We start from the raw sequence: 72,089 nt of genomic DNA, 5'->3' as shown, positions 1-72,089 counted from the left end.
CTTAACTTGCTTATCGAAGCAGCAACTTTAAGACCAGTTGAGGTCCTGGATCGCCGTTATGCCCAGCTAGTTGAAAATTGGAGCCATCTTCACGATGGAAACCTCTTCCTGACGCAGCCATCTACACAACACAGCCGTAGTCAAGACAATGTTTCAGTCCTGCCCAGTGAACAATTGTAGGAAATGACAGGACGCACACGACTAACACTCCGTCACTCGAGTCCGGTACCGTCTTACCGACAAGGACCGTTGTGGTCGCCACACAAGACAACACCAACGTTTAACGTTATCACGTTGTTACAACGTTGTAGCTACGTAAAAATAACGTTTCCAGTGGCCACAAATCTCTAAGAGTAACGTCGATTCAACGTTACTCTTGGACACTGTGGCCACTTGTGTGTGCTGGTGACTGTGAGTGTCGGGCAGAGTGCACAAGGCCCCCACAACACACACAGTAACTGACGTCGTAAGCTTCACTCACGCCCCGTTATGCTTCCAGAAAGTAAAGTCTTGCAGTAGTGTTTCTATCATTAGATCACAGACAATCAATTTATGGGATATAATTAATATTTAAAAAAAAACCCGTGTGTGGGGGTGTGGAGTCCGCCGGGTGAAGCTGATCACACAACATTGATCAACCGTTGATCCAACGATACTTGATGTCACGTGTTGTCCCCTGGGTCGAGTCACGCCATATACCCGAGGTCATACTCCCTAGAGTGATGCTTAGATGGTAGAAAACATTACTGATAAAGTGACGTGTGGCAGAACTATAAGTGACAAGTGTTCATGTTCAGTGTTAAATTATATTATATATATATATATATATATATATATATATATATATATATATATATATATATATATATATATATATATATATATATATAGTTAGTCCTATGATGCAGAAACTTGTCGAAGTCATGAGGATATATATGTCTCAATAAAAATTATATGGCATCATCTTGTTGTGCACAATAAGCTTATCCACCATTATTTATATATATTTCCCCCTCACCCTATTCTAACACCTCCCTCACCCTACACTGACACCCTTGTTCTCTACTCTACACCCACCACCACATTATATACCGGTACTCATTCTCTCCACCACAACACGCTCGTAGTATGTAAACAACAGCATTTCGTCAAGAGTGCTCTCGAGCTATACATGAGCACCTCGTCAACACACCTGTACCTCAGAAACACACACACCAGTGTCCCCGCGGCCACACCGTCCAAGAGCAACGACGAATCAACATCAACGTTAAATTTACGTTGATTCATCGTCGTACCAACGTCACTCTTGGAGATTGTGGCCACCGGCACGCGTCTATGTATATGGTTCGGTCTCGGGAGGGGGGGGGGGGCAGGCACCGGAGGCACAGCCACAGGACTGTGTAGCCTCCACTCTGGGCAACACAGGACTGTGTAGCCTCCACTCTGGGCAACACAGGACTGTGTAGCCCCCACTCTGGGCTACACAGGACTGTGTAGCCTCCACTCTGGGCTACACAGGACTGTGTAGCCTCCACTCTGGGCTACACAGGACTGTGTAGCCTCCACTCTGGGCTACACAGGACTGTGTAGCCTCCACTCTGGGCTACACAGGACTGTGTAGCCTCCACTCTGGGCAACACAGGACTATGTAGCCTCCACTCTGGGCAACACAGGACTGTGTAGCCTCCACTCTGGGCAACACAGGACTGTGTAGCCTCCACTCTGGGCAACACAGGACTGTGTAGCCTCCACTCTGGGCAACACAGGACTGTGTAGCCTCCACTCTGGGCAACACAGGACTGTGTAGCCTCCACTCTGGGCAACACAGGACTGTGTAGCCCCCACTCTGGGCAACACAGGACTGTGTAGCCCCCACTCTGGGCAACACAGGACTGTGTAGCCCCCACTCTGGGCAACACAGGACTGTGTAGCCTCCACTCTGGGCAACACAGGACTGTGTAGCCTCCACTCTGGGCAACACAGGACTGTGTAGCCCCCACTCTGGGCAACACAGGACTGTGTAGCCCCCACTCTGGGCAACACAGGACTGTGTAGCCTCCACTCTGGGCAACACAGGACTGTGTAGCCCCCACTCTGGGCAACACAGTACATGAATGTTTGTGTTTTGAGGTCAAACACGAGGCCGGGGTTAGGTCATCACACCTCGTAACTACAGCCAGCTGCGAACACCTGCTACTCCTCAACACACATTCATATCATTAACCAGAAACAATTCACTCACTACACACCACCACATGTCATTCACCTGGGCTGTAAAAGACTCGAACCATAGACTCCCACGTGTGTGAGGCAGAAGCTCTATCCACTCAGCTATGAGTAGTCTTACTTAGGACAGATTCCAGAAGCAACTACTTTAGCTATGCTGGAATTTGTAACTTTCCCCGACTACTACTGAAGCTCAGAGGCTTCAGTAGTAGTCGAGGTGTCCCGCGCCCCACAGCCCAGGTGACTGAAATGTTTACCTCCACAGAAGTGTGGAGGACAAATGTACACCTCCACCACCACCACCACACTCCGGCACCGAGATCATACTTTATTACTCACGGGTCTTCCCGTGACGTTACTGAAGCTTTACTCGCTCATTGTATGTCTTCCGCTCAGTCCGGGGTCGGCACTAGTGCCGCTCAGTCCGGGGTCGGCACTGGTGCCTGTGAAACTGTTGCAATCATTTCTCCAGAATTATCTTAGGTTGTCAAGAATCAACACCTCATATTTTAAAGATTAAAATGAGATATTTAGTAACGTTATCAGTGAGAGTGTCTGCGAGGAACTCTTACGATGACTAATTATATAATATTAAACAAATTCAGTTAGTTCTATTATTCCTCATAAGCTGCTGACACTGCCGCCGTCAGCCACGCAAACACAAGGTTACCATCACAATGGAATTTGTCTACGGTACAGTAACGTAGCGAGGTGTTGTAGTAACGTAGCGAGGTGTTGTAGTAACGTAGCGAGGTGTTGTAGTAACGTAGCGAGGTGTTGTTGTAACGTAGCGAGGTGTTGTAGTAACGTAGCGAGGTGTTGTAGTAACGTAGGGAGGTGATGTAGTAACGTAGCGAGGTGTTGTAGTAACGTAGCGAGGTGTTGTAGTAACGTAGCGAGGTGTTGTAGTAACGTAGCGAGGTGTTGTAGTAACGTAGCGAGGTGTTGTAGTAACGTAGCGAGGTGTTGTAGTAACGTAGCGAGGTGTTGTTGTAACGTAGCGAGGTGTTGTAGTAACGTAGCGAGGTGTTGTAGTAACGTAGCGAGGTGTTGTTGTAACGTAGCGAGGTGTTGTTGTAACGTAGCGAGGTGTTGTAGTAACGTAGCGAGGTGTTGTTGTAACGTAGCGAGGTGTTGTTGTAACGTAGCGAGGTGTTGTAGTAACGTAGCGAGGTGTTGTTGTAACGTAGCGAGGTGTTGTAGTAACGTAGCGAGGTGTTGTAGTAACGTAGCGAGGTGTTGTAGTAACGTAGCGAGGTGTTGTAGTAACGTAGCGAGGTGTTGTAGTAACGTAGCGAGGTGTTGTTGTAACGTAGCGAGGTGTTGTAGTAACGTAGCGAGGTGTTGTAGTAACGTAGCGAGGTGTTGTTGTAACGTAGAGAGGTGTTGTTGTAACGTAGCGAGGTGTTGTAGTAACGTAGCGAGGTGTTGTTGTAACGTAGCGAGGTGTTGTTGTAACGTAGCGAGGTGTTGTAGTAACGTAGCGAGGTGTTGTTGTAACGTAGCGAGGTGTTGTTGTAACGTAGCGAGGTGTTGTTGTAACGTAGCGAGGTGTTGTAGTAACGTAGCGAGGTGTTGTAGTAACGTTGCGAGGTGTTGTAGTAACGTAGCGAGGTGTTGTAGTAACGTAGCGAGGTGTTGTAGTAACGTAGCGAGGTGTTGTTGTAACGTAGCGAGGTGTTGTAGTAACGTAGCGAGGTGTTGTAGTAACGTAGCGAGGTGTTGTTGTAACGTAGCGAGGTGTTGTTGTAACGTAGCGAGGTGTTGTAGTAACGTAGCGAGGTGTTGTTGTAACGTAGCGAGGTGTTGTTGTAACGTAGCGAGGTGTTGTAGTAACGTAGCGAGGTGTTGTTGTAACGTAGCGAGGTGTTGTTGTAACGTAGCGAGGTGTTGTAGTAACGTAGCGAGGTGTTGTTGTAACGTAGCGAGGTGTTGTAGTAACGTAGCGAGGTGTTGTTGTAACGTAGCGAGGTGTTGTAGTAACGTAGCGAGGTGTTGTTGTAACGTAGCGAGGTGTTGTAGTAACGTAGCGAGGTGATGTTGTAACGTAGCGAGGTGTTGTAGTAACGTAGCGAGGTGTTGTAGTAACGTAGCGAGGTGTTGTTGTAACGTAGCGAGGTGTTGTTGTAACGTAGCGAGGTGTTGTAGTAACGTAGCGAGGTGTTGTAGTAACGAGAGACAACAAGGAAGCCGTCAGGTGGAGTAGCGAGGTGTTGTAGTAACGTGAGACAACAAGGAAGCCGTCAGGTGGAGTAGCGAGGTGTTGTAGTAACGAGAGACAACAAGGAAGCCGTCAGGTGGAGTAGCGAGGTGTTGTAGTAACGAGAGACAACAAGGAAGTCGTCAGGTGGAGTAGCGAGGTGTTGTAGTAACGTAGCGAGGTGTTGTAGTAACGTGAGACAACAAGGAAGCCGTTAGGTGGAGTAGCGAGGTGTTGTAGTAACGAGAGACAACAAGGAAGCCGTCAGGTGGAGTAGCGAGGTGTTGTAGTAACGAGAGACAACAAGGAAGCCGTCAGGTGGAGTAGCGAGGTGTTGTAGTAACGTGAGACAACAAGGAAGCCGTCAGGTGGAGTAGCGAGGTGTTGTAGTAACGTGAGACAACAAGGAAGCCGTCAGGTGGAGTAGCGAGGTGTTGTAGTAACGAGAGACAACAAGGAAGTCGTCAGGTGGAGTAGCGAGGTGTTGTAGTAACGTGAGACAACAAGGAAGCCGTCAGGTGGAGTAGCGAGGTGTTGTAGTAACGAGAGACAACAAGGAAGTCGTCAGGTGGAGTAGCGAGGTGTTGTAGTAACGAGAGACAACAAGGTAGCCGTCAGGTGGAGTAGCGAGGTGTTGTAGTAACGAGAGACAACAAGGAAGCCGTCAGGTGGAGTGTGGCTCAGTAGGACTGAGCCACACTGTGTGGAGCAGCTCCAACAGTTGTGATGTTATACACATTGTAAATATAACAACAAGGCCTTGATACTTCTGTTTATTTTGTTATGATAAATGACAATTATGTGTTTGGACCTTAGTGAATGTATGTCGTGTCGTCAAAAATATATTCACGATTGTTCAATATTGTTAAAATTATTAAATCTTTGTATTATTTACCGATATATTATATTATTAAATGTGGAGATGAAGATTTGTACGTGATCTTGAAGTATAGTAATTATCAAAACAAGGCACCAAACTTGGAAGACTGTTTAGGGCCTCCTGGGGAACACAACTGTTAAATCAACTTCAAGATGCTAAGACGAGAGAGAAACGACAAGACAAGGGACGATAGAAGTAAGTGATCCACCAAGGAGTATATCCAGGGAACAAACCACACAAGGACACTTAGAAACCAAAACTTCAGAGCATAGGGCCAGATTCACGAAGCAGTTACGCAAGTACTTACGAACGTGTACATCTTTCCTCAATCTTTGATGATTTTGGTTACTTTATTACACAGTTTACAAGTATGAAATCTTGCCAATCAACTGTTGGTATTGTTATAAACAGCCTCCTGGTGCTTCAGAGCTCATTAAGTGTTTAATAAATGTAAAGTAAGCCGCAAAAGATGCAGAAAAGATGTTCAGGTTCGTAAGTGTTTGCGTAATTTCTTCGTGAATCTAGCCCCTGGTAATCAGGCTGTATTGAGGATAATAATAATAATATTGTAATAATATTATAAAATAATATAATTAATTATTATTAATAATAATATAATTAAAAGAAAATAATGAGGAGAGGCGTGAGCAAGTTAAACAGCACTAAGTGAAGGTCACGAGGCGCTAAGTCAGTGTTGGTGCGGAACACGTCCACGTCTCTGATAACAAACGAGATGCTTGTGTATAACCAGAGAGGCCAGCATACTAGTTTAAATATATATGTATATAATTATACGGAAAATCCTCAAGGAAATGAGAAAGGGAGATGAACGTTTCTTAAAAGGATTCTTTCTGAAAGGATAGTCAGAAACAACCCCCCCAAACCAGCAAAGAAGGAAGCAGATGAACTGATTACCACATTTATACCCATTGACCAGACCACACACTAGAAGGTGAAGGGACGACGACGTTTCGGTCCGTCCTGGACCATTCTCAAGTGGACTTGAGAATTCTTACTACATAAACAATTTATCACAAACAGAACCTGAACACTAACGTATTTTAGATCTAACTATACACCATATTCTAATATGTAAAATATATATTAGAGGAAAGATTTTGAAAGGTTTGTTAAAATTTATGAACGTGTCTGGATTGTGTCACAACCTGGATGAGCACAGCCTGTGGACAGGTTGGGGCCGGTTGGATCTTGGACAAGCATAGCTTGGGATTGGCTGCAGCTTAGACGAGCTTAGCCTGAAGACAAGTTGATGGAAAACAAAATTGGCTTTAAGATCTGAGCATACCATCGAGGCGTGACTGACTAAACTGACTGATATACTGCTCAAATTACTATGACGCAGTAATTTGGGCAATGAATGCCTGCAGTTACCTTTCCAGGAGTCAAAGAAGGCAATTCCTTCAAAAAACCTAATACCTGGGCAACTTCGTACTCTTCCATCCGACCTACCCACAAGCAATAAACTTAATCCGAAATCAGGACCCCTAATGTATTTCGAATTTTCCGGGTTTCCCCAGGAAACTATAAAAACAAGAAACTTAACAAATCCACCCGCAACCCGGGACCACAAGAGGCCACAATGGTATTCCGCAATCAGGCCGCCAGCCCCACCTCCCGCTTACGGAAATAAGACGCATGCAGTCGAGACTCCCATTCCCCACAATGAACACAACCGTCCGAGTGCGCAAGACCTAACAAAAAACCGTGCATTCGTAGACAACGTCTCGTGCAATAAACGAAACATCCTCGCTGCCTCGGGGCAATATACGGCCCGCACAACGCGACGCAAACAACGGGTACAAGCTCTCTACCCTGCGACTCGCTCGACCGAGAGGCTCCTATACACCTCACGACAACTAAAAGACATAAAACCAGAACCTACAAAGCCCCCAAAGAAGAAGAAAAATCACATACGAGTACACAGGAGTAATAAAAACCATTTTCCAACAAAACTCCACTTCTATCAAGTAACTAATCCACATAGAACAAAAATGCAAAACTAGAGAGTTAAAATCATCCCCTAACTCGAGCCCGCGACGAAACGACACCCAAAACAAAGCTATCGACTTGACACACATCTGGAATACCAACACCATTCTCCATCACCCTCAAACAGAGGATCTGCGAATCGGAAGGTAACGGCCATGCCACACTTATCGAAAGACCACACTTTCCTGAGCACGGGCCCGAAGCTTTTCCAACAGGAAATACTGAACCAGCTACCAGACACGCGATAAAGTATAGTAAAGTATAGTAATATACTTGCAACATACTACCCGAGACTTGCAACACCTTGCAAGTCACTATTATCGCCCGATGATAAATGGCCAAGACCCGCCTGGACAGTATCCCCACAGCACGAGAGACCACCTCCCAATTAAACCTCAACGACTGCTCATGTGTACGAAACCAAGTAATACCCAAGACATGGACAGACTGCACCACAGGAAACAAGAACCCCCCTCTCTCCAAGCCTCCCTAGGAACCCAACTCCCTGACCCCATGATACATGACAGCTCCCGTGGCTAACTCAAAACGACGCACCACATCCTGAACACCAACAACTGAACATTCCGTAGCCACGAAGACTACCATGTCATCTGCATACTTACACACCTTGAGGACTAACCCATTCGGCAACATCGAAGTGAATAGAATTACAACCTTTTAACGCTCGAACGAAAGGTTCCTGAGAGATAACATAGGAGCATCGACAAGGGGCACCCTTGCCGGACCAAGCGCCTGTTAGCAAAAGAAGCACTAAATAACCCATTAATACACACCTGACTGCCACACCTCTGATACAGCATGCGAACCCAACCCACAAAACGGAGAGTAATCAGTTCCACTCTGTAACCCACAACACAAAGCTAATGGTAACCCGATCAAAAGCCTTTGACTAGTCCACATTGATCATTGCCGCCGGGAGAGGCGACCCCGACATACAAAGAAGCACATCCCTGAAAAGAGCATTTCAACACACCAACGACCTCCCCGGGACCCCACACAACTGTTCCTCAGACACCAACGACCCCACCACCAGATGAAGCCTACCAGCCAACACATTTGAGATAATTTTATAATCGTGATTCAGAAGCATTATCGGGCGCCAATTGGAAAGCGCAAATTCCCCTGTTTAGGGAGCAGCCGCACAATACCACCAGCCTGCGAAGCAGCCAACGACATCTGCTCCATACAAACCTGGAGCACCTCAATAAAATAAACCTATGATGTCCCTAAAATAGACCTAAAGCTCCGCCGGGAGGCCATAAGATTCCCAAACGTTCCCCTTCCCCGGTGTTGTCTAACATGAACCCCATTCCTGTTAGACAACACCGACCCATCCGGCATATGGAGCCCAGTCAATAAAACTGACTCACGATCACGATTCTCCTTCCGCAGCAGCAACTGTGAAAGACGTTCGTCATACAACCTCTCCCCAACCCCCCGCCCGCACGTGGAACCCCCCCCCCCACCCCTCAGCTAACTCCTCCCGCAACCGGGGAATCTGATCTTTACACACAATACCCCAAAACCTATCAACCCAACCCCCCCCCCTTTAACCAACCCATACAAATGAGTCAACCTTCGCATGCAGAACATGCAATAACCCCCATACCGCACAGCCGCCTTCCTCTTCGCTAATGCAATGAACAACCTCTTACACTCGCCCTTACACAGACAAGGAAACCAACGTTTTCGAGCGACCAACACAGCCCACAGCTCCCGAAACCGAGCACGAACATCAGGACACTGCAGCAAACTACAGTCAAATTTCCACCATCCCCGACCCACACGCTCCAGGCTCCGAGCCATAACCGTCACCATACAATAGTCCGAGAAAGCAACCGGTTCCGTCTGAAAAGAAACCACCGACCTCTCCCACTTATGAACATAAAACCTATCGAGCAGAGAACACGAACCACAAGACAGAAGTAATCCTCAATGCACCCCCTCTGAACCACAGCCACGAGACCTTAAAACCCACAACACTGAAGAGTCTTAATCAATGCAGGGGACACAATCGCAGGCCAGAGACTACTACTGTCCCTCGCCGATGTGACAGTTAAAATCCTCCCCAAAAACATGGCATGTGTATCATACCTCAAATAATGTAAAACCTTATGTGCAAAAAGAGACTCACGTTCCCTCCTCCTAGCCGCCCCAGAGGGTGCATAAATATTTAATAAAGGAATCTTCACCCCAATAAATGCGTTCCTGACCAACAAAATCCTGCCTTCCTCGTCCATTTCCATGTGCAACATTAAATAGGTGCCCGCTTTAAAAGAAGCACCATCGTACCACCTTTCAACAACCGCGATGGATTTATCAAAACCGTTCTCCTCCACCGACTCAGAGCTACATCCTGAACAAAAGCCACATCAAACTCTTGGCTACGAAGCACCGAGACCAGACCCAACTGGGTCTGGTCTCCCATCGAGCGCAGTCCGTTTGTATTTATAGAAGCACAAGTTAGAGTCATGGGAAGTATATATCGACACCACCTATCCATCAGGGGCCCAGCTGGTCAGGATAAGCCGAAACCCCACATAAGGAATCGACATCAGCCTCTGAAATCCCTTCGGGAACCTGGGAAAGAAGCACGCCGGGAGGCGGGGCTCCTCAAAACTGGGCACGTCATACCATCACCACCGTCATCGCCAGGCTCAACCACCCCACTGCTGAGGTGGTTGACCGTGTGGTTGACATGGCTGCGCCGAGGAAGGAGCCTCATCATAACCACTGCCCGTGGTTGTGATGAGACTCCAAAGGACCCACCTCAGATTCCATCACACCCTGCTCACTGTCCACTGTCTACACCCTGTCAACAAAAACCTCACGTTCCAGGAAACAAACTCTTCCATTCCTCTTGAGACGTTACTGCACGAGACTAGCCGGAAGATGCGAATCCTTTGAGACGACGAGGGGGCGCACCCTCTTCGAAGAAGCAGCAGCCACCACCGGCCCCCGGGAAGGGGAGGGGGGAGGTGACACCCACCCCACCAGGCGCAACTGACACCGCGTCCACGTCATGCACGTCCCATGAAACTGGAGACTAAACCATCGGGGAAGCCACGGCCGCCACGTCCACAGCAAGCGGTGCATGATGAATTTCCACAGGAATACGTTCTCTCTGGAAGCACAGGTCACTAATCCGCCTCACTCACTCCGCGCACCGACTCTCAAGGGGTCTCCGTAGATCCAATGGGCAACACCACACCAGCACTCTGACTCGCCTCACAATCGGGACCAGCAACCCATGGCCGCACGGGCATAGATTCCCCTCTTCCCCATCACAACCATTCAAGGAAGACTCTGGGAGCTCCAGAGGGGGAGAAAGATTGATTGATTGATGAAGATTAAGCCAGCCAAGAAGTGGCACGGGCATGAATAGCCCGCAAATGGTAGATTTTTTGCTTAGTAAATTTCTACTGTGTTTAGCGGTCGCATTTAATCGTCAGGCTGCTATCGCGGGGAAGGATACTGCGTGACAGTATTTATGAGGGTCTCCAGCTACTGGACACTTTAGACCATCTGGTCACCATTTGGTCCGGGAGACATCTCCCGTCACGCAGGGTGCAGTCGCACCTCCACAGATCTCCAGTATCAGCTCTTGATACTGGTAATGGCTCAAAAGGGCCACCACTTACGGGCTATTCATGCCCGTGCCACCTTTTGGGTGGCTTAATCTTCATCAATCAATCTACTGGACACCTTTTTTGACCAGAAGAGTGGCAGTGTTGATGACTTCAAGGTGGTTAAGGCAAGATTCAGGAACTCTTGTAAGTTGGTTGCTTTACATTCCAACCACTGGGTGGTCTAGTGGTTAACGCTGGGGCCAGGCATATGCAGGTCCATGGTTCGATTCTATTGTAACGGTTCTATTGTTACGTAAAGTATGGTGACAAATAAACACAGACACTAAGATACTATATATATATTTGGTCGAATATACAGAAGTACACAGGTGATACTTTGGTGTGAGTTGAGCGCACTGAGCGTCGGTACAGTATCTCGCAAGTGTCTGCTCTAGACCACACTTGAAAGTAGACTAGTTAATGTTCGCTACACCGCTGCTTATATTGCTCGGGCATCTCACCGTGTTGCCCGGGCATCTCACCGTGTTGCCCGGGCAACGCCTCACCTCATTCATCTCCAAAGGTTGACAGGAACATTAACACTATATTTGGAGCGAGTATATTATTGGGATAATCTACTCGCTACAGAACTCCCCCTCCCAGGGGATGAAAGGAAAAATACTTGATCAAGGAACTTAGCTGGTCGGTGAATTGTACGCCCTGCTCGCGTTACATAACCATCAAAGTTAACTTCCTCCTCTTCGCTGATGTCATCTAACTGGGGTCGTAGGGTGGGAGGTCGCACAGGATCGTCCGTCGTCGCAGGATCAGGTTGTGGTGCGGCTGGTAACTGGGGTTGTAGGGTGAGAGGTCGTACAGGATCGTCCGTTGTCGTAGGTGGCGGTGCTGCTGGTAACTGTGGTCGAAAAGTGAACTGCGTAGTCGGCGGATGTGTCTCTGGAGGGATGTCTGGGGCAGCGTCACGGTGTGCTGGTTTAAGGCGATCGATGGAGATGTTTACCCGCTGTCCTCGGCGTTCAATGGTGAAGAACTTCGGTGTTCGAGAAACCACTTTAAATGGTCCTTCGTAAGGTGACTGTAGAGGGCGTCGAACAGCGTCGACTCTTACAAACACGTGTTCAGTTGTGTGGAGCTCATGAGGCACATATGTAGCACGAGTTGTCGGTTGGCGTGGTGGTGTAGGCCGAATGTTTGTCATGGCCGCCCGTAATTTCTGGACAAAAGTGGGGTCTGGGGGTGTGATAAGTGGCGTTGGGGTTAAGAATTCGCCCGGAAGCCGCAGGCTAGATCCGTATACTAAGTCTGCTGCCGAGAATCCACTGCCCTCCTTCGTGGCCGAACGGATGCCAAGCAAGACTAATGGAAGGTTGTCGATCCAATCATCAGGGCGTGCTTGAGCTCTTAGGGCAGCTTTTAGTTGCCTATGAAAGCGTTCTACCATTCCGTTCGACTCAGGGTGGTATGCTGTGGTTCGGTTATGTGTGGTGCCGAGGAATTCCATAAGTTCCTTCCATAGATATGATTCGAACTGTCGTCCTTGGTCGGTGATGATGACAGAGGGGCTGCCAAAACGGGCGACCCATATCCAGAGAGGAAAGCCTGGACCACTAACTCAGCTGAGATGTTGATTAATGGGATTGCTTCCGGCCATCTGGAGAATCGATCGATGCAGGTGAGTAGATAAGAATATCCTCTTGCCGACGGTAATGGTCCAACGATGTCTACATGCACCACCTCGAAACGGTCAGAAGGTAACGGAAACTGTTGAAGAGGGCTCTTTGTGTGACGATGTGTTTTCGCTCGCTGGCACTGGAGACATGAGCGAGTCCATCGTCGAACATCGGCATTGATTCCTGGCCATACAACACGCTCCGTTAGTAGTTTCTGGGAAGCGCGTACTCCTGGGTGTGCTAGGGAGTGAAATACTGAGAACGTTTTCCAGCGAAACTGGGCAGGAATGTAGGGCCTAAGTGCTCCCGTCCGTGAGGTGTCACAGATTATACTTCCGCCACCTTCCATGGGAATCTCGATGAACCGGAGAGCTGTGTCAGATGTTCGTAATCGCTGCAGATCAGGGTCTTCCCGTTGGGCCTTACTGATTACACAATAGTCCACCTGAGCTGGGTTTGTCACGACGTGGTTTATGGTGGGTCGAGACAGTGCATCGGCTATGACATTATTAGTTCCTTTGACATGACGGATATCCGAGGTAAATTGGGAAATAAATCCCAGGTGGTTGGCTACTCGAGGAGAGTGAGCATCACCCTTGGCCGCCAGCGCATAAGTGAGAGGTTTGTGGTCTGTGAGGATGTGGAAGTTCCGCCCCTCGAGAAAGTGCCGGAAATGTTGTATGGCTGAGTAGATGGCGAGCAGTTCCCTATCAAAAGTGCTGTACTTCTCTTCAGTGGGTGACAGGCGCGCTGAAAAGAATGCAATTGGGCGCCATTCTCCTTCAATGAGCTGTTGTAGTACAGCACCAATTGCTGTGTTTGAAGCGTCGGTAGAGAGATTGGTGGGAGCGTCAGACACTGGGTGTGCGAGTAAGGTGAATTCCGCCAGCTTGTTTTTTATGTCGGTGAATGCTGTCTCTGCCTGGGGAGTCCACTCCAACGGAAGACGGGACGTGAGTTTCCGACCATGTAAGAGGTCGTATAAGTGTCGCAAGATGTCCGAACAATGTGGGATGAATCGATGATAAAAATTCACCACACCAAGAAATTCTTGCAACTTCTTTGGAGTAGATGGGCGCGGGAATTCCTTGATTGCCTCGATTTTCTTCTCTAGTGGTTGGACCCCTGCTGCTGACACACGGTGTCCCAAGAAATCCAGCTCTGGAACATGGAAAATACACTTCTCGGAGTTGAGCTGCAAGCCGAAGTTGCGCAGACGGGTGAGAAGGAGTCGGAGGTGTAGCAGATGTTCTGTTGGTGATGTACTGGCCACCAGCAGATCGTCAATGTAGGCGTAGCAAAAAGGAAGGTCCTTAACTACTTGGTCGATGAAGCGTTGGAATGTCTGGGCTGCATTCCGTAGACCAAAAGGCATCCGGACGAATTCAAACAGTCCAAAAGGTGTTGTGATCGCTGTTTTCGGAATGTCTGCCGGTTCCACAGGGATCTGGTGAAATGCCCGCACAAGGTCAATTCTCGAAAAAACGGTTGCGTTGCTCAATCCCTGTGAGAAATCCTGGATGTGTGGTATTGGGTAGCGATCCGGCAGAGTATGAACGTTGAGAGCCCTGTAGTCTCCGCAAGGGCGCCATTCCCCTGGGGCTGTTTTCGGGACCATATGGAGAGGTGAAGCCCATGGACTGTTCGAAGGGCGGATTATTCCCGCCTCCTGTAGCTTATTGAATTCAGCACGTGCTACCGCCAGTCGTTCCGGTGCCAGGCGGCGTGGTCTGGCGAAGGTAGGTGCTCCCGTTGTGGTAATGTGATGCGTAATCGTATGTTGCACCTCTGGTCGAGGGCTAGCGGGTTGGGTCACATCTTTGAATTCATCCAGGAGTGCTTGAAGTTCCGTAGATGCGACTGGGGTGACGATGTTAACTTGTGGTGAGGTACTAGGAGAGGCTCGAAGTACTGCACCTGCGGGATCCACCATAAGTCGATGGTGTTGCAGGAAATCCCATCCAAGAATGGGTTGTTCCACATCCGCTATGAGGAAAGTCCACGTAAAGCGACCCAGAGAGGCGAACTCGAGAACCAGGGCGCGGGTCCCATATGTACGGACGGACGTACCATTGGCGGCTCGTAAGTCCAAACCAGGAGTACGGGTTGGTTTGACCAGTGGGGGAGGCAACACACTAGCTGCTGCACCTGTGTCAACGAGGAAACGGCGTTTGGTTATGACGTCAGATATGTAGAGCAGTGTAGTGTTTGAAATGGCGGGGTCACTGGCCGTTAACAGTCCCCGCCGAAGTAGTTTCCCGACCAGGAACAAGGAGCCCTACAGTTGCGGGCTTGGTGTCCGAACTTCTGGTGGTAAGAACAAAGTTCTCCACGACGTTCTCGCTGTCGCTTAGAGACTGATACTGGATTCGCATGGTACGTCTTCCCTGGGTGGAAAAAACGCCGGTTCTGGAGGACGTCGAGTTGTTGGGTGTCTGTAGTCTGCTGTGTATCACCGAGGCGGGACAGCGTAGCGTTATCAGACGTCGTATGAAGCCGGTCTGCCAGTGTAGCCAGTTGGGCTAATGGGGTGTCGTCAGCCATACTGAATAGGGCCGATTGAATGTGTTTTGGACAGAGTTGTATCCACAGTGATCTCACAATCTCGCTGGGGGCTGGACCAGTTGCAGTATGCATCACATACTGAATATGCCGCAGAAGCTGGGCTGGTGTTTTGTCTACTAACCTTTTGTCAGTGAGGAGTTGGTCCCTTTGTTGAATGCGGCGTTTCATTGCTGCCTGTAGAAGAGCGGCCTTCAATGCAGTGTACGTCCTGGTGTCCGGTGATGGCGCGGTGATGACAGCGGAGGCAGTGTGCATAGCCTCCGAGGTAAGTGTTGGCAGGGTACAGGCATATCGGGCTTTCTCAGTCGAAATTTCGTGAAGGTCGAAAATAGCCTCCATCTGCATGAACCAAAATTCTGGCTCATCTGCGTTGTATGCTGGAAACCTGGTAGATAAATCCATGGCGAAGATCTAGTTTGTGACTAGGTGTTCTTTGTCACTCACTGGGTCACCAATGTAACGGTTCTATTGTTACGTAAAGTATGGTGACAAATAAACACAGACACTAAGATACTATATATATATTTGGTCGAATATACAGAAGTACACAGGTGATACTTTGGTGTGAGTTGAGCGCACTGAGCGTCGGTACAGTATCTCGCAAGTGTCTGCTCTAGACCACACTTGAAAGTAGACTAGTTAATGTTCGCTACACCGCTGCTTATATTGCTCGGGCATCTCACCGTGTTGCCCGGGCAACGCCTCACCTCATTCATCTCCAAAGGTTGACAGGAACATTAACACTATATTTGGAGCGAGTATATTATTGGGATAATCTACTCGCTACACTATCATATGGGGAAGTGTTCTGTTTGATAAAAAATCATTGCGAGTTCCCCGCCGACGTAGTCTTCTTCATGGGAGGGGGGGTGGGTGAAGGGAGACCCCACTCCACAGGCCAACACCACACCAGCAGGGCACCACCAACGCTCGCGAGTACCGGCAATATCACTAGCCGGGTGCACACTGAAGAGCGAGGCAGAGAACGTCCGCGCCCTCTGGCGGTCAGCTGACCAATCCCATGCGCAACACACGACTTCAGCTGAGGAAAATACTATAGTTCCCCCCACAACCTTCTACCATCCCAAACCTGACTAACAGAAAACGGAAGCACTGACCAGACTGCAGACCCTATACTATCCCAAACTGACCCATCCATGTCCCAAGTACTCTCACCTTCTTCTCCCAACATTTTCCCCTCCACTTCTATTCTCACTTCAAACACTACAACTTCCGATACATCCCACTTGGCCCCTTTCAACAAGCCTTCTGCCATCTTTCATCCCCCACCAGCTCCAGTTATTCCTTCTGTAACTCTTCTCATCCCCCGAGCCCGCTCAGCGACCCGTTGTCTTACTCCCACTTCCCGCTGTCATCTTCCCATTACTCCTACCTCCCTCCTCCAAGACGCACCCTCCTCAGTAACTGCCGCACTCATTGAATCACGCAAACCTCATGTTCATCTTGTACATGCACAAAACCCCACCAGCACCCCATCAAAACCTCAACATTCATAAAGATCATCCAATTCATTGTGCGGGCATATTTTTCTATTAGACACTTGATGTCAGATTTTATCGAGATCGAGAGACCTGATGTGCTATTATTAAATAGAACAATCATTACGAACTCACATAAAATCAAACATTATGGCTACTCCTCTTAACCAGTCACCAGATGAAGCACATGAAGGAGTTGCAACACTCATACGTTCTTCATACAAACACGAACTTTTACACACTCTTTGGCTTCAAAAACACTTTCTAGCCATTAAATTCCACACGCAAAAGGATTCTTTCATCATCTGCACAACCTACAACCGTTCTAAAACTGGCATTCCCATGCAAGACATCACAACTCTCGTCAACCACACTCACTCGCTTTTTTTTCTTGCTTGCAGGCCTCAATGCACAACACCCCACATTTCACCATAATAACATAAATCGGCACGGTCAACAGCTTCACCAAATATACACCCAAAAAATCTATTCTTTCTTGGCCCTGAATTCCCCACTTTTTTCAGTCACACAGGTTCTGGCAGACCTGATCTCAAATTCACCAACAGACTTGGCAACAACCTACAACACCACATTTCACCAGGACCCATTACGGGCTCTGATCATATTCCCTTAATTCTCACAGTCTCCACAAATCCTATTCTCATCCCCAGCACTCCTCAATTCTCATACCATAGGGCAAATTGGGACATGTTCAAACAACACATTGATGACACTGATCTCGCTTATGAATACAATGACAAACATGATACTGATATCGACACACATGCACGCAACATACAAGACACCATCATTCATGCTGCAAGCATCTCCATTCCTAAAACAACACACAAACCTCATTTCACTTTCACTCCTTCCATTCGCACAAAACGCCTCTTAGCTTGTTATCATACAAGATTCTTACATAACATGCATCGTCATGGACAAGTACTCTGGGACCTTACAACATTTAAAAAAAACACATCCTTGACAGCCTAGATGGAGACCACACACAACACTGGAGACACCTCATAGAACAAGCAGAACAACACAGAAAACTGACACCAAGAATTCTGGAGGCAAATCAAACGCTCACAAGGATCAACTCTCACACCGTTTAAATACCTTCTACATAACAAAATCACTGATCCTGATAAAGTACTTAACATTTTTAAACACCACTGGGAACAAATATTTCATTCACATCCTCCTGAACCAACTGCCCTTCCCAACATTGAAGTAGTTGAAGACTGGATACACCAAAACAGACATGAAACCACACCTCACGACCTCATCCACCTTGACAACCTCAACTCACGCACTGAACTACAGACTCCCCTGACTCCAGTTGATGTCAAGACAGCTCTCATGAGCACTCGTCGCAGTGCATCTGGCATTCGACAAAACCTTCTTAGACAACTCCCTGTTTCTATAACTTATTCACCGCCTTCCTTGCCTCTGGATATTTCCCTCTCACCTTCAAATTTGCCACTGTTCTTATTCCAAAACCTGGGAAACCTCACACTGACCCAAGAACTATAGACCCATCAGCCTTCTACAGACACTTGGCAAAGTCTTTGAAAGGCTGGTCAACATGAGACTTAGAACCCACCTAGAAGACAATTACTTACTAACAAACAGTTTGGATTTCGGCCTCACTGGTCCACACATGACGCCTTAAACATCATGACCAATTACCTCAGCATCAATCAGCACCAAAGACTTAAGACTGCACTCATCACTAAGGACGTTGAGAAGGCCTTTGACACTGGCATGACGGCCTCAAATTCAAACTATGCAATAACTTTAATCTTCCACTCATCACCACTAAACTTCTTTCTAACTACTTAGGCAATAGGACGATGAGGATTAAGTTCCTCCGACAACACCCTGACTATTTCAGCTTACATGCTGGTGTTCCCCAAGGTTCTGCTCTTGCCCCGACACTTCATCCTATAAATCAACGACATTTCTGACCCTGTTCATCACACTTCATTAACCATATGCTACGCTGATGATGTCTCTCACCTTGTCACCAGCAACACCATTGAAACACTATCACGCAGAGCACAAGCAGAACTCGATACTGTCACAGAATGGGAGTATGACTGGCGCATTAAAACCAACTCCAACAAATAAAAAATCACCTACTTTTTCTGTAAAAGAATTATACGACCTATTCCTATTCAACTCTATTCACTCTCTTCTAATCCTACTAATATATCTATCTCCTTCCACCACAGTTCCTGGCCTCACACTTGATCGACAACTACTCTTTCACACACACATTACACAAACATAGAACAGCTCTCCAAGCCATAAAAAAATTGTACAGATTTAGATTTGCAAAACCTGACAAAAATGCACCTGTATAAAGCCCTTATTAGACCTCTCCTAACATACGCTCCACTAGCTCTTCTTTAACCGCACCTACTAATAAACTAAAGCTTCAGAGAATACAGAACAGAGCACTTAGATGGGTACTCAACACCCGATGGCGAGAATTCAACACCAGTGAAAGTCTTCATGAAAGTACCAACATTCCTGCCCTCAATGTCTACTGGAAAACTTTATTAGACAAACAACTTGATAGACTACTCACTTATCACGAACAACACATTGACTTTCTTTTACACACTCTTAGACTATCACGAAACACCCACGACCTCTAATCATGATCCTCCTCCTAACTCTGTAATTCGATAAACTATAGCTCTCAACCCCCATCATCCATAAATATACAGCTCTCAACACTCAGTATAAACCATCCGTAAAAGTCCAGCCCTGACGCTTTTGAGCCAATCACTGCGGTGTTGTGAGTTTGATGACCCTGTTGTTGTTGTCACTGTTGTTGCCACTGAGACACCCGACCGAGTACTTGCCTCGAATGCCGCAACCAAACGACACGCAGCTCAGTTTAGCCCTGGCACTTTTTCCTCTTACAAATCTACGTCCTCTCACCCCCTTTTATCTTCTTCTTGTCCCCACTTCCAAGCTCGCCCTTCGGGGTGTCTCATCCTGTATATATTCAGGTTCGGATGCGCAACACTAATCGTTGGGGGGGAAAGGGGGAATTTGCCTACTTTAGATGCCGCCTGCACACGACTGTAAAGCTGCCGCCCAGTTGGGTGGGTGTGGCGCAAGACTAGTAACTACATGTATGATGAGTCACGTAAAGGGCCTTGTATAGCGACTTGTAAGCCTATTATTGAATCACTTGATATAAAAAGATCATGTATATGTATTTATGTAAATGAGTATATATATGTATGTGTATATAACTAACAATTGTATAACTAGTTCCAAAAAGAGTCACTTGCTTAGCTAAACAAACTCTGGTGTTTAGTTCCTGAACCCATTATGTGCCTCTAACCCTTTCCACCACCTCTCACGGAATGGGTATGGGGTACATAAAGAAAAATCGAAATAGAATTCATAAAGTGTGCAGACAGTGAAACATTAGAGACAGTATAACAAACAATTTGGATATGTTTTAGTAGATTGATTAGGATAATCTAGAGATGCAATCGATGGTTTTACAAGCAGCTCAATTTGGAAGCAAAAATTTTTAGCCTTTCGAGCTGAACCAGAAAATTATTGAACGAGATCGGTTTGACGATTAACACGGAAAATAAGATTTTGAAACTTTTCTAAATTCCATTCCAATTCCAGCACCTGACATTGACCACGTCAAGTGACCCTCACTCGCCACACCCTTACACCACCGTCTCCATCCTGGTCGATCTCGAACCCATTGTTGATGTGACGACTTGTATTGAATTTTGTAACTAGCTCATCAAGATTGTAACTTGCTTAGCTAAATGAATTGTGGGGTTCAGTCCCTGAGCCCATTATGTGTCTCTAACCCTATCCACTACCGCCCACACGATGGGTATGGGGTGCATAATAAATGAACTAAACTAACTCTTCCCTTACTCCTAGCCTCTAAGATACCAAATTCTAATGACTTGCGTGATTGGTCCTGGTTGCTTATGGAGTATGTGCGCAATGGTCATTGCAACACCAGTGAACTGCTCATCCAATGAGCTCTCCAGAGACGCCCACCGAGGCAGACCCCAAGTCCAGAACTAAAGGTCTTATGATCGTACAAGGTTGCAGGTGCACTGAGATGCCACTATGTCCTTCACGACGCGCGATCACACTGCACCATGAAGACAAGACTACGTCATTGTTTTCAGCGATTGACTTTTGTCACGTCCAATACAGTTATCTTGCTGATTAAACGGGTGGTGTTGCATAGCTTTCAAACCCAAATATGTCTGGCATCGGCGCGGCTGCAATTTTTTTTTTCTTTTTATTTTTTATAAACCAAAGCTTATTTCACTTACCATAGTTACTTACGAAGTAAAATGCTATTTATACATTTTCTTAAATCTTTAGGATGTCCGTTTATAATTTTTTTTTATTACAGTCTTATTCTTTTAATACTTGAAACTATAAATACACAAATACACCAGAATTACCCATTATACAAATTCATCGTTATTACCAATTCATCGACTGTACTTCTTGGTCATTACAAGTTATTAATAACTAAAACTGTACCATTCAAAAATATTCAGAAGCGCTGTTGGTTGCGTAAAGCAGACCTAAAGCTCTCAAGCATTGTTCTCTCCATAAAACTAAATTATAATCTGCAACTCAAAATTCCCATCGACTCCCAAAATAATTTTGTAGATTATTGCCAACTTTGGTCCAGGCTCCCTGGAGGGTTCCCCATCCCATCCCTTGTCTTATCGACTCATGACGGGGGTAGAAATAGCCTAAACTACTCTATACCTTTGAGATGTAATTCTTTCTTGTCTCAATAAACATACTTTAACTTGAACGGACTCTGGTCAAGTCAGAGCCCAACACGAGCCTCTTGGAACGGTCAGTACCGATCTTGACCCTCCAGTGCCCGAGTCTCCCATAGTTCAGCTAGGCCCGCTAGCCAGACTGGTCTAGATATGACAAACCACGTCGATGGCAAAGCCAGACATCTTTTATCTGGCGTCTGGCTCAAGAAACCCACCAGCAAAGTCTACTTGGCTCCAAGTGTCAGGCAGCACCACCGCTGCTGCCATAGAGAAGCCGGAACACACAACTAAAAATCTAGCATAAACATGGCTTTTAAACTGCTCACGCGAGCAGTCTCACAGCTTTCATATAAAAATTAAATTTTACTTTATTCAGGGGCAGTTTTTAATGTTACTTTTATTAGAATTAACATTATTGAAGCTTTTGACATTAATATTACATAAAATAATGAACATGCCCAGAAGTTCCAAATTCAAACAATGGAACATGGAATTCTTGAGACACCGTCGGCCACCAGCACGTGGAACCTCCCCCTCACGTCCGACCTGCTACACCACCACCATGATCTTGTCTAGGGGCTTCCGGGAGAGGTTGGGGATTGTGGTGTTGGGGGCGGGGTAGCCGAGTGGCATCAACAGCAGCAGCTTCTCGTTGATGGGACGCTTCAGCAGTGTCCTCAGTGACGGCCCGCAGTTGAGGGGCGTCGAGGTGAGAGTCGCCAAGCCTGCACTCTGGGGGAGAAGTAATCAAGATATAATACAGGAGAAAACTCCATCAGTCCTATTGGACTCTGGAAGGTGAACAAGGACAATGATCTGGTATAGGACTGAGATAACTACTAAGACCAATTATCAAGTTGGGAAGACTACTTAGCACTGTCCATCACGAGATATTCAAAGGTCCTAAATATCACTCTGGATAACAGTACTAAAGCTAAATAAAATATTTTAACAAGCTCTTTGCAAAATACACAAATAATTACGTGGATAGCACTGAGGAGAATACCGCCGGCCAGGGCAGTCGAGATCTCGTGATAGTAATGGGTTCTCTTGCTACCATCTGGCAAGAGACCATAGGTCTGCTTGAAGACCAGAATGAGCCAAGGAGCCACCGTCAGGTACTCCTTCACCCAGTCTGTCCGCATGGCTCTCAGGTCCATCACCCACTCCGTACCTGCATCATGCACACACCAACACGTTCTTAACAGGTTTTACATTAAGATAAAACCTACTGACAAGCCAAGAAGGGTCAGGGGTCATTGCAGCTATTAACCTCTAGTCTGCACAACTATTTAAAAGCTCTACATACAGGTGCACACTACCAAAAATTTTAATCTTATTAAAAACCAAATCCCGTGACGATTGGAGCAGCGCAAGGGATAACTTCACACATTACCATATGAATATGAAGCTGAATATGCTGGTAATATTTTCACATTTTGGAATGACTATAGAAATGGACAAAACTAACCCATTCTCTTTGTGTAGTTTATCTCTTCTTCAGTTTCCACGATGGTTCTTATCTGCTGCTTCACCTCGGGGTCCGACACCACCACGAATGTCCACGGCTCCGTGTGCGCTCCGGAGGGGGCAGTTCCTGCAGAAGGGCAACATTAGATAATGTAAACCGTTTTGAAAGAATATATCGGAGCGAAATAGAAGGGTGCATCAGTTCTGGGACTGGATTAAAGTACCGGAAACTATAATTGCCCTGGACGCCAAATTATAGTGCCAAAGTTTTATCGTATTTTAAGGATTAGAGAAAAATAAACTAATGAAAGTCAAAGAGCCCAAACGCCCCCCCCCCACCCCTGCAGTAAATTTCAACACCCAGTGTTGCAGCAAATCTAGCATAAAACTTTTCAAATATGCTATAGGAACTCCTAAGCTTTGCTTGACTGGATCCTGCCAGCCTTTAGGCCAGAGCTATTCCCAACCAACCCAAGGAGATTAGTCGGGCCGACCAATCGCCTCGTGACTGCGACAATTAAGATAAACTTTTGAACGTTACCTGCGGCTTTAATGACGTTGTCGACGACCTCGCGAGGGACGGGGTCAGAGCTGAAGACGCGGATAGTACGACGCTGCTTCATCAGCTCGTAGAACGCCCTCGACTTCTCTATGCTCTCCTCCGGCGTCACCCTGGACCACACGTACGAGAACACAGTCATTACCACACATGACGCAGCAGCCATGATGGTAGGGAAAGAACATTCTCAGAGGATTTATGTACATTAATACCCAAAATTATGGGGAACTATCGAAAGGCGCCAAGCCCGGAAATCACCACATAGTACCGTATAAGGAAAACAATTTAAATACATCCTACACGTCATTCAGTAGACCTCTAGCATATGCTCAACCCTAATTATCTTGGCAACAGTAAGCAGTAGCCGGGGCTAGACCACCGAGGTGGCCAACACTAAAGAACTATTACTCACTTTGTGAATTTGTAGTGAACGTGAGTTAGGTCCTCTGGCCACAGTGGTTCACGTGTGTCGGAAGCGACTAGGTCCTTGTCCCTGTCGCCCACGCCGCCAGACACTGTACCAGCAGCAGCAGGAGGAGGGTTAATGGGAACTGAACTCCTCTGGAAACTAACATGTCTACTTCAAACCTTTTCAGTTAACAAATCAGACAACATTCCCAGAGGTGTATGTAATGGAAGCCTCCAACACTAGTGAAATTTTATCTTCTGCAGTACGTGTAACAGACTTTTGTATTGCAATAGTAATACGTTTAATTAAGCGCACTAATATAATAACAAAAGGATAATGGAAACTTCAGAAGCCTACAGGCCCACACCAGCCTGCTATTTATGGCCAAAATTCGTTCATCCGCGTCTCGCCTACGCCTCTACCACCCTGGGGGCCCCGCTAGTGTTACTGGTGTCTTCAGGTTTACATGGAAACTAAATCGGTACAATTTGGTAGAACTGCCAAGTATAAGCTTTCAAAATTGACACCATCTCATTTTTTACAGTTTGTGGTTCTTTACTCTACTAGAATTTGCTCCTCAAAGCAAATTCTATTAGTTTTTAGGGAAGCAGTATACTGTAATTGGGGCTTCAGGATGAACAAATTTTGACCATAAGTTTTAGACTAGAGGGGTAATTTTTGGCCAGTACATTAACATCAGCCCGCCCTCTCTGGTCAAATGCTCGTTAATCGAACCTGTTATACCCCTTGGCACCTACGCTGCCTCGCGGCGATACCCACTTTTGGGACGGGCTTCAAGTATCAACCTCGAGGAAGACTAAGGCAGTTCTTTGCCAGTTGGCAAAGGCAGTTCGTTGTTGACTTCAATCCTCGTTCTGGCAACTCTTGCGACGGCGCTGGAAGCGAATTGTCCAATTGAAAGGCAAACGCCAATTTCAACAACGTGGAGAGGGGGGGGGGGACCCTGCTGCATGGGTAACAACAGCTCCATAACGACCTACTCCAGGCTTTGCGCCCAGGAGAGGACACTCCAGCCTCGGGAACCAGAGTGCAACTCCAAAGTCTCCCAAGACTGCAGGATGCCTACTACACCTCTCGTCAAATAACTTTGAAGCCACTTTAATTTATAAATATAAACGTTCAGTGTTCGAATTTCACTTATGTTTCAGCCACATATTACTAACGAGACCAAACAGAACCTCAATACCCAATTGTGCACCAGATTCTAAGAGAATTTTAATTTCTATACAAGAATACCAATTTTGAAGGCACACTAACACCGATGCTGGAGAGTCTGGGGGTCGTCCGCCGCTGGTCGTCACATATGATAAACACTCAACTCTTAACACTTCTCGGGAGGTGACTATTGCAGTAGACTACTGGCATACTTTTAGGAAGGCGGTTTGTAATTTATGTGGAGATTCAGTCGGCTCCTAACAGTGGTGTTGACTAGTCTCGCCCAAATTATCCTCTAGTTTCATGTTGCGGAATCCTCTTCCATTATAGATTGAAACAAGAGAGAATGACCAAGTGTTGCCGGGTGGAGTGGTTTCTAATGTGCTGATTGCCCCGACAATTTGTGTCTTCTTGGCTGGAGTAGAGACTGCCACTGGCTGCTGAAATAATTCAGTTTCGTCACCTCCGACTTCAACATTTTCTGACGAGACTATAGGTAGGAGGAACTAATTTTCCTCAAAATTGACCCAAGAATTCAAGAAATGGGTAGATTCCAACTCTGGAGGCTGCATATGAAAGTGATGGAACTTAACTCAGATTAGGGAGTTTAGTTTCCTAAATCATTTGTCGAACTGACAGTGAAGCGGGTGTCGTCCGTGGCCTGCCCCCTCCTCCCCCATGCCACGGGGAGGGAGGAGCGGAGGCGAGTTTGAGCCATTGAAGTGACACGTGCCAAAGGATTCCACATTTGCCGCGAAAATCAGCTTGTACTGTGACCTTTAAAAAAAACTGTGCTTGCCTATCAGTGACTGTGATGAGAGTCTTTGTACCCCGCTGCCTAGTTGCTTCCTCATGCTTGTATGGTGTCTGAATTACTCATTCTATTTCTGCGTTATGATTAGCACCCGTTGTTGCTCTGGGTCCGAGCCATAAACTGAAGTGTTACTCTTAGTTTTTTTTTAATTTAGTTCATTTATTATGCACCCCATACCCATCTTGTGGGCGGTAGTGGAAAGGGTTACAGAGGCACATAATGGGCTCAGGGACTGAACCCCATAATTCATTTAGCTAAGTTACAATCTTGATGAGCTAGTTACAAAATTCAATACAAGTCGTCACATCAACAATGGGTTCGAGATCCACCTCAAGTACAGGTTCTAAATTAAGCAACTGACATATGTGGAGAGCTAGTGTCACAATTTATGTTTGTCCTGCACACCGCCCCCCATCCAGTGGGCAGCGGTGGATAGGTTACAATCACTTAGTTACTACCTACAGTTAGCAAACTGGGAATATTTGGCTAAAATTTCTGGTAGTAGATCATTTTGAATGAAATATTTACACATCGTTGGAACATTGGTTATAGAATTGTCTCTAAATTCACGTACCTTTCGCACTCCATCACATAGTGAAGGAGGGTGTGCGAATAATTTTGTTGACAGTTTACATTTGGTCAGGTCTACATCAGCAGATAATGAGAATTCCCAGAGATACTTGTAACCGAGTCTAAGCCGAGCAGTAGTAACATCTAGAAGTCTGCTGATTTTATTGGATGATCCATTGATGTGTGGCTCCTCTTGCATGATAGTATGATAATAGATGGAATTACAGGTGTCAATTTCACTTTGCCTCAGATCTACAAGATCTTGTTGAAGTTCTTTGTGTACTATTACTCCCAGATTGCTTATTGACAATCCAAGGTTACACTATCGGCTCCTTTAAAGGCAGATTCTTTGGCTAACTTATCAGCTCTATCATGCATTCGGAGGCCAACATGAGATGGATACCACATGAAATGGACTGTTACCATCCTTAATAATTTTGTTGTATTTGTGTCTAGCTTCGGACACGAGCATGTTACAGTTATGTTTTAAAGAGTTGAGAGCATTTAAGGATGATAAGGAGTCACTTACAATTAATGTATCAAGTTTGGAGACTTGTACACATTTCAGTGCAAGGAGCTACTCTGTGGTAAAGGCTGACTTCAATCACAACATGAAATGCCAAGACAAGTCATGTGACCATAGCTATTACTACTCTGTCTGCTGGGGACATCCACAGTGACTATTTCCCCTTTGCAAAAATGCTGCAGACGAAAGCATGTCCACTTCAGCCACCTCCCAGCATGAAGTACAGTATGAACAGGTACCTCACCTCATTACATCCCAGTATGACAAGGACGCCAGCTCAGGTGATTAAACAATCAAGCAGTGGTTGTGTTACCTACAAAAGCCGGAATACCTTATACAACGAGAAAAAGGCCATGAAAGTCAACAATGGCGTCAAGGTGACCACTGCCACCCCCCCTCCACAAAGGGTTGATCACGACCCCCCTCTACCACCCCCGGGGTAAATATACCAGGCTGGCATTTGCACCTGAAGTTAGCAGTGACAGGAGGTACTCCTGGTTGAAACATGATCTCCCTCGTGCTGTTTGTTGACTCCATAGAACTTACACGCCCTAAACACGCCTCACCCTACATCTATGTAGCCAGGTCCCATGAAGACACCATCTCTGCCCTACTCCAAGATCAAGTGGGTGACATCACATTCAGTAACGCTGACTCTCCAGGAGATACAAAGAATACCTTGGCACTTTTTCCCCCCCATGACCTTGACATCTATGCGAAAGACTTATCAGGCGTATACAGTGTTAAGTAAGTAAGTCTGGGGGGGAGGGGAGAAGCCGCTAAACAAGATTGTCATCTAGGAAAACGAGGCGCCATCCTGCTGAGCGCGTTCTGATAATTTTCGCCACCCCTCCCTTCTAGACCGTTCAATTTCCTAGGCACCTACCCTATGAGCCAATCCCATAACACCCTGGGTGTCTTCGGCTGTCATACGTTTTTGATGCCAACACACTGGTCACAGCCAAGCATTGAATATCTCCAGTCACCTGTGCTTTCTGTGCAGACAATCATCCTAACTAAAGAATGCTCCAATAAAGTCCATTGTCTTGAGGCAGGAGACAACACCACAACCACCGAGCACAAGTGCTCCAGGTGCTTACGGGAAGGTGTCACCGCCTGGCACAAGGACTGTTACAAGTGTGTGTGTGTGTGTGTGTGACCGTATAGCACAGTAGGGCAACCCACCACCACACAACCCTGTGATGGTGTCCAAACGAAGGAGATTGCAAACTTTTCATTCTGTGCAGCGAGTAAGTCATTTATGATTGGTAGTATGAGGTTTTTGCTCCAGAAACCAATCAAAACCTAAACCGAAACCTATGTTCCAGAAGGTTTCGATTGCTTGAAGAGCCGACTTTGAATCAGAATATTATTCGTCCTCCATTTTTGTAAATGCACTGGTAGCTAGTTGTACTGGCCACTAGTTCAGTACATTAAAAAACATTGGAAGATTATTATTTTGCGATTCAAAGATGACTCTTGAAGCGATCGAAAACTTCTGGAAGATCGACAGCAAGAACCTCTTACTACCAATTATAAATGACCTAATCGCTGCACAGAATAAAGGGTCCACAGAATGCAGTGCACAGAATCTCCTTTGTATGGATACCATCACACAAATATAACATCACGCTACAGATCATTCATTAGTCGCACATATTTACTAGACGCAAAACATTGACAGTGCGAGCATTTCAGGAATTTTCAGTGTGTAGTTCATGTTGTACCCGAGCCTTGGGAATGTCCCATCCATCCCCCCCCCTCCCCCGAATATTTATTGTCTTAAAAACTAATTTCATAAGATACCTAGATACCATAAGCCTCCTCACCTGTAACGTTGACTCTCCCTTTCTTGGCCTGGTCCTCCAGCTGCTCCGGACGAGAGACTATATGGACCGTCCTGACGGGCCTGGAGGGTTGACTCAGCAACAGCTTCACCAGCAGGAAGGCCAGGCAGGCCAGGGTCACGTCCAGCCAGTTGGCGACCAGGAAAGGAGCCAAGTACTTCGTGGCCAGGCCCATCGTCTGGGGGCGGACCACCAGTCTAATACACTCAAGCATCTGACTTAACAAATCCAGATGTGGTAATATCACACAATTGAGGAAAAGAAGAACTACTGCTTGACCATCAGGGGGGGGGGTGAAACAAGGCAATTGGCACCAAGCAAGGGTAGTTTCACTGGACCAGACTCACGCCCCACTACACCACACACACACACTTTCCCCTCCCTGTAATGACTGGTATATTAAGTAGCTTTTGTTATCAAGCTAAAGGTTTGTTAAAATACCAGTATTTTTTTGTTAAATTTTGTTTTATTATGCACCCCATATTTACGTGAGCAGTAGAGGAAAAAAATTAAGAGTGCACAAAAGGTCTCTGAGACTTCAGATTATTACAGTAACTATTGCATCTATCCTACACACCTTATGTCAGTCAAGAGGTGGTGCCATTTCAATAGCCAAGTATTTAGTTAATAATTATGCACTAATGGCAGGTCTTATGTAACGCTAATAAATGCTTGTTTGAACTATGTACATATTACAAGGTCATAGGAGAACTGATAGTCCCGTGTTCGTGCCCGCCGCCACCACCATCACTGGTCAACCTAACCACCCGGTAGTTGACACGGTAGACACTAACCAACAGATTATTTCGCGCCTCTGATCGCGCCTCTGATTTAGACAATATCTAAAGAATTCCTACTTCAAAAGGCTGCGTTGCTCTTTAGGGATCGGCGAGGCTTAATTAGTACTTCGTCGTAATTAACAACCAAACATAACTAACGCACATTTCCCACAAGAACAAACAAATTAAATGACAGAAGGACTATTGGTCCATACACGCAACAACCATTACTATCCACCAAGACTCACTCATACACATGTCTAATCTACGCTTGAAACGAAGTAGCAATCCCATAGTCACTGCACTTTAATTATACTAACACAATCTGGTGTCATTGTTACCAGGTAGACTATCAAGAAGCAATACTGAAGAGGGCAACAGACTCACGTCACAGCGGCAGAGCTAGATATGATAACCACACAAGTCTGATTACAGTTCCAAACTGTTCCTGAAATCCTGACAAGAAGACGGGAAAGATCTGCATAAATGAAGTGGATGTGATTCGACTAGCAGCTATGCCAGATACCGCCATAAACGCCATCTATTGACTGACAGAGTAATCTTTACTTATCAGAGTAATCAGTCAGAGTAATCAAACCTAAACCATACTTGAAATTAGATCGCATCGTTGTTGGCTTACTGCTTGACTGCTCTGAGGAGTGTTTGCTGGGACGGGAGTGGCGGACTTGACCGTAAGTTGGACTTGCTTATTCATCACAGCACCTGGACATATACACACTGAAAAGGCGGACCCGGGTTCTCTGCGTATATACATAGATAGTTTACTTAAGTTCTGGACTATGTTCAGGGCTAAAGTATACTTGCTGATTGGTCAGTAAATTAGTATCATTGCCTTAATAACCCTCTTGCAGTTGGTAGGCCTTAAGTCCAACACCGATCCAAAAACTGATCACAGTGACTGCACAAAACAGATTTTGCCATTAAACTTTCTTAAAAACGAGCAGTTACACCATCAGCACTTCGCGTCATGTGGCGCGACTCTGTGTCACCGTCACACGCGGGAATCATGTAGAGGTTGTCGAAGGTTCTTGTTACTTAAGAAAGAATAATGATGTTATCTTGAGGTTATCTTGAGATGATATCGGGGTTTTAGTGTCTCCACCCCCAGGAAGCAGCCCGTGACAGCTGACTAACACCCAGGTACCTATTTTACTGCTAGGTAACAGCGGCATAGGGTGAAAGAAACTCTGCCCATTGTTTCTCGCCGGCGCCCGGGATCGATCCCGGAACCACAGGATCATAAATCCAGTGTGCTGTCCGCTCGGCCGACCGGCTCCAATAGATGCGAATAGATGTGCCGATAGATGCGAATAGTGTGTGCAAGTGAGGTGTTTACGACTCCTTGTTAAACATGGATGTTTTTAATTGTCCTGTCAGATTCATTATTTTTAAGTAATTATAAGACAAATAAACAATTGCATATTATGACCGCTTGTGAGGGACGGTGTAAGTGAGGAACTTTGAAATAGGTTCAAGTTAGCAATAGATGTGATTAGGAAAAAGAAAGAGGGTTTCTATGATATTTGGAGTTCTGCCGAAATTGTGTGTTGTGTTGAGTTGTTGTCTGGGGCAATTGGGATAAATTGCTGACTTGTAAGACTTTGTTGTAGTTGTGAAATAGAATTCCTCACGAACTGGGCCTCGTTCACTGGCCAGAACTCTAGGTAGTTGTTGTTTTAGACTCAGCTATAAGTTCCAAGCAGCACGGGCTGTGGTGAACCCGCCGTACACACCTGGCACAGGAGATGTGCGAACGCTAGGTTAGCGAGGGACCGGGTACACTTCTCTAGGGGAGAGGTCACGACCTCTCCGTAGGGTGCAGTCGCACCTCCACAGATCTCCAGTATCAGCTAATGATACTGGTAATGGCTCCAAAGGGCCACCACTTACGGGCTATTCATACCTGTGCCACCTTTTGGGTGTCTTCATCTTCATCATCACCTCTCTAGGGATGGGGTGCCCACCTTACCACACTCATGTAAGCTGTTAGATTCAAGAGGCGCGCGCGCATGAACCATAAGAAGACAGCCCAGGACATTACGGGGACGAGACACAGAAATGGAAAGAAAAGCAGCGAGGGAAATGTAAATAAAATTGGCTCAAAATATAATGGGTGGACACAGGCGTCAACATCACACCATTAAATGTGTACTACACAAACAACACGAATGTTAGAAGCAAACTACACGATTTAAGTGCTCGTGTGAGCACAGAAACAATATATATTATTACACTCACCGAAACATGGATGATTGTAGTAAACAGGAACTGTTGGCTGAATACCAAATTTGGGGATTCAAATTGTATCATATAGATATGCAGATTAGACGAGGACGGAGGATAGCAATATATGTCAGAGAAAATTTGTGTGTAGTGTCAAATAGAGAATCAAAACTGAGCCACACAGAAATTGTTTGGATAGAACGAAACGAAAATAATGATTGCCTGATAATTGGAGATATATATGGACCACCAAACCTTGATAGAATGGAGAAAGGACATGTATGGGCAAAAATACCTATAACAACGAGTTGTGATAATGTTTGTATAACGCGCGAGTTAAATTTGGGTAGAATAAACTGCATTACTAAAATAGACAATGCAGAGGCAGGAGAATTTGTATAAATGGTGGACGACTGCATTCTTAAATAATATATTGTGGAACCAACACGAAAACCAATATATTTATTTATTTAGATACAAGCAGGGACATTGAGTTGAGAAAGTGCATACATTGAGGTTTGAGTGTAACAATCTTGCAAAGCCACTAACACGCATTGCACTTCGGGCAGTATATTAGACTTGACTTTAGCCGGCAGAGAAATAGGGAGCGTGTTAGGGGAGAGTGATCATAAGGAAATTTGACTTAACTTTGAATGGGAACTTTGTGAGAGAGAAAACTCTGCAAGCATAACAGATTTCTGAAGATGAAATTATACAGTACTGAGAAGTTAACTCAGTTTCTTGATGAACTTTTTATTATTATTATTATTATTATTATTATTATTATTATTTTCTACCACGGACGTGGCCACACATTTACAATGCTAACCAGCATATATACAATTTCTTCTGTCCTCCATGGACAGGGTTAAAGATCTAGTAAACATAATTCAGTGATTTATTGAACAACCACAGAAGGTGATTGTAGTGCTTTTAAAATGTTATTTCTTGATGAACTGCCCGTCCACAGGGCCAATTGGAGTTGGCCAACAAGACAAACCCAAGTCCTGCACCAAAGGACTTATGAATGTGCCAGGTTGCATGTGCACTCTGGAGATTCCACGCTGGCGACTTTACGACGCCCGCCCCCTCCACACTGCCCCCCTTAAGACAGACAGGAAATTCCATAGGCACTGGTTTGGTTTGGTTAGGTTAGGTTAGGTTAGGTGTTTAGGTTCAGTTGGTATTTATTTGCATTTGTAGTATGTGGGTGAAACATTTACAGCGTTGTGGTTCGAACAAAATTCATCATTGAAGCACCTGTTGGGCCTTCAGGCATCCATTTTGTACTCGCGTGACACATGCCAGTTTTGAATGGTACGCTATACCTATAAGATCCCTGAGGCACGTTGCGCACCACCCATTGAGCGCCTACAGGCGCGTTGCGCAGTGCAGTGATTTATGAAAACAGTGAGAGTAAATTTGAATGATATAAATATAAACTATTATAAATACGTGTGAAAAGAATATGATGTAAGTTTCAAAGCTTCTAAGGCAGTCACATAAAGGATTTACTGTGGTGAATAACTGTACTGGAAGAGATCGAAATCCTCCTTGTAGACTCTGCCCAAGCCTTGAATCTGTTCCTGTGTGAGATTCCTCATGTAGGACTCTAGAAGATCAGCGGTGTCAGAGGACTCGAACTGTGGAAAGTGGAGCTCTTTGGGGGCGCCTATCCTCCGCAGGATCTCTTCAGAATCCTCCACCAGCGTCTCATACTTGGCAATGAAGTTGTATCGGATGGCGCAAGGATGACACAGCCTGGTGTAGGTGGCCCAGTGTTCGTCCTCCTTGTGACCGCCGTCAACGACGTAGGAGACGAACTCTGGCCACTGTATGTCCCCGTGCGTGGCTTGGGGCCGCTGTCTTTGGACATGGCTCAGAACCTTCCGCTGGAACTTTGTGTCTAGGGTCGTGGCGACCTTGTCCCTGAAGGCAGACAGGAGCCGCTCGTACGGGTGTCGCACCACCAGGAACTTCGAATACACCTCCAGCTTCCGTTTTAACAATGATAACTGCAATGTACAAAATTAGCAACTTTAGGGTCCAGAAATATCTATTTTAGTTAATATCAGAATTATAAATATTTAAAGCAACAATGTGTTTTTGAGTGAAGGGTTGACCAACTCTGTAACTATCTCATCAGTGCTGTAACTTGCTGAACTAAACATACATTGATGTTCTGTTCCTGAACCCATTATGTGTCTGTGACCTTCTCCACTACCACCCACAGGATGTGTGTGGGGTCCACTACCACTAACAGGATGGGTATGGGTTTCCACTACCGCTCATAGGATGGCTATAGTTTCCGTTTGCCACTTACATGATAAGTATGGGCTTCCACTATCACAACAGGATTGGTATAAGGGTCCTCTACCACTCACAGGATGGGATAGGCGTCCTCAACCACTCGAGGGATGGGTATGGGATCCATCATCACTCACAGGATTGGTATAAGCTGGGTCTTTTAGCACTCACAGGAAGGGTATGAAGTTCATAATAAATGAACTAAACTGGAACAGATAATGGGACAAATATAAATAATGTTTTTTTTCGAACCCCTCCATTGGTGGAGGCTGCCTGCGGCTGCCTGAGTAACTGCGTGTGTTTGAGTGAGGGGGTGAACGCTCTCAACAGTGGCTGTGCGTGTCAGTTCATCTACTTGCCTAGTAGAGTTTTCAGGACCGAATCTCAGCTCCTGGGTTCAGTATTTCCAACTGTCGGTCATCAAATATTCAATGACTCCTAACCTCCCCCCTCCGAAGCCTTGTGGCTTGTCATGGCTGCATCAAAACTATAGAGGGAGCTTCTGCTATTTCCTGGCTATTCAACTTCTGTAATGTCCTTATACTGAAGACTATGCTTCCTCGCATGCCTGTGGGTCACCCCAGTGACCAGCATTCCTCTCCCTACACTACTGCTTGATCTAATCATCCTGTCTCGGTCTTTCTCGTCGATGTCTTTCAATATTTTACGTGTCTGGATCATGTCCCCCTACATTTCTCCTTTCATCCAGTGTATTTAAGTGTTGTTTTCTTAGTTACTCTTAGAGGGTGGGTGTGTGTGTGTGGACAGACCTTGCGGGGCTCCTCCGAGACGTCCTTCTCGACGAAGACGTGGATGTCAGGTGTGGTGTTGTCCTTCCGGGCGAAGGTACTGTACCGTCCTGTCAGCTTCAGCCACACCAATTTCCAGTTGGTACACGCCACCTGTCGACACCAGCTGTGGTCAGCTCCACCACCAGTCACAACACCAGCTGTGGTCAGCCACACCACCAGTCACTACACCAGCTGTGGTCAGCCACACTACCAGTCACTACACCAGCTGTGGTCAGCCACACCACCTGTCACAACACCAGCTGTGGTCAGCCACACTACCAGTCACAACACCAGCTGTGGTCAGCCACACTACCAGTCACTACACCAGCTGTGGTCAGCCACACCACCAGTCACAACACCAGCTGTGGTCAGCCACACTACCAGTCGCAACACCAGCTGTGGTCAGCCACACTACCAGTCACTACACCAGCTGTGGTCAGCCACACTACCAGCCACTACACCAGCTGTGGTCAGCCACACCACCAGTCACAACACCAGCTGTGGTCAGCCACACTACCAGTCACAACACCAGCTGTGGTCAGCCACACCACCAGTCACTACACCAGCTGTGGTCAGCCACACTACCAGTCACTACACCAGCTGTGGTCAGCCACACCACCTGTCACAACACCAGCTGTGGTCAGCCACACTACCAGTCACAACACCAGCTGTGGTCAGCCACACTACCAGTCACTACACCAGCTGTGGTCAGCCACACCACCAGTCACAACACCAGCTGTGGTCAGCCACACTACCAGTCACAACACCAGCTGTGGTCAGCCACACTACCAGTCACTACACCAGCTGTGGTCAGCCACACTACCAGCCACTACACCAGCTGTGGTCAGCCACACCACCAGTCACAACACCAGCTGTGGTCAGCCACACTACCAGTCACTACACCAGCTGTGGTCAGCCACACTACCAGCCACTACACCAGCTGTGGTCAGCCACACCACCAGTCACTACACCAGCTGTGGTCAGCCACACTACCAGCCACTACACCAGCTGTGGTCAGCCACACTACCAGCCACTACACCAGCTGTGGTCAGCTTCAGTGCCAACACTTATGTAAATCTCAAACAACACAAATCCAATATTCAGTTACTGAGAACCGGACCACCAGTTCTCTCCGGCTCAGTACTTGTAGTAACACTTGTGTTTGTCTCACGACAACACTACCACCTTATACACCAGGGGGGCATCCTTACCCCTTAGGGTGGGGACGGTCATGGAAACAAAATATTGGGAGGTACGTGACTGTCTCTGAACAATTTTAATACAAAGTTGTTGTTAGATTAGACTTAACGCTCACTCTAACTGTTCCTCTATTCCGTGTTTTGATAACACAAAAGCAACAGGAAAAATTTATTGATATGATTAAATCGTTATGACATCCTTTCTCTGTTGGGTTGCCAGCTGTCCACATATGAAGTAAACCAAGCTATTGACATTCTTTGACGGTCTCTGACACCTGCCAGGACTGGTGGTGGTGGGGGTGGTGGGGGGGGGAGTGGTTGACAGTCTGGTGGAGGGGGTGTGGGTGGGGACATGTTGCGTAATCTAATGGATGTCTGTAATCGTAAAAAGCTTAAGATCACCTGCCACATATGATCTGTTATTAAGATCACCTGCTATAGATTATCTGTCATCAAGTGCTTGAATTTATAATATAGATAATGCGAGCGGTGCCCGGGGAGGTGGCTCACAGACCAGGGGCCAGATTCACGAAGCAGTTACGCAAGCACTTACGAACCTGTACATCTCTTCTCAATATTTTGCGGCTTTGTTTACAACTATTAAACAGTTAATGAGCTCTGAAGCACCAGGAGGCTGTTTATAACAATAACAACAGTTGAATGGGAAGTTTCCATGCTTGTAAACTGTTTAATCAATGTAACCAAAGCCGTCAAAGATTGAGGAAAGATGTACACGTTCGTAAGTGTTTGCGTAAGTGCTGTCGTGAATCTGGCCCCTGGCGTCAGTCTCCCTGGCCAGGAGGACGGGACAGGTGAAACTCTGTCACCTTAACCTCAGTGTATAAGAGACGGGGAAATGAGGGAAATCTACAGCGCCGCTCCTGTGCCGGGTAAGTCCACTACGGGCTCACCATAGCCCGTGCTACTTGGAACTTGTTCCGAGCTATCTATAACAACAAGGGAAACCCATAGCCCGTGCTATATGGACATTTCGTTCTGAGTAGCTATATCTAAATCACCAACAGCATGGGAGGGAACCTTCAAGTTGCAGCGCCGCTCCTGTACCAGGTAAGTCCACTAAGGTCCACTCACCATAGCCGGTGCTACTTGGAACTTTTTGTTCCCAGGAGGAGTTTACCACCTGCTTTGGGCTGCATTATTAAGCAACCCGACTCTACAGAGAGGCCCTTTCCGACCGCCCCATCTATGCCCTCGCGGGCGCCGCCACAAGCTACACAGTGAAACCTCATGGCGACGGGAATAAACAGAGGTATACACATGTCCTCGGCATACATAGAGTTGACTTTAGTCCTAGATTTAGTTCAATTCCCCATTGATAAAGAGCGAACTGTCAAAGTTACAGTTCGCCAAGGAGCTGGGATACGAGGACAAGGAGATGGTATATGTGGACAAGGAGCTGGAATATATCTTGAGGTTATCTTGAGATGATTTCGGGGCTTTTTAGTGTCCCCGCGGCCCGGTCCTCGACCAGGCCTCCACCCCCAGGAAGCAGCCCGTGACAGCTGACTAACTCCCAGGTACCTATTTACTGCTAGGTAACAGGGGCATTCAGGGTGAAAGAAACTTTGCCCATTTGTTTCTGCCTCGTGCGGGAATCGAACCCGCGCCACAGAATTACGAGTCCTGCGCGTTATCCACCAGGCTACGAGGCCCCACTATATGGACAAGGACGTGGGATATATGGACAAGTAGCTGGGACATGTGGACAAGGAGCTGGGATATGAGGACAAGGAGCTGGGATATGAGAACAAGGAGCTGGGATATGAGAACAAGGAGCTGGAATATGAGAACAAGGAGCTGGGATATGAGAACAAGGAGCTGGGATATGAGAACAAGGAGCTGGGATATGAGAACAAGGAGCTGGGATATGAGGACAAGGAGCTGGGATATGAGAACAAGGAGCTGGGATATGAGAACAAGGAGCTGGGACATGTGGACAAGGAGCTGGGATATGAGAACAAGGAGCTGGGATATGAGAACAAGGAGCTGGGATATGAGAACAAGGAGCTGGAATATGAGAACAAGGAGCTGGGATATGAGAACAAGGAGCTGGGATATGAGAACAAGGAGCTGGGATATGAGAACAAGGAGCTGGGATATGAGAACAAGGAGCTGGGATATGAGAACAAGGAGCTGGGATATGAGAACAAGGAGCTGGAATATGAGAACAAGGAGCTGGAATATGAGAACAAGGAGCTGGAATATGAGAACAAGGAGCTGGAATATGAGAACAAGGAGCTGGGATATGAGAACAAGGAGCTGGAATATGAGAACAAGGAGCTGGAATATGAGAACAAGGAGCTGGAATATGAGAACAAGGAGCTGGGATATGAGAACAAGGAGCTGGGATATGAGAACAAGGAGCTGGGACATGTGGACAAGGAGCTGGGATATGAGAACAAGGAGCTGGGATATGAGAACAAGGAGCTGGGACATGTGGACAAGGAGCTGGGATATGAGAACAAGGAGCTGGGATATGAGAACAAGGAGCTGGGACATGTGGACAAGGATCTGGGATAAGTGGACAAGGAGATGGGATATGAGAACAAGGAGCTGGGATATGAGAACAAGGAGCTGGGATATAAGAACAAGGAGCTGGGATATGAGAACAAGGAGCTGGGACTTGTGGACAAGGAGCTGGGATAAGTGGACAAGGAGCTGGGATATGAGAACAAGGAGCTGGGATATGAGAACAAGGAGCTGGAATATGAGAACAAGGAGCTGGGATATGAGAACAAGGAGCTGGGATATGAGAACAAGGAGCTGGGATATGAGAACAAGGAGCTGGAATATGAGAACAAGGAGCTGGGATATGAGAACAAGGAGCTGGGATATGAGAACAAGGAGCTGGGATATGAGAACAAGGAGCTGGAATATGAGACCAAGGAGCTGGAATATGAGAACAAGGAGCTGGAATATGAGAACAAGGAGCTGGAATATGAGAACAAGGAGCTGGAATATGAGAACAAGGAGCTGGGATATGAGAACAAGGAGCTGGAATATGAGAACAAGGAGCTGGGATATGAGAACAAGGAGCTGGAATATGAGAACAAGGAGCTGGAATATGAGAACAAGGAGCTGGAATATGAGAACAAGGAGCTGGAATATGAGAACAAGGAGCTGGAATATGAGAACAAGGAGCTGGAATATGAGAACAAGGAGCTGGAATATGAGAACAAGGAGCTGGGATATGAGAACAAGGAGCTGGAATATGAGAACAAGGAGCTGGAATATGAGAACAAGGAGCTGGGATATGAGAACAAGGAGCTGGGATATGAGAACAAGGAGCTGGAACATGAGAACAAGGAGCTGGGATATGAGAACAAGGAGCTGGAATATGAGAACAAGGAGCTGGAATATGAGAACAAGGAGCTGGAATATGAGAACAAGGAGCTGGAATATGAGAACAAGGAGCTGGAATATGAGAACAAGGAGCTGGAATATGAGAACAAGGAGCTGGAATATGAGAACAAGGAGCTGGAATATGAGAACAAGGAGCTGGAATATGAGAACAAGGAGCTGGAATATGAGAACAAGGAGCTGGGATATGAGAACAAGGAGCTGGAATATGAGAACAAGGAGCTGGGATATGAGAACAAGGAGCTGGAATATGAGAACAAGGAGCTGGAATATGAGAACAAGGAGCTGGGATAAAAGATACAGGAACCGGCTAATTTCATACCAATATTCAAAGTGAGGCAGAAGGCAAGAGTTATATCTTAGCAGCATCATTACAGGTTCAGAGACCAGCAGTTATATCTCATGAACATGGTAATAATAGTTCTGTGACAAGGTGACATTAACTAGACACTTGTGGCTGCTTATTATACAGTACTGTATCATTATACAATATTATACAGTATCTCCGCCATTTCCTGCAAGCCTGCAATTGTCCACTATGTCTTTGTGGCTCAATCGTGTTCGTTGTTTCTAGTGTTTTCTTGTTTGTGAACCACCCATGTTTAATATTCTGTCTCTGTCTATTCCCTCAATAATTTTGTAAGTGGTGATCATGTCTCTACTGTTTATTTTCTCTTCCACTGACGTGTGGTTTAATTCCTCATGACTCATGCCTTTCAGCTCTGAGACAAGTCCTCTGCTAACCTCTGGAAATTTTCCAACGTTGTTATGTGATTAAACTGTGGAATATGCGCCCAGCAGGGAACTTCTCACCTGAAATATCACACAAATATCTTAAATGTCCAGAAATACGTGACAAGACTGGTCCCGGAGCTGAGGTGACTGAGTTGTTCCTGAAGTCTGAGGGAACTGGACCTCGTCACGCTGGAGGAAGGAACACGGATGATATGATGATAAAAATCGAAAAAAAAGGTATTAGTGAAACTGAGGATAATGGTTTGAAGCCAAGGGACACTAAAGGTGTATGTCTGTAGACGTCATGACAATATTTGTACTCTTCTTGATGGACTCACCTAAGTGCACTTAGGCCAGCATAATCCTATGTTGGTGCACTGTTCGACTGAACAGTCGAACATCGTATTCAATTCAATGATCAATTCACTTTTGTCTCATGATACATAATTTTTGTAATCTGTAATACGTTACAGTATCAGGAGTCTCCCCTCTTTTTTTTTAACAGGTGGTACAGGAACAAGCGACTTCTGACTCGTACTCAACCCGTCCTCTTAAAAATAACGTCGCTTTTCGCTGGTATGCGCCGCTATGGCCAAAAGTGGACGTAATTTGAAATGAAATCGACTCACAATAGTGACGTACTGTCCCGTTTTCTGTTTGAGTCGTCCGGCTTACTCGGACAAGTTAGGAGAGGAAACTTTCAATTAACGTTTTTCAAACAAATTTGAAACTTTATGAAAATTTCCTGCCCACCTAACCTATCAGAGGACCCTTAACTTACTGTTGGTGGAAAAAAAATCCCAAATTTATCTTCATTTTTGTTTTTCATTTTCAAATTACGTCCATATTCGGCCATACGGACAAACGGCCAAAAGCGACGTTATTTTTAAGAGGACAGGTTGGCTACGCCTTATCCACTACTTCTCCTTGGAATACAATCAGCCAATCAGTTTACAACCAGCTTCCCAATCGCTGCTGGGTGAACAGCGGTGATCAGTTAAGGAAGGAGCTCAGTCGTCCGGGGCCCAACTTCCTGTTGGGCGGTGGAGTCTTGAAGCAGGTGAGTGGCAGAAGGAGTCTTGCGTGGCGCGGTGAGTGGCAGAGGGAGTCTTGCGTGGCGCGGTGAGTGGCAGAGGGAGTCTTGTTCCTGGTGAGTGGCAGAGGGAGTCTTGTTCCTGGTGAGTGGCAGAGGGAGTCTTGCGTGGCGCGGTGAGTGGCAGAGGGAGTCTTGTTCCCGGTGAGTGGCAGAGGGAGTCTTGCGTGGTGCGGTGAAGGACTGACACCAGCTATCGTACCTGACTTCACACCCATGATTAATTGTTGAGAAACAGTGAGACACACACACAAGTTACAGCCCCACTCCTGTGCCAGGTAAGTCCACTACAGGCTCACCATAGCCCGTGCTACTTGGAACTTTTTGTTCCCAGTAGCTGAATCTTAAACAACAGTGAGACACATACACACTTCCGTCTTATTCCAGCTTTCGTCTTATGTCTGTCTTCTGCTGACGTATGAGCAGCCCGTCCTCCTGTCTACATAACACTTTATGTAACTATATGCACCATCCTACATATATTGATGTAATGGACAGTTAAATAGTAGAATTTGATTCTGTTCACTTAATTAGCTCTGAAAAAAAAAATCAGACTTAAATATTCCTAGGCCTAGTGCAGCACATATGTGTGTGTACTAGGCCTCAGACAGCGGGTATTAGGCCTACGGGGGTTAGGTTAGCTTAGTTTGATTAGCAACATAAATGTAAAACCTTTTCGCCTTTGTTCGAATTCAATAGTTACCAAATTCTACTTTCTACCTGTCCATTACGTCATTATATGTACGGTGGTGTCCGCGGTTACTGTTGGTACTGTCTACACAGGAGGACGGACTGTTGGTACTGTCTACACAGGAGGACGGACTGTTGGTACTGTCTACACAGGTGGACGGACTGTTGGTACTGTCTACACAGGTGGACGGACTGTTGGTACTGTCTACACAGGAGGACGGACTGTGGGTACTGTCTACACAGGTGGACGGACTGTTGGTACTGTCTACACAGGAGGACGGACTGTTGGTACTGTCTACACAGGTGGACGGACTGTTGGTACTGTCTACACAGGAGGACGGACTGTGGGTACTGTCTACACAGGAGGACGGACTGTGGGTACTGTCTACACAGGAGGACGGACTGTTGGTACTGTCTACACAGGAGGACGGACTGTGGGTACTGTCTACACAGGAGGACGGACTGTTGGTACTGTCTACACAGGGGGACGGACTTAGTACCAGGTACCTCTTCTCTGACTTAATACGTCGCATTTGTTACGGAATGTACAAATCTGTAAAAAAGAGAGATTTTTTTATATTTAAAGGACCGTGATATTGACGTGTTCTATCCACCGGCGTCGATAGGTTAGGTGGGTTGCTGGGGTTCGTACATTTATCGTTAGGCAAAACAGTTGCCTTTGTTACGTTTCTGGTCTGGGAAAATTAACAATAGCCGAGATAAATGAGTATTGCAAAATATTCCAAGATTACTTCGGCAAGTTGCATAGTCCGAGAAGTGGCTACATGAGTTCAATACTAGCAAGTGTAAGGTGATGGAGATGTGACGAGTAGACAGGAGACCAGAGGGACAGTACACAATGAAGGGAAACAAGTCTCTGATTGATTTGAAGGGTCTACCCTTCATCCTGGTAGGATGAGAAGGGTCTGAAGGAAGGATGAAGGGTCTACCAGGAAGGAAGTTGGTACCAGGTCTCTGTCTCTGTACAGAGACAGAGTCCTGGTTGTGGACATGACACCAAACCTGACTCCAGAGGCTCATATAAGCAGGATAACATCGGCAAGAGACTCTCTACACTAGCGAGAGTCACAACATCCGTCAGGAACCTAAATAAGGAAGCTTCTAGATCGCTGTACACAACCTACGTGAGACCACCTTTGGAGCTGCCCACTCACTGTGGAGCTCCCATCTAAACACACGCAGAGTGAAGCTCGAAAATGTCAATATAGTGAAGTTGGTAAAAAGGCTCGTCCCAGAATTGGGAGGGATGGGTATGAAGAGAGACTGAATGAACTAAACCTATCGACGTTAGAAAGGAGGAGACGGAGGCGGAGACATGTTAAAGACATAAAATACTTAGGGGGGGATAGAGCGAAAAAAAGTTTATAATGAATATGAAAGCAAGAGCATTGGTGGAAGCTTGAGCCTCAGGTGAGTTACAGAGATGTTAGAAAGTTTTCTTTTTGTGTAAGAGTAGAGGGAAATGGAATGAATTAAAGGAGCAGGTTGTAGAAGCTAACTCCTTTCATGATTGTAAAAGTAAATATAATAGGGAAATAGGTCAGGAATCATCGCATTAGACAACAGGCGGATAGAAAAGCGGGGTCCAAGAGCTAACGCTTGATGCTGCAGGCATAAATATGTGAGTACACACACACACACACACACACACACACACACACACACACACACACACACACACACACGCACACACACACACACACACACACACACACACACACACACACACAAATGAGTGTGTGTGTGTGTGACGAAACGAAGGAAATGTTCGCCCAGTTTCTGGAGGATGTTACGACCCTGGGTTCTCCAGTGGAAACCAGAGGTCAAAATTGAGCTATTAAACTTTCTGGTAGTACAGTTGAGTGCATCACGAGCGGCAATTGTTTGTATCTTCCCTGCCAGACGTAAGACTATTCTTGTTTCTCAAAGAGCATTTAAAGACTGAGCTGGGGGGTTGATTATTAAATAATAACATAGGCACCAACTTTGCTTACTAATACTTTCTAATCATTTGTAAAGTAACAATACGTTGCATAGGGGAAGATCTTTAATGTGCTTAGCTGCACGATCAATTAGGCTCCTTCCGGCACCACGACGTGCGGGAGGCCTAGCTGGTCGCTAGGAGCGTTCTTCTCTGGCTGGTGTTCGTGGGGACGAGACCTACTCTGTGGCTGCACCCCTACTCTCCTCCCTCCTCCTCTTACTTATTTCCCTTACCTTAAGTTCCTGTACCATTAAGTTAAGTGCTGTATGGCGTTGTAAGTGTACCTACTCTGGTAGTAAATATTGGTGAGACCTGGGGGTAGTATTTGCCAGTGTTTTGGGTACCCCTAAGTGTTGTGTTTTGTATTAGGGTACCTCGTGGTGTCTCTACCCTAAGCTGCATCCAGCTTCAGTGCTTATCCAGTAGTACTTTACCCTAGCTTGTTCTTAGTGTAAACCTTGTATCCTGCCTAAGTGGACCAAGGCTTTTTAACGTAAGGTAGTGTGGTAAAGTTATTATTATTATTGTTATTGGTGTGAGTGTATATGGGGGGTTGTTAAGGGGTTAATAAATAAGTACATGAATTATAGAGTATCCCTTCTTCCTGTGTGGGAGTGCATTGATCAACCCTTAGACTGACATATATGGTCTAGTAGCAAGGTATTATTACTGTGGATAGTTTATTTTTGGGGCCGGGCCTTTTAGCTCTCCCATATTTGATACTCTGTCTTCTAACTACCCTTACCCCTTAATAGTACCAGTCCCCCATAGAAGCCCACACACTATTATTTATAACAGAGGACATCAAGAGTGAGATGCAAGAAATGATGCAGGAAATGAAGAACGAAATAAGCAACCTGAAAAGAGAGCTGACAGCAGCAAAGGAGGAGATTAGAGCCCTCAAAGAGAATGGTATCGAGGCTGAGAATCAGAAAACCATCCAGGGAGAAGGTGGTAATAGTTTTTTGGATGAGAATGCCACAATAAAAGCAACATTTGCGGAAATACTAAAAAAAAATAACTCTGAAGTAATGACTGCATTGATGGAGGTGGCCATGAAAGCAGCCACCTCACAGGAGGCGGCACGCTCCACTAGCCAACTGCTGGAAAGGAACAGATCAGTGGTTGCAGTGGGTATCAAAGAGCAGGAAGGCTCTAATAGGACAGAGTGGAATGACAAGGACAAAGCAGCAGTGAATGAAGTACTAAAGGCACTAGACATGGAAGAGGCTGAGCATAGCATTGAGAAGGTTTTCAGGCTAGGTTGGTACAACAAAGACCGAGACCGAATGATAAAGATAGTGTTTGCAAACGAGAGCACAAAGGAGAAGATCCTATCAAGGAAGAGCTCCCTGAAAAACGTGGGAAAATTAAAAAATGTATTCCTCCAGAGAGACATGACAAGGGAGGAGAGAGCCGTGGCGGCAGAAGCAAGGAAGAGGCGCAGGGCGAGAGGGGAAAACCAGGAAGTCACAGCTCCCAAAACAACACCCCCAGAAGCGAGGGGGGAACCCACAACCAGCTACCCAGTAACACCAGAAGGGAGGACAACCCCACCTCCCTCCTCTGCATAGAAAACCCCCCTACCCCAAACCCTCCCTGCCCCCACTCAAATGTTCAGCCAAATCTCCCTCCCCCCACACCCAATCCCCACCTTTCTACCCCTTCCCTCCTCCCGAGTCCTCCCTCCCCCCCTTTCCTTCCCGTCCTCCCTCCCCTTTCACCCCATACCCTCCCTGTCCCTCCCCCTTCAGTGGATCCCCCGCCCCCTCATCCCAGTATCCTCTGAGACCCTGTTATCCACCTCACAGGTCCTCACACCCATGGAACAGCCTCCCCCACCAGCAGAACACTCACCAAGGAGGCGATTTGAGAACCTGGTTGATGGGGTTCTGGGAGTTCTTCTACTCCCCAAGCCCGGCCCGAGGCCAGGCTTGACTTGTGAGAGTTTGGTCCACCAGGCTGTTGCTTGGAGCGGCCCGCAGGCCCACATACCCACATAAAAAAAATAACTCTGAAGTAATGACTGCAGTGATGGAGGTGGCCATGAAAGCAGCCACCTCACAGGAGGCGGCACGCTCCACTAGCCAACTGCTGGAAAGGAACAGATCAGTGGTTGCGGTGGGTAGGGACAGAAGGGACAGAAGAAAGTAAGCCTCAAAGCGATGTACACTAACATAGATGGAATTACAAATAAAGCAAATGAGCTTGGAGAACGGGTACTAGAGGAAAACCCAGACATAATAGCCCTCACAGAAACAAAGATCACGAAAACGATAACAAACGCACTGTTCCCACAGGACTATTATGTTATGAGGAAAGAGAGGGAAGGAAGAGGTGGGGGTGGTGTAGCTCTGCTGGTAAGAAAAGGCTGGGATTTTGAGGAGATGGTTATTCAGGGCTGTGAAGGTTTCAGTGACTACATAGCAGGTACCGTAACAAATGGAGGGAAAAAAATTATAGTCGTAGTCATATATAATCCACCACCAAATGACAGAAGACCTAGACAGGAATATGATAGAAACAACATGGCCACCATTAACATAATAGAAAGAGCAGCTTCTGTTGCTAGCAGGAATGGATCTGGACTACTAATTATGGGAGACTTCAACCATGGGAAGATAGATTGGAAGAACAGAGACCCGCATGGAGGACCAGAAACATGGAGGGCTAAGCTGCTGGACGTGGCAACAAGAAACTTTCTAAGCCAGCACATCAAAGAACCAACAAGAATGAGAGGAGAAGATGAACCAGCAATGCTTGATTTGATATTTACCCTAAATGAGTGGGATATCAGAGAAGTTAAGATGGAAGTGCCCTTGGGAATGAGTGACCACAGTGTATTGAACTTTGAGTACCTGGTAGAGCTAGAACTTATCTCCCCCAAAAAAGAACTAGGAATCAAAAGGCTGGCATACCGAAAGGGAAATTATGAACAGATGAGAAGTTTCCTAAGTGAAATACCTTGGGACACAGACCTCAGAGATAAGTCCGTACAGGGTATGATGGACTATGTTACCCAAAAGTGTCAGGAGGCAGTAAACAGGTTCATCCCGGCCCAAAGGGAAAAATCCGAGAAGCAACAGAAGAATCCATGGTATAATAGGGCATGTATGGAAGCGAAGAAACTGAACAAAAGGGCGTGGAGGAACTTCCGGAATAACAGAACACCAGAAAGCAGAGAGAGATACCAGAGAACCAGGAATGAGTACGTCAGGGTGAGAAGAGAAGCAGAGAAAAGTTTTGAAAATAATATAGCAAACAAAGCCAAGACCGAACCAAAGCTACTCCACAGTCACATCAGAAGGAAAACAACAGTGAAAGAACAGGTATTGAAACTTCGAACAGGCGAGGACAGGTATACAGAGAATGACAGAGAGGTGTGTGAAGAACTCAACAAGAGGTTCCAAGAGGTCTTCACAATAGAACAAGGTGAGGTCACTGCTAGGAGAAAGGGAGGTAAACCAGGCGGCCTTGGAAGAGTTCGAAATTACGAGAGAGGAGGTCAAGAGACACCTGCTGGATCTGGATGTTAGAAAGGCTGTTGGTCCAGATGGGATCTCACCATGGATACTGAAAGAGTGTGCAGAGGCACTTTGCTTGCCACTCTCCATAGTGTATAGTAAGTCACTGGAGACGGGAGACCTACCAGAAATATGGAAGACGGCGAATGTGGTCCCAATATACAAAAAGGGCGACAGGCAAGAGGCACTTAACAACAGGCCAGTGTCCTTGACTTGTATACCATGCAAGGTGATGGAGAAGATCGTGAGAAAAAACCTGGTAACACATCTGGAGAGAAGGGACTTCGTGACAAATCGCCAACATGGGTTCAGGGAGGGTAAATCTTGCCTTACAGGCTTGATAGAATTCTATGATCAGGTGACAAAGATTAAGCAAGAAAGAGAGGGCTGGGCGGACTGCATTTTCTTGGATTGTCGGAAAGCCTTTGACACAGTACCGCATAAGAGGCTGGTACATAAGCTGGAGAGACAGGCAGGTGTAGCTGGTAAGGTGCTCCAATGGATAAGGGAGTATCTAAGCAATAGGAAGCAGAGAGTTACGGTGAGGGGTGAGACCTCCGATTGTCGTGAAGTCACCAGTGGAGTCCCACAGGGCTCTGTACTCGGTCCTATCTTGTTTCTGATATATGTAAATGATCTCCCAGAGGGTATCGATTCATTTCTCTCAATGTTTGCAGACGATGCTAAAATTATGAGAAGGATTAAAACAGAAGAGGACTGTTTGAGGCTTCAAGAAGATCTAGACAAGCTGAAGGAATGGTCGAACAAATGGTTGTTAGAGTTTAACCCAACCAAATGTAATGTAATGAAGATAGGTGTAGGGAGCAGGAGGCCAGATACAAGGTATCATCTGGGAGAGGAAATTCTTCAGGAGTCAGAGAAGGAAAAAGACTTGGGGGTTGATATCACGCCAGACCTGTCTCCTGCAGCACATATCAAGCGGATAACATCAGCGGCATATGCCAGGCTGGCCAACATACGAACGGCATTCAGAAACTTGTGTAAAGAATCATTCAGAACTTTGTATACCACATATGTCAGGCCAATCCTGGAGTATGCAGCCCCAGCATGGAGTCCATATCTAGTCAAGGATAAGATTAAACTGGAAAAGGTTCAAAGGTTTGCCACCAGACTAGTACCCGAGCTGAGAGGTATGAGCTACGAGGAGAGACTACGGGAATTAAACCTCACTTCGCTGGAAGACAGAAGAGTTAGGGGGACATGATCACCACATTCAAGATTCTGAAGGGAATTGATAGGGTAGATAAAGACAGTCTATTTAACACAAGGGGAACACGTACAAGGGGACACAGGTGGAAACTGAGTGCCCAAATGAGCCACAGAGATATTAGAAAGAACTTTTTTAGTGTCAGAGTGGTTGACAAATGGAATGCATTAGGAAGAGATGTGGTGGAGGCTGACTCCATACACAGTTTCAAGTGTAGATATGATAGAGCCCGATAGGCTCAGGAATCTGTACACCTGTTGATTGACGGTTGAGAGGCGGGACCAAAGAGCCAGAGCTCAACCCCCGCAAACACAACTAGGTGAGTACAACTAGGTGAGTACACACATAAATAAATTGATCAGTGTCAGAGCAATTAAGAAATGGAATGCATTAGGCAATGACGTGGTGGAGGCTGACTCCATACACAGTTTCAAATATAGTTATGATAGAGCCAAATAGCCTCAGGAACCTGTACACAAGTTGATAGACATTTCGAGAGGCGGAACCAAAGTGCCGAAACTCAACCCCCGCAAGCACAACTAGGTGATTGGATACACACAAGTACGTCGTTGCTCGCTGAAGATAGTTGCAGACTCGCTGCTCGGCTCGTAACAGCAAACCGTGCCACCGAATGACTCAGCCAACACCAAAACACTTCAACGAACGTTGAACTGAGTTCTGGTGATTAAGGAAGGCTGGTCCGGAAGTGGTAGACAATGGTATCAAGTTGAGGAACAACAGGAGATACTCTAGTGAACAACAGGAGATACTCTAGTGAACAACAGGAGATACTCTAGCGAACAACAGGAGATACTCTAGTGAACAACAGGAGATACTCTAGTGAACAACAGGAGACAATATAGTGAACAACAGGAGATACTCTAGTGAACAACAGGAGACACTCTAGTGAACAACAGGAGATACTCTAGCGAACAACAGGAGATACTCTAGCGAACAACAGGAGATACTCTAGTGAACAACAGGAGACAATATAGTGAACAACAGGAGATACTCTAGTGAACAACAGGAGATACTCTAGTGAACAACAGGAGACACTCTAGTGAACAACAGGAGATACTCTAGTGAACAACAGGAGATACTCTAGCGAACAACAGGAGATACTCTAGCGAACAACAGGAGATACTCTAGTGAACAACAGGAGATACTCTAGTGAACAACAGGAGATACTCTAGTGAACAACAGGAGACACTCTAGTGAACAACAGGAGATACTCTAGCGAACAACAGGAGATACTCTAGCGAACAACAGGAGATACTCTAGTGAACAACAGGAGACAATATAGTGAACAACAGGAGATACTCTAGTGAACAACAGGAGATACTCTAGTGAACAACAGGAGACAATATAGTGAACAACAGGAGATACTCTAGTGAACAACAGGAGATACTCTAGTGAACAACAGGAGATACTCTAGTGAACAACAGGAGATACTCTAGTGAACAACAGGAGACAATATAGTGAACAACAGGAGATACTCTAGTGAACAACAGGAGATACTCTAGTGAACAACAGGAGATACTCTAGCGAACAACAGGAGATACTCTAGTGAACAACAGGAGATACTCTAGCGAACAACAGGAGATACTCTAGCGAACAACAGGAGATACTCTAGTGAACAACAGGAGATACTCTAGCGAACAACAGGAGACAATATAGTGAACAACAGGAGATACTCTAGTGAACAACAGGAGATACTCTAGTGAACAACAGGAGATACTCTAGTGAACAACAGGAGACAATATAGTGAACAACAGGAGATACTCTAGTGAACAACAGGAGATACTCTAGTGAACAACAGGAGACAATATAGTGAACAACAGGAGATACTCTAGTGAACAACAGGAGACAATATAGTGAACAACAGGAGATACTCTAGTGAACAACAGGAGATACTCTAGTGAACAACAGGAGATACTCTAGTGAACAACAGGAGACAATATAGTGAACAACAGGAGATACTCTAGTGAACAACAGGAGATACTCTAGTGAACAACAGGAGACAATATAGTGAACAACAGGAGATACTCTAGTGAACAACAGGAGACACTCTAGTGAACAACAGGAGATACTCAAGTGAACAACAGGAGATACTCTAGTGAACAACAGGAGATACTCAAGTGAACAACAGGAGATACTCAAGTGAACAACAGGAGATACTCTAGTGAACAACAGGAGGTACTCAAGTGAACAACAGGAGATACTCAGAACAACAGGAGACACTCAGAACAACAGGAGATACTCTAGTGAACAACAGGAGACAATATAGTGAACAACAGGAGATACTCTAGTGAACAACAGGAGATACTCTAGTGAACAACAGGAGATACTCAAGTGAACAACAGGAGATACTCAAGTGAACAACAGGAGACACTCAGAACAACAGGAGACACTCTAGTGAACAACAGGAGACACTCTAGTGAACAACAGGAGATACTCAAGTGAACAACAGGAGATACTCTAGTGAACAACAGGAGATACTCTAGTGAACAACAGGAGATACTCAAGTGAACAACAGGAGATACTCTAGTGAACAACAGGAGATACTCAAGTGAACAACAGGAGATACTCAAGTGAACAACAGGAGATACTCTAGTGAACAACAGGAGATACTCTAGTGAACAACAGGAGATACTCAAGTGAACAACAGGAGACACTCAGAACAACAGGAGATACTCTAGTGAACAACAGGAGACAATATAGTGAACAACAGGAGATACTCTAGTGAACAACAGGAGACAATATAGTGAACAACAGGAGATACTCTAGTGAACAACAGGAGATACTCTAGTGAACAACAGGAGATACTCTAGTGAACAACAGGAGACAATATAGTGAACAACAGGAGATACTCTAGTGAACAACAGGAGATACTCTAGTGAACAACAGGAGACAATATAGTGAACAACAGGAGATACTCTAGTGAACAACAGGAGACACTCTAGTGAACAACAGGAGATACTCAAGTGAACAACAGGAGATACTCTAGTGAACAACAGGAGATACTCAAGTGAACAACAGGAGATACTCAAGTGAACAACAGGAGATACTCTAGTGAACAACAGGAGATACTCAAGTGAACAACAGGAGATACTCAAGTGAACAACAGGAGATACTCTAGTGAACAACAGGAGATACTCAAGTGAACAACAGGAGATACTCAAGTGAACAACAGGAGATACTCTAGTGAACAACAGGAGATACTCAAGTGAACAACAGGAGATACTCTAGTGAACAACAGGAGATACTCTAGTGAACAACAGGAGACAATATAGTGAACAACAGGAGATACTCTAGTGAACAACAGGAGACAATATAGTGAACAACAGGAGATACTCTAGTGAACAACAGGAGATACTCTAGTGAACAACAGGAGATACTCTAGTGAACAACAGGAGACAATATAGTGAACAACAGGAGATACTCTAGTGAACAACAGGAGACAATATAGTGAACAACAGGAGACAATATAGTGAACAACAGGAGATACTCTAGTGAACAACAGGAGACACTCTAGTGAACAACAGGAGATACTCTAGTGAACAACAGGAGACAATATAGTGAACAACAGGAGATACTCTAGCGAACAACAGGAGATACTCTAGTGAACAACAGGAGACAATATAGTGAACAACAGGAGATACTCTAGTGAACAACAGGAGACAATATAGTGAACAACAGGAGATACTCTAGTGAACAACAGGAGATACTCTAGTGAACAACAGGAGATACTCTAGTGAACAACAGGAGACAATATAGTGAACAACAGGAGATACTCTAGTGAACAACAGGAGACACTCTAGTGAACAACAGGAGATACTCTAGTGAACAACAGGAGACAATATAGTGAACAACAGGAGATACTCTAGCGAACAACAGGAGATACTCTAGTGAACAACAGGAGATACTCTAGCGAACAACAGGAGATACTCTAGTGAACAACAGGAGATACTCTAGTGAACAACAGGAGACAATATAGTGAACAACAGGAGATACTCTAGTGAACAACAGGAGATACTCTAGCGAACAACAGGAGATACTCTAGTGAACAACAGGAGATACTCTAGTGAACAACAGGAGACAATATAGTGAACAACAGGAGATACTCTAGTGAACAACAGGAGATACTCTAGTGAACAACAGGAGACAATATAGCGAACAACAGGAGATACTCTAGTGAACAACAGGAGATACTCTAGTGAACAACAGGAGATACTCTAGTGAACAACAGGAGATACTCTAGTGAACAACAGGAGACACTCCGGAAGATATTCCACGTGAACAACAGAATTAAACAGTACCTTGGGGATGAAGCGGGACCTTGGGGGATGAAGCAGTACCTTGGGGATGAAGCGGGACCTTGGGGGATGAAGCAGTACCTTGGGAATGAACCGGTACCTTGGGGATGAAGCGGTACCTTGGGGATGAAGCGGTACCTTGGGGATGAAGCGGTACCTTGGGGATGAAGCGGTACCTTGGGGATGAAGCAGTACTTTGGGGGATGAAGCAGTACCTTGGGGATGAAGCAGTACCTTGGGGATGAAGCAGTACCTTGGGGATGAAGCGGTACCTTGGGGATGAAGCGGTACCTTGGGGATGAAGCGGTACCTTGGGGATGAAGCAGTACCTTGGGGGATGAAGCAGTACCTTGGGGATGAAGCGGTACCTTGGGGGATGAAGCAGTACCTTGGGGATGAAGCAGTACCTTGGGGATGAAGCGGTACCTTGGGGATGAAGCGGTACCTTGGGGATGAAGCAGTACCTTGGGGATGAAGCAGTACCTTGGGGATGAAGCAGTACCTTGGGGATGAAGCGGTACCTTGGGGATGAAGCAATACCTTGGGGATGAAGTGGTACCTTGGGGATGAAGCAGTACCTTGGGGATGAAGCAGTACCTTGGGGATGAAGCGTTACCTTGGGGATGAACCAGTACCTTGGGGATGAAGCAGTACCTAGGGGATGAAGCAGTACCTTGGGGATGAAGCATTACCTTGGGGATGAACCAGTACCTTGGGGATGAAGCAGTACCTAGGGGATGAAGCAGTACCTTGGGGATGAAGCAGTACCTTGGGGATGAAGCAGTACCTTGGGGATGAAGCATTACCTTGGGGATGAAGCAGTACCTAGGGGATGAAGCAGTACCTTGGGGATGAAGCAGTACCTTGGGGATGAAGCATTACCTTGGGGATGAAGCAGTACCTTGGGGATGAAGCAGTACCTTGGGGATGAAGCAGTACCTAGGGGATGAAGCAGTACCTTGGGGATGAAGCATTACCTTGGGGATGAAGCAGTACCTTGGGGATGAAGCAGTACCTAGGGGATGAAGCAGTACCTTGGGGATGAAGCATTACCTTGGGGATGAACCAGTACCTTGGGGATGAAGCAGTACATAGCCCGGTGGCGGTCATCAACCAAGAGTCGGGTCAGCCTGGGCTCAGAGATTAGGACCTGCCTCAGCTCCGAGGCCGGGTTCGTGCCCCTGCAGCCCGACCTCACAGAATTGCGTCTTTTCTCCTGCTCTGCCTCCCACTCAGCACCTCCCCGACGGACCGATGCTCCTTCCCGACGGACCGGTTTTCCTCCCCGTCGGACAGCATCACCGTCGTCTGTTCGTGGAGAAGCAGCACAAGGATCATTACCGCTCGAATCAGGACGTCCGAACGCATGGCGGGAAGAATAAAATTGGAGAGAGGACGAAAGAAAACGAAGAATATAATTGACTGAGGTATACTCAACCTTTTGTTCTAATTGATTGACATTTGTATGTATACAAGATATATATTTTTCATCAAGACAAGAAGTTCGTAACTATGTGCTTGATTACAAAGCAAATAATAACGTTATTTATAACTAAAACTCACGAATAAAAGATGTGTATTCGACCAGAACGGGATAATCAATGGGGTCGTCCCTGTGGCTTCACGCGACCGTTGGTGAAGAACTGTGTAAATTGTCGAGGGGTGACTCAACAAGATCAGGGAGAGAAGCTTCTACTTACCGTTGGATGGGGACGGGTTGGGGTGCCTGGTCGGGTGCAGCCTGTGGGAAGATGAAGGTTAGGTGAAGGTGATGGGGAAATGGGAAGTGTCCATGTCATTCTGTGCTCGCACACGCACGCACACGCACGCACACGCGCGCACACACACACACAGACACACACACACACACACACACACTTGAACCATTGAACAATAGCAGGCCCAGACAGCAGTATAATCAAATCAAATCAAATGTTTATTCAGTTAAAAGTACATACATAGAGGATTAGTTACAAACATAATGTTGGATTTATAGATAGAGCTAGTACATACAATACCTAAAGCCACTAGTACGTATAGCGTTTCGGGCAAGGTGAGGTGGGGGAAAAAACACTTAAACTAAAACTTAATAGTAATTGAGCTTAAAGTATAAATTGCGTTGAAAGAAAAAAATAAAAGATAGAAAAGGGGGGAACATGGTAGAAAATAGCCAATATACAAGTTGGTCAACAAACAGCATTGTTTAAAAATATTAAGACATGGGTTGACATTTAGAGGTAAGGTAGGTTACATGGAGTTAATTAGGTAGTACTTAGTTTTCATCTTAAACTGGTTGAGAGAGGTACAGTCTTTGACATGATTGGGAAGGTCATTCCACATTCTGGGTCCCTTGATTTGTAGAGCATTTCTAGTTTGATTTAGCCGTACTCTTGGAATATCAAATAGGTATTTGTTTCTGGTGTGGTGCCCATGAGTTCTGTTACAACCTTCTAAGAAGCTTTTAAAGTCAGGATTGACATTACAGTTCAGAGTTTGAAATATATAGAGTACACATGAGAGGATGTGCAGTGACTTAATATCTAACATATTCAGAGATTAAGAATGAGGTGATTTGATAAAATACCATGCCCAAGATTACCAACAGAGTGCCGGCGGGGGGATGGAGAATTAGCCTCGGCTACCATCCTCTTTTGTCCGGTCGTGTTGGTCGAGTGGTTAAGGGATCCTGTACATCAGTTGCATTGCTTCTGGCAGTATGGGTTCGAGTCACTTCTGGGGTGTGAGTTTTCAGTTGCATATATGCCTGGAGACCGTTCAGGCTTGTTCGTATATATATATATATATATATATATATATATATATATATATATATATATATATATATATATATATATATATATATATATATATATATATATATATCCTTGTACCCTGCATGTAATCAATATTGTAACTTTTTTTATGTAATGACATTTTCAAATAAAGTTAGATAAATATACACACATACCAAAAGAATAGGGGTGGTAGGAGAAGAAAATATCAAAGTGTTCAGTGAGGATCCACAAGGTCTTCTCCGAGTACTCTTTATTTTCTTCTCCGAGGCTATGGGTCCCTACACTTGCACCAGAGGTGGTACCCCTTCTATATATTTAAAAGAAAAAATACCACTCCCCACCATCCCCCACTCCCGTCCCCTCGTCCCAACCATCCCAAACTCCACCATCTCCTCGTCCTCCCCATCATTCCCCACTCCCGTCCCCTCGTCCTCCCCACCATTCCCCACTCTCTCGTACGATGGATTATAAATAATCTGATGTTCCCATCAGAAAATTGGGAACATCAAATGATCTTATGTTTCCATGACTGAAAAAAAGGTTAAAAAATGAAATGAAAAACAATGAATAAATAAAAAAATAAACTATACACATCAAATGAACTGTATGGTAAACAACACAGCTCAATTCCAAGGCAATGTCACACCAAATAATTAAATCAAAATGAAAATAAATCAAAATCTATGAAAATTCAATATTTCAATGCAATCGGAAACATTGAAATGGAATCGTAACATATTTAGTATAGCGTGAGTTGCTCTTACGTGCATCAGATGGCGCTTTTTTCAAGAAAAGCATGTTTTTTACCTGTCACAGGTGTGGTATCTATATAGTAGGGATATAAAAACATGCTCGTGTTCGAACGAGACGCTGTGTCAAAATTTTAAAGCAATCGGTGAAGAACTTTTGGAGATTACCGCGTGTGTTGCTCTTACGTCCAACAGATGGCGCTGTGTTTTTTATTTTTTTTAAAGCATGTTATTTCCTGTCACAGGCGAGGCATGTATATAATAGGTATATAAAAACATGCGTCTATTCGAATGCAACGTTATGTCAAAATTTCCAAGCAATCGGTAAAAAGGTTTCAAAGATTTCCCTCACATGAAAAACACAGTTTTTCAAAAAAAGCGTGCTTTTTCCTGTCATAGACCTGACATCTATATAAAATGTATATAAAAACCCGCTCGGATGCGAATGTAACGTTGTGTGAAAATTTCAAAAAAATCGGTGAAGAAATTTCGGAGATTAGCGATTTTGAACAAACGAACATTTCCATTTTTATTTATATAGATTTAATACAAACGGACTATGCCACCATGATTAAAAAAGATGTACAGGTTTCGCAAGTAAACACATTGATGAATACTTCCCGGTCATGTAGCACCGTATAATGAAAGAGGAATGCAACTCGCACTAAGGAAAGTGGACTATGACAAAATTTTATAAATTTCCAAAAATCTGTAATAGAATGTAATGAAAAATATTTCAAGAAATGATAGACTTTATAACCAATAAATGTTCAGCATCTGAGGGGAGATAATCGTCCTCAGTGAGAAATAATAACAAAGAAATCAGCCCATGATTACATAGAGCTGCAAGACCGAGTAAAAGAAAGTTGAGCAACAAGGTGAGGACAAGACACAAGAACTATAGGAGAAACATCACTGCTATAAATTAGCAAGAAATGATAATGTGAAGCTAAAGTCAGCGGTCAGAGAAGCAGTATGAGAACGACAGTGACAAATGACAGAGGGACAACCAACACTGTTGCACTGTCATATAACAATCATAGATTAGTGAATGACCAAGTCATTCATTCATTCATTCACTACACAAAAGGTGGAACACACAGAAAATGACAAGGAAGTGTGTGATGTACTTGAAGTAAGATTTCAGGAATTAAAAGAAAAAAAGTTTGGACAAGTGCAATCAAGAGCTGGAGATAGTTTCTAAGGAGAATTTAGATTACAATTTGTGTAACATTTGCATAGTGTTGAAATAAGGTTAAAACTAGTCATTTTCAAATGTATGTAGCAAGGTTCATTCCAGGACGACGAGGCTTGAGCTATTAGGAAAGGCTTTGGAAACTGAATCTCATCACAATTTGAAAAAAAAGAGACTGGTTATCTACTTCTCTAGCTGTCTCTGAATGCGTTATGTATCTGTTTTTCTGTCTTTCACCGTTTAATTTCCTCTCTAAATCTGTCTTCCTCTCGGTCTCTGTCTTACAGCCTATCGCTGTCTGCGTGTCTATGTCTATTGTATTCCAGCTTCAGTGTCTGCTTATATGTTTGTCTCTCTGATGTTTTCCCCTTTCCATTCCTTTTTAACAAATAAAATACATTCCAGTTTTCCTGTTATGGATTGGAGCGAGCTGAGAGTGAGATGAGTTCCTTGAGGACCTGGCAGCCCCTACATCTCCCTTAATCCCTGATCAAATAGGTCGCCTATTGCAATTAATAACAAAGTATGATACAATTTTGTTTCTATATTTGCCATTGGTGCGTTGAACCTCGAAAAGACAGACATTGTATTCTATAGATATAGATAACTACAAATTATTTTCAGAGATTTATCAAATCATTTGATTATTTAAAAAAGAACTACTTATTGCCAGGGGCCAGATTCACGAAAGCACTTACGCAAGCACCTACGAACGTGTACATCTTTCCTCAATCTTTGACGGCTTTGGTTACATTTATTAAACAGTTTACAAGCAATCAACTGTTGTTATTGTTATAAACAGCCTCCTGGAGCTTCGGAGCTCATTAACTGTTAAATAATTGGAAACAAAGCCGCCAAAGATTGAGAAAAGATGTACAGGTTCGTAAGTGCTTTCGTGAATCTGGCCCCAGAGCCCTAAACACCACACTCACCACAAGGTTCCCAAAATCGCAACAGACATGACGAAATACACCTTGAGGAGCCGCCGCATGACGGACACAGACTAGCAACTCGACCACAGTACTGCACTTGACTTTGTAACGCGGAGCAGGCCACAGTTGCCAGACACAACTAGAGGGAAAAAATTAAACACAATGGGAACTTTGAATCAGTTTTATGCTTGAAGCATAACAATTAATATATCATTTGATATAATTACCAGTAATACAAAGTTATATAAGATGATGACCAGACCACACACTAGAAGGTGAAGGGACGACGACGTTTCGGTCCGTCCTGGACCATTCTCAAGTCGATTGTGATGAGGAAGTTGTTGTTGTTGTTGTTATAGATTGAGCTACTCGGAACAAGTTGCAAGTAGCACGGGCTATGGTGAGCCCGTAGTGGACTTACCTGGCACAGGAGCGGGGCAAGTAGCACGGGCTATGGTGAGCCCGTAGTGGACTTACCTGGCACAGGAGCGGGGCAAGTAGCACGGGCTATGGTGAGCCCGTAGTGGACTTACCTGGCACAGGAGCGGCAAGTAGCACGGGCTATGGTGAGCCCGTAGTGGACTTACCTGGCACAGGAGCGGGGCAAGTAGCACGGGCTATGGTGAGCCCGTAGTGGACTTACCTGGCACAGGAGCGGGGCAAGTAGCACGGGCTATGGTGAGCCCGTAGTGGACTTACCTGGCACAGGAGCGGCAAGTAGCACGGGCTATGGTGAGCCCGTAGTGGTCTCACCTGGCACAGGAGCGGCAAGTAGCACGGGCTATGGTGAGCCCGTAGTGGACTTACCTGGCACAGGAGCGGGGCAAGTAGCACGGGCTATGGTGAGCCCGTAGTGGACTTACCTGGCACAGGAGCGGGGCAAGTAGCACGGGCTATGGTGAGCCCGTAGTGGACTTACCTGGCACAGGAGCGGGGCAAGTAGCACGGGCTATGGTGAGCCCGTAGTGGACTTACCTGGCACAGGAGCGGGGCAAGTAGCACGGGCTATGGTGAGCCCGTAGTGGACTTACCTGGCACAGGAGCGGGGCAAGTAGCACGGGCTATGGTGAGCCCGTAGTGGACTTACCTGGCACAGGAGCGGGGCTGAATGTGCTGTGTGAGCTTCTTAGCCCCCGGATGAGAAAGATTGATTGATAAAGATTAAGCCACCCAAGAGGTGGCACGGGCATGAATAGCCCGTAAGGGATGAAAAAGTAAATGCAGGCAATAAATAGGCTAGAGAGAGGTGAGGAGCAAAGTGTAGTAGAGGGGAGAGTAGTAAGAACTGCAGAGGGCCTATTGGCCCATACGAGGCAGCTCCTATTATAACCACCGAATGAGACGGAGATAGTAATAGGAATAAGAAGAGGATAGTAAGGGAACGTAAAGACAACAATGAACAGAAAAGAGAGAATAAAAAGGAAAGAGAAAGAAAGATAAATGGAAGGGTAAGCTTATGTTAGGTCCCGTTTGTTAGAAAGATTAGAGCATCTAAGTATATACTATCAAAGGGAAGAGTCAACAGCAACAAAGCCAGGACTCAAGTTCATGTTGGGTACATTGTGTATAAGAGCCGATTCTACAAGACGACGTCTGTGTAGAGGCAGGAAAGATTATTTTCCTTACTACTATCCCCTCTACTACACTTTGCTCCTCACCTTTCTCTAGCCTATTTATTGCCTGCATTTACTTCCTCATCACTCGGGAGACATCTCCGGTCACGCAGGGTGCAGCCGCACCTCCACAGATCTCCAGTATTGATACTGGTAATGGCTCAAAAGGGCCACCACTTACGGGCTATTCATGCCCGTGCCACCTTTTGGGTGGTTTAACCTTCATCATCATCATCATCATTCCTCATCACAATCGACTTGAGAATGGTCCAGGACGGACCGAAACGTCGTCGTCCCTTCACCTTCTAGTGTGTGGTCTGGTCATCATACTTTAGCCACGTTATTGTGACTCATCGCCTGCATAAAGTTATATAAATTTCTAATTTATTTGTAATTTAATAGTATTGCAAAGTGTGTGTGTATAACAGGGCGCCTCCGACCGGCAGACCACCTACATGCCAATTGGAGACATATTATTTTTATAAGAGAGAGCTAGAGACAGCGAGATAGTGAACAAACAGAAACAGAGACAGACAGAAAGAGATAAACATACAGACAAATACAGAGATAGAGAGGCTAACAAAGAGACCAGGTCGACCAGAGCAAAGAAGCAGGAAGACAAACAGGAAAACAATGACAGACAAACAACAACAGAGAGACAGATAGCAGCAGACGGAGAAATAGACTGACAACTGAGTTGACAGCGCCCGGGATTCGTAATCCTATGGTCCGGGGGATCGATCCCGGCGATGGCGGAAACAAATGGGGCAGAATTTCTTTCACCCTGCTGGTCTGTTCACCTAGCAGTAAATATTTACCTGGGAGTTAGACAGCTGCTACGGGCTGCCTCCTGTGGGTATGTGTGTGTGAGTGAGTGGAAAAAACTGCCGATTGATTGACAGTTGAGAGGCGGGCCCAAAGAACCAGAGCTCAACCCCCGCAAGCACAGGTACGTGAGTACAGAGATAGACAGGAAGAAGGGGATTTTTGAAGAGAAGTAAGAAGAAGTGGATATTTGAAGAGGGGGGAGGAGAGAGGGAGGGAGACAGGTGGAGAGGGTTGAAAAAGAGAAGGGGGAAGCGGTGACAGTTTGAGAGTGAAGAGAGGGGCGAGAAGTGTGAGATGAGTGGGGGAGGAGGAGGAGGTACCCGACATTGTCTGGGTCTGTCTGAATGTATACTTGTATTCCCCCTCCCTCTTTCTCTGTCTCTCTATCTCTGTATCTTTATCATTGTATTTATATCTCTCTCTTTATATCTATGTGTGTTTATCTGTTTACCTATATATCTATTTATCTATTTATTAATCTCTCTCTACCTATCTACCAATTTATCTCTCTTATAAAAATAAAAAATATTCTTATAAAAATAAATCGTGTCGTCCCAAGATATACCTGTGGAACATGAAGGTGAAAATTGTGTCGAAATAGCTCAGGATCTCTTAAAAAACAAATTGCAGCTCAGTCTAAACAAAACTGACGTTATTGCTGCCTACAGAGTAGGCAAAAAGAATCCATCAGGTCTAAACCAACGGAAAATTCGCCTGAAGCTGTCTTCCCAGTTCACGAAATCCCATCTAGTCCGGACAGCTGCATCCCAACGGAAGGGATTATACATCAACGAGTGCTTGACCAGGAACAGACAGCACCTCCTCTACCGCCTGCGTCAAATCCGTCAACAAAACCCAGATGCGATTCATCAGTGCTTCGTTAGAGATGGTCTGATAAAGGTGAGAAAAACCGCAGAGGGCAAAATGTTCACAATTACTAAAGAAGAAAACCTCAACACTTTCCTCTCCCAATGTGGTCTGTCTCGCCTTATCACTCCCAATGAATTAACTTAATTAACCCCCTGTCAACTAGTGGGGCTAGGTATCCTAAGTCTCCTTGGTTCATTTTCTGACTTAATTTTTAACTTACTCTTACCTAGTCATTTACCGAAATTATTTAATTGAGTGCATTAAGTAGTTCTTCAGGTCTTTTTAATTATACAGTCATTACTGAACTATCTATAGTTATTAATCATTAGCTTAAATTTGCCTATGTTTATTATTCAACTTTTCTTTGATTTCATTTATTACCTAGGTTGCCTAGCCTCGCCATGCTCCCTTACTCCATTGTACCCCTGGCTTTGCCTGCATCTCAAATTGCAAATTGTTACTTACAGTGTACCTGAGAGTACTCGTAAGCAATCTACCTCATTTTTTTTCATTTTTGCTCAATTTGTTTTTTGTATTGCTTAGTCTTGCTCATATTTTTTTGTTTTGTATTTCTATATCTTGTGTTTTGTATAGTCCATGTTTATATGTTTATTCTTTAATCTCATTTATTGCCTAGGTTGCCTAGCCTAGCCATACTCCCTTACTCCATTGTACCCCTGTAAGCCCCTTTTGTGTTTGTTTTGTACAGTATTGTGTATATATTTTTCCCTATTTTATAGCTTATTTCTACTTATTTCTGATTCTGCAATCAGCTTTTTTTATGCAGACAAGTATAGACCCAGAACTTAACCTCTTATCCACTATCTATGACAATAATCACTTTAATGATCTAAATTGCAGATATTTTGCAGCACATAATGTAAACAATGTATTAACTCATAATCACAATATCTCTGTAATCAATTTGAACGTTAGATCCCTAGGTAAACACTTCGATGATGTTAGTGCCTTTATTGAAACTATTGGCAACAAATTCTCTTTTATTATACTTACTGAAACATGGTTGAAAGAGGATACTACTCAACTCTTTAACATGCCTAACTACTCAGCAATTCACAACTGTCGTCAACTTCAGAGAGGTGGTGGCACTGCTCTTTACTACCACCAAGAACTAACATGCTTAAAAGAAATTAGAACTAGAGACTGCTATGGGGAGTATATCTTCGCCAGCTTCAGGGTCAAGGGTGCCGAGTCTGTCCTGTCTGTGGGTGCAGTCTATAGAATTCCCAACACTGATGTGTCTGAATTCAACTCAAACCTTAGAAATCTAATACTTGATAACAGACTGAACAAAAACCACCTAATTATCGCAGGGGACTTTAATATTGACCTCTGCGAGCCAGAACACCCTACTGCTGTTAGCTTCCTCAACTGTATGAATTCCTGCTTCCTCATACCCTTAATCACTAGACCTACTAGAATCACTGATAGCACTGCCACGACTCTAGATCACATCTGGACCAACATAACCTCTCCGCATACTTCAGGTATAATCACCGATAGCACTACAGACCATTACCCCACATTTCTCTTAACTAACATTAGCAAACCACCTCTAGAAACAAGGGAGTTAAGCTTTAGGCTGCACAATGAAACTGCTATAAACAATTTTATAACTGCTGCTGATAATGTCAACTGGGAGTCCGAGTTAGGTAACATAGGGGACATCAACCTAGCAGTGCAATCTTTTCTACAAACAACTCTTAGCCTTTATAACACCCACTGTCCTAGGCTTACAAAACAAGTCACAAGCAAAAGGCTTAAAAATCCTTGGCTTACAAAGGGAATACTGAAATCCATTAACAAAAAACACGACCTTGAGAAGAAGTATAGGTTAGGAATTGTCTCCAAAGAATTCTCAAAGAATTACTCATTTTTGCTATCTAAGATAATTAGACGAGCCAAAACTAAATACTACGAAGATAAATTTACCCAAATAAAGAGCAACATTAAACAAACTTGGAGCACAATTTCACAAATATTGGGATCAAAGAAATCTTTAAATAATAAACCGACTCTCCTGTCTAATAACGATGGTCAGCTTTCAGCCTCTGATTCTGCTATTGAGTTCAATAGGTTCTTCTCTTCCATTGGTTCATCCCTTGCAAATGATATTCCATCTTCCAGTACTGACATTAAGGACTATCTTACAGGTAACTATCCACAGTCTCTGTACCTAAAGCCTATTAACTCCACTGACGTCAATGAGATAATCCTTTCCCTTAAAACCAAGTCTGGTGCCCTTGAGGAGATACCAACTTTAATTTACAAAAAAGCCTCCAGATCTTTAGCCCCTGCTATTGCTTTGCTCTTCAACAAGTCACTTGAACTCCAAACCTTTCCAGATATTCTAAAAAAAGCGAGAGTAACGCCTGTCCACAAATGTGGTGATCTCACAGATGTTAACAACTACAGACCTATATCAATCCTGCCAAACTTGTCAAAAAATTTTGAAAAACTAATATATAAGCAGCTTTACTCATATCTAGCCAAACTCAATATACTTAGCCCTTGCCAATATGGCTTCAGACCCAAAAAAGCACTAACGATGCACTTATTAGTATGCTTAACTCGATTCATACAGCTCTTGATAAAAATGAGTTCCCTGTTGGGTTATTTGTGGACCTGCGTAAAGCTTTTGATACTGTCAACCACCATAACCTTCTTCTTAAATTACATCATTATGGAGTCAGAGGACACTCCCTACAATACCTCGAGTCCTACCTTACTGACAGGCTCCAATATGTTTCTGTGAATAATACAATTTCTCCCACCCTACCCATCAACATTGGTGTTCCTCAGGGCAGCATACTTGGCCCTCTCCTCTTTCTCATCTACATTAATGACCTTCCAAATGCCTCCCAACACCTCAAACCAATTCTATTTGCTGACGACACAACCTTCATTTACTCCAGTCCTGACCCTCTTGCTCTAAATGCCACAGTAAATACTGAGCTAAATAAAGTCCATCTTTGGCTAACTGCCAACAAACTCACCCTTAACATTGACAAAACTTTCTATATTCTGTTTGGCAATAAATCCTCTAGTCAAATAAATCTCAAAATAAACAATACCCAAATTTGTAACAAATTAGATGGCAAATTCCTTGGCATTCTCATTGACCACAAGCTGAATTTCCAGGGACACATTCTAAATATATAAAAAAAAGTTTCAAAAACTGTGGGCATTCTTTCTAAGATCAGATATTATGTACCACGCCCTGCCCTGGTGACTCTCTATTACTCCCTTATCTATCCTTATCTCAACTATGGTATTTGTGCTTGGGGTTCTACTACCCAAAATCACTTACGTCCTCTAATTACCCAACACAAAGCTGCTATTAGAACTATATCCAACTCTGGCCCCAGACATCACTCGGTACCCCTACTCAAATCTCTGAATATGTTAGATATTAAGTCACTGCACATTCTCTCATGTGTATTATACATATATAAAACGCTAAACTATAATGCCAATCCTGATCTCAAAAGCTTCATAGAAGGTTGTAACAGAACCCATGAGCACCACACCAGAAATAAATACAGTTTTGATATTCCTAGAGTACGACTTAATCAAACTAGAAATGCTCTGCAAATCAAGGGGCCCAGAATGTGGAATGACCTTCCCAACCATGTTAAAGACTGTACCTCTCTCAACCAGTTTAAGATAAAAACTAAACACTACCTAATAAATTCCCTGTAATCTACCTCACTCCTCTATTGTCAACCCATGTCTGTTATTTTCTTTTTTTTTAATCAATACTGTTTGTCAACCTATTGTATTTGTGCTGCTTTTTCAGTCATGTTCCCCCTTTTTTTTTTTATCTTTATTTGTATTTGTTCTCAACACTTTTTATTCTTTATGCTCAATTAGTATTAAGTTCTAGATATTAATGTTTTTCTTGCCCGAAACGCATTGCGTAATAGTGGCTTTAGGCATTGTATGTACTAGCTCTATCTATATATCAATCCATTAATGTAACATCACTTGTATGTATATACCTTACCTGAATAAACATCTGAATCTGAATCTGAATCTGATATAATAGTCTACCATTGGAAGCAGGATGGTCCGCTGGTGGGAGGAGCTTAGTGGTACGAAATTAAAAGAAAAAGAGAGAATAGTTATGCATGTGCTTGAAGACAAAGGCTGGGCTGGAGAGAGCCTTTGAACCTGTGGAAGGATCATTATGTTTTATGCTATGATGGCTAAAGTCTCCTCTCAATGTTTGCTGATGATGCAAAAATTATGAGGAGGATCAGGACAGAGGAAGATAGATGTGACTCTACAAGATTTCATAGACAAACTGAAGGAATGGTCCAAGACTACTAAAGTTCAACCTAAGTACTGAAGTAAATGTAAGGTAATGAAACTAGGTGGAGAAAATAGGAGGCCAGACTTTGGATACCGAATGGGAGATGAAGTCCTTCATGAATCGGACAGGGAGAAAGATATAGGAATTGATATCACACCAAACCTGTCTCCTGAAGCCCACATTTAAAAGAATAATATCTGCGGCGTATGCGTGGCTGGCTAGCATCAGAACTGCTTTCAGAAACCTGTGTAAGGAATCCTTCAGAACCTTGTATACCACATACGTAAGACTAATCCTGGAGTATGCGGCCCCAGCATGGAGCCCGTACCTTGTCAAGCACAAGACAAAGCTGGAATAAAAAGTTCCGAGGTATGCCACCAGGCTAGTCCCAGAACTAAGAGGTATAAGTTACGAGGAAAAGCTGTGTGAACTGCATCTCACGTCGCTGGAAGACAGAAGAGCCCGGGGAGACATGCTCAGCACATACAAAATTCTCATGAGAATTGACAGGGTAGACAAGGATGGATTATTTAACACGGGTGCTCCACACACGAGGGGACACAGGTGGAAGCTGAGTACCCAAATGAGCCACAGGGACATCAGAAAAAACTTTGTCAGCGTCAGAGTAGTTAACAAATGGAATGCATTAGGCAGTGATGTGGTGGAAGCTGACTCCATACACAGTTTCAAGTGTAAATATGATAGAGTCCAGTAGGCTCAGGAATCTGTACACCAGTTGAGTGACAGTTGAGAGGCAGGACCAAGGACCGGAAGCTCAACTTCGGTGAGTACACTTCGAAGCGCAAGTACAACTAGGCGAGTACCAACCACCCCCCCCCCCCTTTAATCCCCCTACCACAAGCATTAACCCTCTACCACCACTATTACTACTAACCCACCTACCACCACCACTAAATCATCTAACACAACCACTAGCCAACTTTCCACCTCCACTAAGTCTCTACCACCATCACTAAAGCCCCCTACCACTACCACCACTACCCCACCTACCACCACCGTCAACTTACTTTCCACCACCACTACCCCACCTGTTACCACCAATAACTCCCAACCACCACCTTGCCCCCACTCTCACTAACCACCAGCACAAAAGGGCTAACACACACCCCACTACCACCATTACCACACACACACAGCAACCACAACTTCCGCCCACCACTAACATACCGTACCATTCAGGTGGGTGTGTGTGGTCGACCAGAGAGAGAGAGGCGTGCGTCCGTCCCTTCTGGCCGCCCGCGTCGCACTAACCAGAAGAACAGGGCGGGCTACGAAGACATGAGACCACGAAGTCCTCTTCGTGACTCGGGTCGTTAACCTCTGAATATCAAACTGGAACACTTAAGTTGGTTCATCTAATTTGTTGATATTTTGTACACATATCTTCGTGATTTTGTTGATATTTGGAATAAATATATTGACGTGGGATATAATGTTTGAATGTATATAAGAGAGAATGTTTGTTTGTCTGTCAAAGGTTGGAAGCCAAATGTTTGTGGCTAACCTCATTCAACTTTGCAGTGTGAACAATCTGGGATACGGAACAGACACTGGCTAGTCTGTATTGGGTTAATTGGACCTATTAAGAGAAGGTCTGACCAAATAGTGAGTCCCCCACATGCACAAAATATCGATAAAAGAGAGAGAGAGAGAGAGAGAGAGAGAGAGAGAGAGAGAGAGAGAGAGAGAGAGAGAGAGAGAGAGAGAGAGAGAGTGACAGAGAGAGACAGAGAGACAGAGAGACACACACACAGACACGAGGAGAGGTGAGATAGTGGGGAAAGAGTGGGGTGTTACGGCCTCACTGAACCAGTAACCGAGTTCTCTTCATTTCAAACTTTCTATGGGGCCTTAGTGCCTCTTCTTATCAGCTCCAACCCCGAGTCATATAGGCAAGTTATTCAGGAGTGGCCTAATAGTCCAACATTAAGGGAAGGGGGTACACAACACTAAACAGAACCATCACCATGTATACTTTTTAACTATATATACACATATCTGCAGCACATAACACATCAAGTGTCATCGTCACACAGGACACTCAAGGAACTTCTGCAATCTTCTTTCCCAGCGAGTCCACCTCTATCGTACACCACTCAAGGATTCCTCCCTGAGTCTCTCTTCCATGGTCCTCACACCTGCGAGTCCACCTTTCTCAGTAAATCATTGGCCAGTCCTCTACAGTATCGTCACGGCGCCAAAACACCACTTCCACTCTCCAACAGCACGCTGGTAGGCTTCCACACAGGGCTTCAGTTATAACAAGCCTTAACAGACGGACATTGATTCCATCTCGTAACTCAACTTGGCCTTCCCGGGATGCGTCGGTCCAATCACCAATACTTACAGACAAATCACAGTCTACACTGACTCGGCCACTTATTTATTTATTTATTTATTTATTTATTTATTTATTTATTTATTTATTTATTTATATACAAGAAGGTACATTGGGTTTGTGAGAATACATAGCACAGTATTTACAATCTTGTAAAGCCACTAGTACGCGCAGCGTTTCGGGCAGGTCCTTAACCTAACAGATAATTTTAAGTAGGTAAATTCTAACAGATTTAATAAAATGATAACAGATACATTGCAAGAAAAAATGAGATGAGAGAGATTAGTAAGTATATTAAAGCACATTGGTATATTAAAGCTGTAATTGATTACATTGACAGCTTGATTGGTAATATAAACAAGATTAAAAGACACCATACAGCAGATTGATAGCACATATAGGAAGACAGCAATGATCACAATGGTAAAGATGTTCCGATTGGGTACATTAAGATTGGGAGATTGGGTAGCAATAGATACAGTGCAATTTAGAATTAAATTAAAGCAAAAGGTAAAAACTTAAATTAAATTAAACTAAAAAAATTTAAAAAAATTATTATATATAAATAAATTAAAAAAAACTTAATTTAAATTAAAGCAAAAGGTAAAAACTTAAATTAAATTAAACTAAAAAAATTAAAAAAATTATTATATATAAATAAATTAAAAAAAACTTAATTTAAATTAAAGCAAAATGTAAAAACTGTTGCCATTGGAAGACGTGTTGAGTTGAGGACCGCCCTGAGTGAGTTGAGGACCGCCCTGAGTGAGTTGAGGACCGCCCTGAGTGAACTGATTCCTGTCGACTAAGGTACCACCCCACATCACTTCTGAGGAGTAAAAGACAGTAAGAAGGAAACTATGCAGGTGTCAGTAAGATCACAGCCTTCCATCGAGGAACAGAAAATGGGGGTCGGGTGCGCTCAACAGCTGGCGTCGACATTGTCACAGTGGGAGAGCGGGTTGAGAGGTGTGGAAGATGGAAGAAAGGTAGAGAGGGTGGGAAGGTAGATCTTGGGAGAGACAGCTGGAGAGGAGGGATGTTGGGGGGAAAGGGAAGAAAGAGAGAGGGGTGAATAGGAGGGAAATTGTAGGAGATTGTGGGAGAGGAGAGGAGATAGAAAAAAAGAGGGAGAAGGGAGGGGAGATTGGGAGAGACAACAGAGAGGAGGGGGATAAGGAAGAGCAAGATCTGGGCACCGCAGGGTACACCATCACCTCACTCACACACACACACACAGGTTCCTAATGGTTCCTAACCTGTGTGTGTCAGGTTCCTAATATGCAGAGCAAAATAACAACGTACTGGAGCGAAAGATATTATTTTGCCACCCTGTATACCAGTTGATTGACGGTTGAGAGGCGGGACCAAAGAGCCAGAGCTCAACCCCCGCAAGCACAATTAGGTAAGTACACACACACACACACACACACACACACACACACACACACACACACACACACACACACACATAAGGGGGTCTGGTACCTGAGCAGACAACGCGCAGGACTCGTAATTCTGTGGCCCGGGTTCGAGTCCCAGACCAGGCAGAAACAAATGGGCAAAGTTTCTTTTACCCTGATACCCCTATTACCTAGCAGTAAATTAGGTACCTGGGAGTTGGTCAGCTGTTACAGAGTTGCTTCCTGGGTGTGTACTCACCTAATTGTGCTTGCGGGGGTTGAGCTCTGGCTCTTTGGTCCCGCCTCTCAACCGTCAATCAACTGGTGTACAGATTCCTGAGCCTATTGGGCTCTATCATATCTACATTTGAAACTGTGAATGGAGTGTGTGTGTGTGTGTGTGTGTGTGTGTGTGTGTGTGTGTGTGTGTGTGTGTGTGTGTGTGTGTGTGTGTGTGTGTGTGTGTGTGTGTGTGTGTGTACTCACCTATTTGTACTCACCTATTTGTGCTTGCGGGGGTTGAGCTTTGGCTCTTTGGTCCCGCCTCTCAACTGTCAATCAACTGGTGTACAGATTCCTGAGCCTACTGGGCTCTATCATATCTACATTTAAAACTGTGTATGGAATCAGCCTCCACCACATCACTGCCTAATGCATTCCATCCGTTAACTACTCTGACACTGAAAAAGTTCCTTCTAACGTCTCTGTGGCTCATGTGGGTACTCAGTTTCCACCTGTGTCCCCTTGTTCGCGTCCCACCAGTGTTGAATAGTTTATCCTTGTTTACCCGGTCGATTCCTCTGAGGATTTTGTAGGTTGTGATCATGTCTCCCCTTACTCTTCTGTCTTCCAGTGTCGTAAGGTGCATTTCCCGCATCCTTTCCTCGTAACTCATGCCTCTTAGTTCTGGGACTAGTCTAGTGGCATACCTTTGGACTTTTTCCAGCTTCGTCTTGTGCTTGACAAGGTACGTACGGGCTCCATGCTGGGGCCGCATACTCCAGGATTGGTCTTACATATGTGGTGTACAAGATTCTGAATGATTCCTTACACAGGTTCTTGAACGCTGTTCTGATGTTAGCCAGCCTCGCATATGCCGCAGACGTTATTATTTTTATGTGGGCTTCAGGAGACAGGTTTGGTGTGATATCAACTCCTAGATCTTTCTCTCTGTTCGTTTCATTAAGTACTTCATCTCCTATTCTATATCCTGTGCTTGGCCTCCTATTTCCACTGCCTAGTTTCATTACTTTACATTTACTCGGGTTGAACTTCAACAGCCATTTGTTGGACCATTCACTCAGTCTGTCTAGGTCATCTTGTAGCCTCCTACTATCGTCCTCAGTTTCAATCCTCCTCATAATTTTTGTATCATCGGCAAACATTGAGAGAAACGATTCTATACCCTCTGGAAGATCATTTACATATATCAGAAACAGTATAGGTCCAAGGACTGACCCCTGCGGTACTCCACTCGCAGGGTCTCGCCAATCTGAGACCTCACCCCTCACACTGACTCGTTGTCTCCTGTTACTTAGGTACTCCTGTATCCAACGGAGTACCTTCCCTTTCACTCCAGCCTGCATCTCCAGTTTTTTCACTAGCCTCTTGTGTGGCACTGTATCAAAGGCTTTCTGACAATCCAAAAATATGCAGTCTGCCCACCCTTCTCTTTCTTGCCTGGTCGTAGAATTCAAGTAACCCTGTGAGGCAGGACCTGCCATCCCTGAATCCATGTTGATGCTGTGTTACAAAGTTCTTTCGCTCCAGGTGCTCCACTAGCTTTCTTCGCACAATCTTCTCCATCATCTTGCATGGTATGCAGGTTAGGGACACTGGTCTGTAATTCAGTGCCTCCTGTCTATCCC

At 45.1% G+C, this 72,089-nt stretch overlaps 3 protein-coding genes across 6 annotated transcripts in view; 1 reads left to right on the top strand and 2 right to left on the bottom strand.

Annotated features, from left to right (window-relative positions):
- LOC123758555 (mucin-22) overlaps positions 1-961 on the top strand; it is a 40,442-nt gene extending 39,481 nt beyond the window's left edge. Inside the window, exon 5 of the mRNA XM_069328787.1 lies at positions 1-961. This exon is cut by the window's left edge and continues 349 nt beyond it. The gene's annotated coding sequence lies outside the window, so the exon portion shown is untranslated.
- A 20,899-nt stretch (positions 962-21,860) lies between these two features.
- On the bottom strand, positions 21,861-30,140 carry Iyd (Iodotyrosine deiodinase). Of its 4 annotated transcripts, none has more exons than XM_045742996.2 (7): positions 30,016-30,140; positions 28,832-29,027; positions 23,920-24,022; positions 23,490-23,620; positions 22,950-23,075; positions 22,462-22,652; positions 21,861-22,210 (listed from the first exon to the last, which is right to left on the bottom strand). In XM_045742996.2, exons 2-7 carry the CDS (start codon positions 29,022-29,024, stop codon positions 22,028-22,030), a joined length of 927 nt encoding a protein of 308 aa, XP_045598952.1. In that variant the 5' UTR covers positions 29,025-29,027; positions 30,016-30,140; the 3' UTR covers positions 21,861-22,027. The 4 variants fall into 4 exon arrangements, with proteins under 4 accessions (XP_045598952.1, XP_045598946.1, XP_045598958.1 ...); XM_045742990.2 differs by having other exon boundaries at positions 29,949-30,077; XM_045743002.2 differs by having other exon boundaries at positions 29,970-30,064.
- A 2,221-nt stretch (positions 30,141-32,361) lies between these two features.
- On the bottom strand, positions 32,362-58,871 carry LOC123760978 (carbohydrate sulfotransferase 11). Its single transcript, XM_045746789.2, has 5 exons — positions 58,813-58,871; positions 54,842-54,882; positions 54,214-54,449; positions 34,950-35,081; positions 32,362-33,887 (listed from the first exon to the last, which is right to left on the bottom strand). Exons 1-5 carry the CDS (start codon positions 58,869-58,871, stop codon positions 33,384-33,386), a joined length of 972 nt encoding a protein of 323 aa, XP_045602745.1. The 3' UTR covers positions 32,362-33,383.
- Between the last annotated feature and the right edge of the window lie 13,218 nt (positions 58,872-72,089).

This window comes from Procambarus clarkii, chromosome 22 (genome assembly GCF_040958095.1).
Source record: "Procambarus clarkii isolate CNS0578487 chromosome 22, FALCON_Pclarkii_2.0, whole genome shotgun sequence".
In the NCBI taxonomy this organism is placed as follows: domain Eukaryota; kingdom Metazoa; phylum Arthropoda; class Malacostraca; order Decapoda; family Cambaridae; genus Procambarus; species Procambarus clarkii.
This window is presented reverse-complemented; position numbering and strand designations above follow the sequence as displayed.

What these genes read in the sequence shown, in the direction of transcription:
- Iyd (XM_069328786.1), bottom strand. An exon ending in GTTCACTACAAATTCACAAA is followed by an intron (nt 23,621 to 23,919) that starts GTGAGTAATAGT and finishes CGTGTGGTCCAG; the next exon opens with GGTGACGCCGGAGGAGAGCA. An exon ending in AAACTACACAAAGAGAATGG is followed by an intron (nt 22,653 to 22,949) that starts GTTAGTTTTGTC and finishes TGCATGATGCAG; the next exon opens with GTACGGAGTGGGTGATGGAC.
- LOC123760978 (XM_045746789.2), bottom strand. Translation starts at nt 58,871, where the DNA reads ATGCGGCGGCTCCTCAAGGTGTATTTCGTCATGTCTGTTGCGATTTTG. An exon ending in CAACCCGTCCCCATCCAACG is followed by an intron (nt 54,450 to 54,841) that starts GTAAGTAGAAGC and finishes CTCCACGAACAG; the next exon opens with ACGACGGTGATGCTGTCCGA. An exon ending in TCTCGGAGGAGCCCCGCAAG is followed by an intron (nt 33,888 to 34,949) that starts GTCTGTCCACAC and finishes TGTACATTGCAG; the next exon opens with TTATCATTGTTAAAACGGAA.